The 70019-nt window shown below is 38.1% G+C and overlaps 4 protein-coding genes across 13 annotated transcripts; all 4 read left to right on the top strand.

The window, feature by feature from the left end:
* The first annotated feature begins 246 nt into the window (after positions 1-246).
* On the top strand, positions 247-1620 carry cplx3a (complexin 3a). Its single transcript, XM_056740554.1, has 3 exons — positions 247-606; positions 1223-1310; positions 1396-1620. The coding sequence occupies exons 1-3, from the start codon at positions 449-451 to the stop codon at positions 1618-1620; spliced, it is 471 nt and encodes a 156-aa protein (XP_056596532.1). The 5' UTR covers positions 247-448.
* Positions 1621-2994: 1374 nt separating this feature from the next.
* Positions 2995-5474, top strand: adal (adenosine deaminase-like). 2 transcript variants are annotated; one of them, XM_056740552.1, is made up of 10 exons: positions 2995-3133; positions 3240-3370; positions 3613-3673; positions 3745-3832; positions 4059-4140; positions 4228-4354; positions 4441-4521; positions 4620-4758; positions 5025-5125; positions 5231-5474. In XM_056740552.1, exons 1-10 carry the CDS (start codon positions 3092-3094, stop codon positions 5420-5422), a joined length of 1044 nt encoding a protein of 347 aa, XP_056596530.1. In that variant the 5' UTR covers positions 2995-3091; the 3' UTR covers positions 5423-5474. The 2 variants fall into 2 exon arrangements, with proteins under 2 accessions (XP_056596530.1, XP_056596529.1); XM_056740551.1 differs by having other exon boundaries at positions 2999-3136.
* Positions 5475-12583: 7109 nt separating this feature from the next.
* LOC130413788 (carbohydrate sulfotransferase 8-like) lies at positions 12584-24009 on the top strand. 7 transcript variants are annotated; one of them, XM_056739218.1, is made up of 5 exons: positions 12584-13335; positions 18608-18816; positions 21410-21450; positions 21918-22175; positions 22263-24009. In XM_056739218.1, the coding sequence occupies exons 2-5, from the start codon at positions 18609-18611 to the stop codon at positions 22995-22997; spliced, it is 1242 nt and encodes a 413-aa protein (XP_056595196.1). In that variant the 5' UTR covers positions 12584-13335; position 18608; the 3' UTR covers positions 22998-24009. The 7 variants fall into 7 exon arrangements, with proteins under 7 accessions (XP_056595196.1, XP_056595195.1, XP_056595194.1 ...); XM_056739217.1 differs by having other exon boundaries at positions 21918-22184; XM_056739216.1 differs by having other exon boundaries at positions 18630-18816; positions 21918-24009.
* Positions 24010-33748: 9739 nt separating this feature from the next.
* On the top strand, positions 33749-48775 carry LOC130414394 (carbohydrate sulfotransferase 8-like). Of its 3 annotated transcripts, none has more exons than XM_056740267.1 (5): positions 33749-33860; positions 33949-34080; positions 44185-44371; positions 47182-47222; positions 47696-48775. In XM_056740267.1, exons 3-5 carry the CDS (start codon positions 44206-44208, stop codon positions 48773-48775), a joined length of 1287 nt encoding a protein of 428 aa, XP_056596245.1. In that variant the 5' UTR covers positions 33749-33860; positions 33949-34080; positions 44185-44205. The 3 variants fall into 3 exon arrangements, with proteins under 3 accessions (XP_056596245.1, XP_056596243.1, XP_056596244.1); XM_056740265.1 differs by having other exon boundaries at positions 44163-44371; XM_056740266.1 differs by lacking the exon at positions 33749-33860 and having other exon boundaries at positions 33861-34080; positions 44163-44371.
* Positions 48776-70019: the final 21244 nt, after the last annotated feature.

The following is a 70019-nucleotide window of genomic DNA, read 5'->3' as shown; positions in this document are numbered from 1 at the left end:
TTATGTATGGTTATTGGTAGAAACATTTGAGATTGTGCTGTTTCGTGTTCACAAGTTAAAGCAAACAGGATCCAACTGCAATCGGTGTTATGCTTAATCTTTTCATTTTTGACAAGTTCTTTTATGCACACGCTAAATAAAGGGATTTTGAATGTAAGAAGCGGTATGTTTCAGAAGAGCACGGTCACGTATTAAAGAGAGAGTGAGTGAGAGAGAGAGAGAGAGAGAGAGAGAGAGAGAGAGTCTATCCTCGCTCTCTCCATCTGGGGCTGAAACTTGAATTCAGTTGAGGACACGATAACCAGAACACGTTTCTTTGTCTTGTTTGTGTTTTTCGAGTGTGAAACTACTGAGAAAAGAGTTTCTCAAACAACTATTTCTCAAGCAAGGCACATTTTACCGAGAAACAGCACTTATATAGTGGCAGAATATTCTACAAAGCAACGCAATGTCTTTTATGTTAAAACACATGATAGGAGGGCAACTGAAGGATCTTACCGGCGGTCTTGGGGAAGAAAAACCCGAAGGTGAGAAGTCAGAAGCGTCCGGCAAAGGAATGACTCAAGAAGAGTTCGAGCAATATCAACAACAGTTGGCGGAGGAGAAGTAAGATTCAACATTTCTACACACGTTTGTTTTCATTGATAGAATGGATAGGACTTAAAGGATATAAAAGCTATATTGATTATAATAATGTTCATTTAATTTCATTATAATTATGATAATACATTTTTGTTTCATCCAGAGTTCTCAAAGCATTTGCTTGAATATCCATGTGAAAACCTTGTTGATTCATAATATTAAAGTAGGCTATATATAAAAATTGTGTGGACCTGTCCTGATCCCTCCTGTTTAAATTGAATACACAAATTGCTCAGTCATTTGTTTAAATGTAATACAAGCAGAGAAGGTCAGTGTTTCTTTACAGCTTACTGTATTTCTGTGCTTCGATCAATACTGCATGTCACCTTGCTCTCCACACTCTGGTCTTAAGGACAGTCACTCCTATACAGAAATGCGTGTGCAGCTTTTTTCTACCTTTATGTGCATATCAGAATGGCATTGCCCTGTATTATTCTACATTAATACAGAATGTATTTTTAGGTCAAGTTTGAGCAGAATCTTATTACGGACGGGGTTGATGATGATGTGTATGTTTTGTTATCAGTATTCGCAAATAAACCTGAGTTTTTTGTGTGAAACCAACTCTGAATTTTTCAAGGATGGAGAGAGATGCCAGCTTTGCCCAGAAGAAAGCCGAACGTGCCACAGTCAGGAGCCATTTCAGGGAAAAATATCGTCTTCCGAAAGTAAACATCACCCATGTGACCTTGACACGGCATTTTCCTGCATATGCTTTTCAATGTTAATCTCTCGTCCTTCAACCATCCACAGAGTGAGTTGGATGAAACGCAGATTCAGGCAGCAGGAGACGATGTGGAGCTGCCCACCGAGCTGGCCAAGATGATCGCAGAGGACAACCAGGAGGAAGAGAGCAGGCAGTCTGTCCTGGGCCACCTGACCAACATCCAGAACGTAGATATGGATCAGATTAAAGAAAAGGCTCAGAGTACCCTTGAAGAACTCAAACATTCGGCGGAAAAATGTGAGGTTATGTAGTTTAGTCCCTGTACATGAGCGCTCCAGAGCTGGATTGCTGATTCCAGATCAGATGTTTCCTTGCCTCCACTGATTTTATCCACTATTTAGGAGAGACTATAGGAAATGAATCAGATCTATAAACGTCACTCTGAGTAATAAGAAGACTCGTATTAAACTCCTTTCCGAAGCCAAGCAAGCATATCTACATTTGTTGTATGTTTGTTGTTTTGCAAATAATGTTAACAATGGTGCGTACATGTGGGCTATTGGCTAGAAAATTTTGAATAGAAGCAATAATAACAGGTTAACAAATTTCTATCCCTGCTGGTGGAAGCCACTATAGAAATTCTAACGGATTATATTAAAATACAGTTATGAACTATTAGGTTTTTTATTAAATCCATTACAAAATTTCCATTTCAAGTGCGTTTTGGGCATTTTTCCAAAAGGTTTAAATGGTGTTTAATCGGTTCCCATCTACCAGAAAACATCCCACTAACAGAATCCATATAGACACTAAGACTTTAGACTGTTCTGGTTTGGGAAAAAAACACAATTCAGCAGGGATGGTATTTATCAGTGCTTGTAATCATTGAAGATGTATATATGTGACCCTGGATCACAAAACCAGTCTTAAGTAGCACGGGAACTTTTTGAATAAAAGACACAAATACATTGTATGGGTCAAAATTATATATTTTTCTTTTTTGCCAAAAATCATTAGAATATTAAGTAAAGATCATTTTCCATTAAGATATTTTGTAAATTTCCTAACATAAATATATGAAAACTTTCTTTTTGTGAGAGGATGGCCTTCCACAGTGCCTCTGATTCACAACTTCAATGGCACTTTTCTCAATATTTGGATTTTTTTGCACTCTCAGATTCCTGAGCTTTAAATGGTTTTATCTCAGCCAGTTATCGTCCTATTCTAACAACTCATACATCAATATGCTTATTTATTCAGCTTTCAGATTACACATCTCAATTTCGAGCCATACGACTGGTTTTGTAGTCCAGGGGTCCACATACTGTATGACACAAATTGCTCTCTGTTAAATGCAGTTTGCAAAATGCATACTGCTATATGTATAATAATTGTATTGGTAATATATTTTAAATACTAAGATCTTCTAAAGTCAATATAAAAAGATCTTGTGATTATATATTGAACGTATGTCCTTATATGTGCAGTGTAAAACATGTATTATTGAGTTTTCCTATAACAAAACTTGTAAACACGGTTTATTATGAGTATATTTATTTAAACATTTTATTTTGGTAAAAAAATCATGTAATTCTGCCCTTGCAGTTGCCGTCCGTTTAATCTAAATAAACTGGGAACCAATGTGGAAGGTCGATGGTGTCGCACGCTTATTTCTGTGACGCAATGTCGGTGCGTCACGAAAAACATTCCGTGTGTCAGAACTGTAAGAGCGGTCTTCAACACTCGCAAATTCAGATTTTATAAACGCGAGGAAGTACGCAGATGGATACCGAAGCTGATCTATTTTATCGTCGGCTGCCTAAGGTGGTAGGAAACAGATTTAAAATAAACAGTTTCACTTTAGTCCACTTAATAACCCAAATAATCAGTTAAACGAAATGAAATTGAGCACGTTGTTTCCTGCTTTTAGGAGCTGCACGCGCATCTCAACGGTTCAGTGAGTTTTAAGACTATGGAAACGCTCATAAAGCAAAAGCCTCATCTGAACATTGAGCGCAGCATGACCGCCATCCGAAGCGGACAGCGCCGAACACTGGACGAGTGCGTAATTACACATCAACACATCAATTACATCACCAGTAATAAATCTAAGGAAAAAGTATTGTTAAGAGGTTCAGGATTGTTAAGTTAATTGAAATTAATTTGCTACCAGGTTCACTCAATTTTCAGCTACTACTACCTAGTGATTCACTTTCGTATAACGTTAAATTGCTTTTATGTTCTGTTTAGATACTTTTGCAGATTTGAAGAAATCCTGACAGACTACTGTTTCTTTTCGACAGATGTTTTCAAGTGTTTAAAGTAATCCATCAGCTGGTTGATTCAGAAGAGGATATACTGATGGTGATGTGACTTTTATTTTATTGTCTTACATGTTTTAATATTTATTTTTAAAAGACTTTATTATTCAACAGGTTGCCAAAGACGTCATTCAAGAGTTTGCAGCAGATGGAGTGAAATATTTGGAATTACGCAGCACGCCTCGGGAAGTGACTGAAACGGGTAATAGAAACCCCTAAAACTAACAGGATATTTATCCAAATATGTATATTCTGTCATCGTCGATGTCATTTAAATGACTTTCTTATGTGGATATCAGAATGTTTTGGGAGGAAACGGCATCATACTCTTTATAGTATGGAGAATAACAAAATAAATAATTTAAAATTTTCATGGTGAATCCTTTAACACCATGTGTCTGGGTTGCTATTCATTTTTGTGACGAAAGGTCTCACGAAAAGAAGATATGTCGAAACTGTGCTTGAAGCCATTCGCCAGTGCAAAGAGGAAGAAGTTGACATTGATGTCAGGTATCCCAAGTTGTTTATTCTATATTATTTATTGAACTATATTTACAAACAAGCGCTTTATTTATAGGTTCTACATTTGTGAAACAGGTTCCTTGTAGCTGTGGACCGCAGACATGGACCTGAGGTTGCCATGGAGACCGTGAAGCTGGCAGAAGAATTCATGCTTTCCAGTGATGGAATGGTAGTGGGGCTTGACCTCAGTGGAGACCCAACAGTGAGGACGTGTTATCATACTTGCAAAAAAGATTCATCCTTGATATTGCTTCTGGCTGCAGTTTCAGTATCTTTGATCTTTAACAGGTCGGTCATGGAAAAGATTTGCTCTGTGCACTTCAAAAAGCCAAGAACTGTGGCCTTAAGCTGGCGTTGCATCTCTCAGAGGTATGAGTATACGGAAACATACATATTTACATCTGTTTTGTGTACTGCTTTTTGAAGAACACCCGTGCAGTGTTTACTCAGAGATAAGTGCATTTCAGATACCGTCCCAGAAAGATGAGTCTGAGCTGCTGTTGAACTTGCCCCCTGATAGAATCGGCCATGGAACCTTTTTACATCCTGAGGCCGGAGGCTCAGATAGTCTTGTGGATAAAGTCTGCAAGCAAAACACTCCAATGGGTAAAACGTTTAGAGTTCGTCAGAAATGAAAGAACCGATAACAGCGATTAGAGCTGAAGTACACAAAGTTTTGATGTTTACATCTCAACTTAATGATTTGACTTTAAATATGTATAAACATTGAGACTCTCGGGTGTTTCCAACATTGCTCTTGCTATCAGTCTGGAAAAGGATAACCTGTTAGGCTGACCAATGCCAAAGACAGGTTTGTCAAATGTTATATGAACATATTTGGAAATTAACATTTTCAATACAACTGTTTCCAGAGTTATGTTTGACCTCCAATGTCAAAGGTCAAACTGTGTCTTCATACGATAAGCATCATTTCCAGTACTGGTATAACCGAGGACATCCGTGTGTACTTTGCGTGAGTCTTCAATTTCATCGATCTTCAATAGTTTCTCCAATGTTTTAAAATTCAAGGCCTTTTATAAAAACAGGATGTCTGTTCCTCTGTCTCATGCCCCATCAGACGGATGATAAAGGGGTGTTCTGTACAGATCTCTCTCAGGAGTACCAGTTGGCTGCTTCCACGTTCGGCTTAAATCAGGAGGCTGTGTGGGGACTCTCTCAGCAGGCCATCAGTTTCACCTTTGCACCTGAGCCAATCAAACAGAGGCTCGAGAAAAAGTGGGCAGAGCTCAGGCCACAGGTTCTTCAATGAGGCATATCAATGACACTAGCAAACTGTGCTTACTGCTCTACCTCAGAGAGCCTGATAAGTGCTGATAAGTGGCATACTTTTGGTTTAACTATGACTGTCCTCTTCAAATCACACACTTTGAACTAAATGGTTAAAGATTTCAATATTTTAATATTTATGATAGATTAATATTAAATTGTGAAAAAATGAACAAATAGCATGAATGTTCTTAAAATAATTTATCCTAATTTATTGGACTGTTTTTACATTTTGGTGCAAAAAATTGTTTTAGAAATCATTGCTCCTAAATAAATACTCTATGATCCAGACCACTAGAGGGCAGCAGTTCTTTTGAATCCTTTATTTTCTACACTTGAATTTCAGAACTTGAACATATTTTTATTACATTTCCCAAAAGTCCAGCAGAAACAAATGCTTTTGACACTAGTCACAGATCATTCAAGTTCAAATCAAGGTTGGTTTTGAACCATTCCTTTGTCAAAATGCTGACGGCAAATGACCATTTGGTGGTTCGTTGTTGTAATCTGTTAGTTTAAAGAAATTGTAGACCACTCATTGTATTTATAACATGTCACATTCCCAGTTATTCACTAAAAGCGCTGGGCAGCTGCCCACGGCAAGCAAATGTCACCCTGAGGTCATCTCATTCAGTCAATACACAGCAAGATCCATGTTAAGCTCTTTAAACACCACAAATGATGCTACATCGTCTTTGTAATTTGGTTTTGTTTGAGGAGAGTGTCTGGGATACGGGGACCTTGAGCGATGCCCTTTGTCTCCTATTTGAGTTAGATTGCTGGTGATCCTGTAATGTGCGTTTATGTTGCTTGTGATGACTTTCAGTTATTTGATCCCATTTGTTGTTTGTAGTCTCTGTTGTTTGGTGGTGATCCCCGGTCCCCTGTAGTCCATATAACACATTACTATATTTCACCCCCAAAAAACTTTGGATGCCCTATCTCATGTTTTGATGTGACTCTTTGCTTTCCAATGAATGTTATTGTACAATTACATATGGTCCGCACTGTTCCTTCAGTTGCTCATGGTGATGATTTGTTGTAAAACAACATTTCAGAATCGCAGCAAGCAGAGGTGTCTTGAGAATGCCTTGGCTGGCCTTTCTGGGTCCTTAAAGTCACTGTAGCATGTGATTGTGGCAGGAGTGCCAGCGAAGGAGAATTGGATGGTGGGGGGTATCAGTACAAACTGGGTTCTCAACAGAAATAGATGCCTCTTAATGAGGGCTAAGCAATTTTCTGTTCAATAACAATCCAATTTCACTCTGGAAATTGAGCCAATGGTACAAAGTTATGAAGAATAAAAGTTAAATTGCTGTAAAAAGCTTCTTGCTGACAAGTTCTGCTAACAACAGAGCATTGTTTACATACATCAGGGATGTCCAAAGTCAGTCCTGGAGGGCCTGTGTCCTGCAAAGTTTAGCTTCAACCCTAATCAAACACACCTGAACACCTAATCAACTAGAGAGCTAAAGGAAACTTCTCTGTATTGGTTGGGCACTGAAATACCACTGAAGTTCATTCAAGATCTCCTTGACACAAATTATTCCTATTTTATATGCATTTATGTAACATAAATCATCCACCTGAAACTCCACAAACACCCAAACAGTATTACAAAAAAGTATTACAGTAATAATGTGAGAACTAACACTTCTTGGTGGTTGCAGCATTTAAAAGAAGTAAAGTGTGTTTATTGTAATTTGAAAACTGCACTTTCCTTTTGTGGACTGTATTATTACTTGCACTGTATACCCCCCCCCCCCCCCCGATAATTTTACTGTTATTTGACTGTATATATTTACAGATTTTTCATGTAAACCATTATGTCCAAACTGTAATTTTACTTACAAAAATACGTAAAATTACAAACAAAAGACCAAATTTACAAGAAAAACAGGAGAAACGTAGTTTTATGGAAAACTGTTATTTTTACAGTGTTTCTACAGTGAATAGATAATTTCAGTTATGCATTTGACTATATTTGTTAGCAGAGATTCACAAATTTATGTTCAAGACCCAAAGTTTTCAGGACTCTGAATAGAAAACTAGAGCTTTTTAGTCATGATCGTAATTTTTGTGCCAACCTGGAGGTCTGAGACTGATTCTCACTGGATTCCCTCAGGAGCTTCAAACAGGTTTTATAAAACAGGAATTTTCAAAACATGAGTCAAATGAGGTCTGTGGTTAGAATTACTAGAAGTTCCTGTTTTTTTCTGCAAAATTAATTACACACAGTTGTTCCTCATAGATCAACTTTGACGTCATTGTGCGCAGTGATGTCATTGCAACAACAACATTTATGCAAATTTGATTGCCTAGAACTTGGGCACGGTGACTCTCACGTGATCCTGAGACCCCGGCCTGGCTACGTGCCTAAAGTTCCCACCACACCCTTCCGGTACCAGGTGGTGAACTTGCAGGCGCTCCCCACTGGGGAGGAAGACCCAACCCCATCCGTTTTGTGTCCAGTACACGCATTGCTCCTCTTCTTGAATCACACACAGAGCTTCAGGAGCTCTGATCAGCTCTTCGTCTGTTTTGGAGGTCAGCGGAAGGGGAGGGCAGCGCACCTGATTGTGGATGCCATCACGACGACGTCCCAATCTCAGAATCGCCCGTTCCTGCTATCAGTAAGAGCTCACTCCACCCGGTGTATAGTCTCTTGTGGGCACCGCCGCAGGGCGTCTCTGGCAGATATCTGCAGAGCTGCGGGTTGGGGTTTGCCCAACACCTTCGCAAGGTTTTACAACCTCCGCGTTGAACCGGTGTCAGCCCGCGTCTTGGATGGCAACATGTAGGACCGTCAGCCGGTAGGGCGTATGCCTGAGAAAGCACCTTCCCCTCTTTCCATAGGTGGGTTAGTGTGCTACTTACCCTCCATTCTTTTCCCCATGGGGTGAAGAACAGGCATTCCACCCATCACTAAGCAAGCACCCACTGCAGGCGGGCTGGGTAGAGCAGCCCTGTCCCTTAGGCCGGGTACGTTCCGAGTTATCCACACATAGCCCTAACTGGACCTAGTGCTACCGAACGTTGTAACTCCCCCACTCAGACAGTTCCGTCTAATGTATCCTCATAATTGGTTCCCACCTTGGTAAACCATGACCTCCCTAGGTGGACCTCCATCTCGCGGCTAACTACTTCAGTCTGCATATTTTTTCCCATGAGCTCTCCCCTGACGGTGAGACCATGCGGGTGTCTCCACTAGAACTCCTCCCGATGGTAGGAAGTGGTCTCTGTTTTGCGTTCCACATTCGAGGAGTGCACTTACCCAGTGGCCTTACTGCAGAGAAACTAAGGTAGGAAGCCTAAACCTTTTCTAAAAGCTCTGGGAGCCTCTGCCTACCTATCCACTGGAAGATTACAAAATTCACGAAAGCGCTCACATCTGACACGACCAGGCCTGTCACTGTTGCTTCGCTGAGATTGTGATACGGCACAGCATTGTGGCAGGTTTGAATCCATTTAAAAATAATTAATAGGAACCCCATCTGTCGGTTTGACACAACGTTGAGAGACCAACAGAAAGGGAACGTCTTGGTTACGGATGTAACTTCAGTTCCCTGATGGAGGGAATGAGACGTTGTGTCCTTCTTGCCACAAACGCGTGCCGAACGCTGCAGTACTCATGGGAGGCTCTCAGGCTCCTCAGAACTAAAGGTGAATGAATGAATTTCATTGGCCTGTTTCAAAACCAGTCGAAGTGATAGGTTCTCAAGGGCGAACCCCATCTGACGGTTCGACACAACGTCTTGTTCCCTCCATTAGGGAACTGAGGTAACATCCGTAACCAAGACGTTAGTTCATGTCAGAATGCATTATGTAATGTTTTTATTGCGTTGTAATGTTTTGGAGTGAATGAATTTAACCATGCTTTAAGGTAGATTCATCAAGTTTAACAATTTATTTTCTCGTTTCACCTTAGCAAATGTATATATAGACACAATACAATCACACACTAGAAAACAGAAAATATAACAAATGAGCACAAGCACATGTTGCGTTTCCATCAATCAGTGTATTGTAAGTGATGGCACAGGAACAAACAAGTTCAACCATACACAACATGAGAATGATGAAATACATATCAACATACACAATATATAATATTTACCATAGCCATCAACCGGACAGATTTCAAGGATGAACTAGTAAAGGCCATTATGTACTCTCCTATTTAACTATCAATTAATTTAACAATTTTAACCTGTTAAGCAAACACTGAGACAGGTACACCTTTAGGACTGTATCATAGATTGATTCCTGACAATTATATTTAGGTCTGTGTGTGTGGTGACATGTTTTTTTAAATAGGGGGGCGGACATGCTCCAAAAGCAAGGCAGAAACACAGTGCAAGTAATGAGAGTAAAAAATATTTTGTTATTTAATTACTTCCTGTATGTTCTTTTGCATAGTTGAATACTTTTCTTGGGTATTGTATATAATAACAAATATGCTATCGTGACAACACGGGGGTGCACCTGCACATTCTTTCATTATAAAGTTGGCACTATAAACTCATTCTCTGGTTTGACAACATTATTGCATAAATGTTTAGGCCAAGGGTCGGCAAGTAAGTTTGACATCGGGCCAAAATAAACAAATATGCCTAAAAATGACGGGTAAGGGTGTAACTCTACAAATTTTCTCACGGATCGGTTTATGTTGCGGTTTAAGGATCACAGTTTCGGTTTGGTTAGTGCTATATTCAGGGAAAAGGGACTGCTGACAAATAAAAATAAGAACAAATAATCAAGCTACAAGTTACAACAGCAATAAAACAACAGAGCTAAAATAAGATACTGTATATATGACCAGTGTTTCTCTCTCTTTAGCTTTCATGTGTGCTTTCACTGTGCGTACGTGTCTGTGTGCGCACATGCTTGTCTGTGTATGGGTGTCTATGTCTATGTCTGTGTCTATGTATATGTGTGTTAGTACATGTTCACGTATGTGGGTATGTCTGTTTTCTGTGTTTTCACATTTTTCTTTCTTAATAGATATCTAACTTTAATTGATTTGCTTATAGTAAATATGTCTCACGTACACCTGCTTTGTAACAATGAAAATTGTAAAAAGCGCTATATAAATAAAGTTGAGTTGTTTCTCATCTGCTTCGTCCGGTCACTTAAGACATAACCTACTATGTTTGTTACGATACTCGACAGAGGCATGTTGACCTATTCGTGTGTGAATTTGTCCGTTTAAGCACATGACTTCTAAGACAACTCAATCTCAATCTCAATCTCAATCAAAGACTCGGCTTTCCTTGTAAGAGCCTCGGATCTTCTCACAGCGCGAAAGCCAGCTTTCTTGTGCATCATCTTGCACTTAAATGTTTAAATTGGAAAGGCTTGAATGAGTTTAGTTCAAACAGCAACATGTGCCGTTCAGATCTCACCTGCACTCGCACACTCACAACACCCGCACTCACAAATTTTTGCTGTAATGTTTATCAACTAGGATGTTGCTGGAATCAGTACAGAGACCTCTGCTCTTCCCGCACCAGTGCTGTTAGGAAGGATGCTATGGTAGGCCTAGGAGAGACAGAAAGGAGTGTGGCAGAGGTAGGACACACAAATCCTAACTCTAACACACAAATGAACTTTGGGTTTAAAATTAACTCTACAATAGAGGGGAACACATTTGACAACTATCCCAATGGTGTCTACATGCAAAGACATTTAAACTCAACTGTACATTAGGTCATAATTATCAATTAATTATTCATTAGATCCTCTATAATTGTTTCATAAGTGCATATGTTTATTCAGAATCAGAATGAGGCAAAGTCTAGTACAAGCAGTAATCCATGACACTCAGTGCCGTCATCAATTAGAGGAAAAAGAGTACACAAGTGGTGCGTATCACAGGGATGCGTATCCTTACTACTTAACTGCGGCCACCGTCATATTTCGCCTACCAAAGGTCTCCAGCCTCTGAGGGCAAATTCCACCCCGTGATTTATAAAGGAATTCATTAATGCGCTTTAAATTGATGCATTTATTTTGTGTTTTATGTTGTTTTTTTAAAAGTCCCGTTTTAATTTGAAGCATTTATTGCTGGATTAATATTTCATTTGTTAATTATTTTTACAATCACGCTTTTTATTGCCCATTACAACAATATATAATGAATTACTTTATCTTTTCGCCTATTTATATTTGAAGTTAAAAACAAATGGATTAATGCCTATTTTTATTGTAGAATTACAATTTAACAACGAAACGCTTTATTACTTTACACAAGACTCTTGTGGTCCAGTGCTATGTGCAAAAAAGACTGCATTCATTAACTGCATTCTGAATGCAACTAGAGGGCACTGAGGACAGTCACTCTTTTCCTTTTGGTTCTTTGCAATGAACGCAAATGTAACATTCCCGGTTGACTTGCGAAATCACTTGCATTTGTTTTATCAATAAAGGATATTGGAAGTGATATCGGTCTGGGTTATGACTAATACTTTGATTTTAATAGTCACACAGCAAGAAAAAGAAAATTTGTGTAGGAAAAGGATGCATTCGAGAATCGTTTTATCATTACATCGCAGCCCTCTGAATCGTAATCGAATCGCATTGTGTCGAGCCTATTGATTCCCACCCCTACCGATCGCCGTTATTTAAAATAAAAGTCCATAAGGTAGCAATAGTATAATAAGATTACCTTGTTTGTAATGGGTTTGGCTAAAATAAAATGTTGCTTTCATTTATACTAGGAGGTACTTACTAGGTTAAATAGAATTGCATTACTACAAAAGACTTTATAATTTTCAATGACTTAAACTAGACGAAAATAGTCATGTATAATTCTGACTCAAATAAGACCAAAATGCTCAGACTTTTAGTCAACTGAAACTTGACTAGACTAAAAAAAGTATGAACGTGACTAAAACTAATAAAAACCAAAATGACAGCTTCACACGAAGACTGGACTAAAATGATAACAGGCTGCCAAAAGCCACAGTGTATATTAACTTTAAGTAATTGTAAAACAAGCCTATGTTCCACACTAGGATTAATTACATACTGTAACCTATAGACATGTGTTCAATGTTTTATTTTAACATTATGACATATTTATTCAAAGTAAAGTTCATTTCAAATGTCCACAGTACTATGGATTTTATTCTAGGTTTTTGATGTGTACAGAGCTACTAAATCGCAGGTAGCTTACAGCAGTTTCACTTAATGAACTGTGTTTTTCCTAAATTTCACCTTCCATATTTCAAGCTAAACTTGTGTAACAAGCTGGTTTTCTTATCTCTACGCCACTGCTGTCCTCCGCATTATCTAGCTTTTTTTACAGACAATTAGCTGGTAACTGATTAGTTGCACTGGCACTCCAGTCTCCCTCTGAGGACCTGCGGTTGCTGACTAGGCCAAATGCTTAACATTTATTATTTTTCAAATTATTATTCTTGTAACCATAGTGAAATTGTGCAAACAATAAAAACCAGTCCTGTTTCGGCATGTAAAATATTTTTCACACATTCTATTTTTAAAATCTGGTCCCGGTGCTTTTTGCATTTGCCAGAATTGCTGCTTAACCTCTGCATTTGAATGACACTTGTATGCTGAAGAGATCAGGGCTGCGGACAATTCTGGTAAAGGGTGATTCCTGTACATGCTTTCTTCAGATTGTCTCCACCTCTATGTGTCCCTCCCCCTAGAAAGGTATGAATTCTACCGTACTGAGCTATAGTCAGACTTTGATGACTGTATGAAGATATCCCAACGTCTTCTGGTCTCTGCTTCGACAAGGAAAAAGTTTCCTACAATTTTGGTGCTGTGACCCAGATATAGAGCTCCTCATCTGAATCCAGATTGAAACTTCAAGCTCAACAAAGATCTGACTTCGTTCCAGACTGAATCTTTCTGTACAACCAAGTGTTGGTGAGTGCCACTCCATCCAAAAGAATCTTTAAGACCAGTACAGATTTGTTATCCTCTGCGCCTTCAGAGAAAAGTTAACAGACAGATGTAAGGTTTAGTTAGCGAATTTATCCTCAATTTTTACATATAAGTTATCCTCTAAAAAAAAATATTTGCAGCATTTCCCATACAATGGATTTACTTAGGCGGTCCACCCAGTCATATTTATTAGGGGTGGGAATATTTTGGTACCTCATGATTCGATGCATCTCATCTTGTCAGTTGACAGCAACAGATTCCAAATGCAAAAAGCACACTCGACATGAACTCTGGACCTTTTATCTGCTTATTGTAATTGGGATAGTGAGGGAATAACACACACCTGGCCATGGAACAGCTGAGAAGCCAATTGTCCCATTACTTTTGTTCCCTTAACAACTGGGAGGCACATATGCAAACTGTTGTAATTCCTTCACCATTCACCTGATTTGGATGTAAATACTCTCAAGTTAAAACTGACAGTCTGCAGTTAAAGTACATCTTGTTCGTTTCATTTGAAATCCATTGTTGTGGTGTATAGAGCCAAAAATGTTAGAATTGTGTCGATGTCCCAATATTTATGGACCTGATTGTATATATATATATATATATATATATATATACTGTACATATACATATATACAAATAAATATGGATACGTGGAAAAATCCCCTCCCGACGTAAATTTAACTCCCTACGAATTAATGCAGCCTACTCATCTAGGATCCTGTATAAAAAGACATCCCCCTCCGTGTCTGCATGATGAATTGTGCAATAAATTAATGTACAGACATTATCTAGACATATAAAAAAATAAAAAAATAAATAAAAGTGAATGATTTATTCTGAAAATCATTTGACAAATCTTGTTTGCGTTTTCTCGCCACGTAAACTGGGGCCCAAATTCATCGCTCCGTACCCCATAACCCAGTAACGGTTGACCTCAAACTCCCTCCGCTCAAGCGCATCCATCCATGTTTTTCACATGTCTAAGATCAAACCCATCATTTTCTCCCCTCTCCAACCTAAGACCTCCGCCTCCCCGTCTCATCGAGGGGTTGCCTGCCTACGTGTTACGCCGACTCCTTGATATAAGGATACGGGGTTGGGATTATACGGGGTAAGGTCCAGAGGAGAGTTGCTGGGTTCCAGCTCGTGTAACCGGAACGAACCACACCTGCACCAGGCGGGCTTCGAACCGGGTCGGTTCGGCATGGGAGTCGTGCGCTCTAACGAGGGGGCTAAAGACCGCAGTCTCTAGCGTCTGTCGCTAGAGAGTCCTTGAGGTCGGGAAGTGAGGTTTTACATACTGCACAGCTCTACACTAGTTTGCCTCCGTTACACTCGCGACATACTGGACCGTGCTCTCATAAACCATTTCCACTGTACGCCACTGTATGCCAAGAGGCATCCTTGAGGGAGGGGATTCTGTCACATTCTGTTTTACACCTATTGTTTTTGTTTTCTTCCTCTACTCTCCCGTGCGCATTCACTATTAGCAACACAGGGCACTTTGTTTTTTCCATTACCCCTCCCTGCTGCGAAGTCAACCTGACTCCAGGGGCTGCGTGTCTCATCTGTCCGTATTATTTTTTGTGCACCCATGTACCTGTCAGTTTAATATTATTTGTCCAAGATTCGCAGGCGGGGATATAGCCAGCTCGGTACAGCGGACGTATGCGCAGGCAGCACACGTCCGTTTTTCCTTTCGGATTTCCACAGACATTTCTGCTCAGCCGTCTTATTGGTTTCTTTTTACTCTACTTTTGTTGATTTTTTATTATTAAACCTTTTTACTTCTCTACTCCTGCATTTGAGTCCTTCTGTTTCGTGACTACATTTAAATGAAGGTAATATGGATAAAATCTTATGTGGATCAAAATCTCTGATGTTTTCCTCTTTAGAAGAGCAGACCTGCTGTTATGCTCTCTTGTGGTTTACATTCACTGTATATTTAGTCTCACTAATTCACTAACATTGTCTGGTTTTTAAGGACTGTCGATATCATAAGTATTGCAAAGGTTTTGACGCCATTGTGTTTTCCACATGTTTCTAAAAGCTCAGACCCTCCGACATAATTTGATCTCCATGTGTGGTGAGTTAATAAACAATCAGTGCTTTGCTTATTATAAATTAATTTTTAACATAAATCTGCCCTACCTAGTTAATCATACCATTAATATTCAGATCATATTTCGAAAGGAGAGTTAATCTCATCTATATGGATATGGGGACATGAGCTTTCAAAAAAATGTTGTTGATTATGTCTGCAATTGTTTTGTCTGCTAATATGTTAAGAAGCAACACTTTCACGCTGAATCTGTCTTTTATAGTCAAATTGATGAAAACTGATTCATCAGGGTAATACAATTTCAAAAGTAAATTTAAATATACTGAACAATGAAGAATGCGTGATCAACAATAGAAATGTGTGCAGGGACTGTGGGGATCAGAGACAACGGAGGGTCTTACAGTGATATTGATTAACCTACATATTTAATATGATTCTAGGCAAAACTCAACAGATCGGACTAACCAGGAGGGATCTGTGTTTTGACAGAGTTATAAAATGATATAGCCCTTCTTAATTTTAAAAGATGAAGAAAAAAAACGTTTATGCTAATGTATTCCAAGCATGCAAACAATCAGTGTACTTCTAAATATCATCACTTCTCTTGTAATTGTTCAATATTGTGCAGAGAACGCTCTTTGAGTGTGACCAAATTGATTTATTGTTAATGTGAATGCAGAGATTTAATTTGGGATCGAGTATTTAAGCACATCTGGTCTTTGTGAGCTTGTGATGTCGCTACAAGTGCAACGTGTTTACGTGCTTAAATGGAAAAGGAAATCAGACATGAAAGTATATGATTTTCTGTAATTAGCATTGTTGTACACAGGTTCCTTATGGTATCCTTATTGATTTATTGGAGAAATTAAGGCTTTTAATCAATAATATCAGGTTTTAAAGATTGAGTCATTATTTTAAGAGTTCATTTGTAAAAGCAGAAAATTCGTTTTTTACAAATATTTAAAATAGTTTTCATTTCTTTATAATTCATAGAAAACACAATTATTCTCAGTATCAGAAGTTCCCTGACTTTTGTTATGAATCGCCAGGCAATTTCAATGAGCAATGTGGAGATTTTAGAGTCATCTTTAATTGAGGTTGTGATTTTGCAACCAACAACTCACTCCACCCCTCCCTTTCGACATACTACGGCATTGACAGAGGACAAACATATCGTTTTTTTGCTGAAGGAGATGACGTGTTTAGGAAACACGCTCTGTTGTCCTTTTAGGGCCACGGTAGAAACAACATGTTGAGTTCCATGTAAGGGAACCCATGGTTGTGTAGATATAAATCGCTCATTCTAAGGTAATAAAAGCATTACGCATAAGTCTTTATACACCTCTGAAGACATGTATTTTATATTACATTTCTGTCAATAAATTGGACTTTTAAAAGACAACTGCATAAAAATAGCATAAAATAAAAAAATTATATGTAATGCTATAATACCGACTGGGAATCACTGTACAGGTCATATGATGTGCTGGGCTGTTGCTAGGGCTTTTTAAGGGTCGCTAGGTTTTTGCTCACTGGCTTAAACTGGCTATTTTGGCTATTGTCAGGTATGGCCCAGCTTCCTCCTTCAACATAAGCGTAAGGGACTAACAGAAACGTTAGTTTTGCCTTTTTATATTGGACCCGAGTTGGATAATAAAACAAGCAGATTGACTAGGAGACATTTGAAAGGTGGATTTCAAAGGACTTTCATAGAAGTGTTTAAGAGGTATGCTCGCACACACACACAATATCAGAACAGCTTTCACAGCCGATGTTAAAGTCATAGAGGCTGTTATTTGACCTTTGGTTACCTTAGAATGTGTGTAGCTGAATTCTTATTACCAGCTGTAGGACTGTGATGATAGTGAAAGTAGTTTAGCACGTAGCTCAGTCAAATGTTTACGATCTCTGATAACCAAACACTATTTCAGCGGCTCTTCCTCTTCTCTGAGGAAGGTCTTGTCCCTTTTTGGAGTATTCCATTGGGCAGAGGTTATTAAAAGCACTCGGAATGGTGTCATCATGTACCTGGGAAGTAGAGGACTGTAGTCTGATTCCAGTCGTTCTCTGTAGTCCTTGAAAAGCGAATTCTATATATTCAAATTCATAGAGACAATATCCAGCTTGGCACTGAACTTTCAGCTTTATCATTTTGTAGGTATAGTATATGCTCTAACATCAACCTCTCACAACCTTTACGGTTGGTGGGGCATCACGAAAGAGCAGGTGCACGTGTTGATTTTACTCAAAGCGGATGTTTAAGAAATCTAACCCCCATCAGCTCGGCCGCGATTGCCTGCAAAGACACGACTGTACACGTCGAGCTGCAATTTCAGTGTTTTGATGTGGGAAGACAAAAGGACGTATTTCTTCTGGTGAAAACTCGATGTTCATTCCCATTAGTGTTTAATCCTCAGCACCTGGTCCCTATCAATTATCTTGTGCTTGTTCCCTTTAAAGAGTCCTCATGTTTCATTGTCTTGTGTCGGTCATTGCATGGGTTTTCCTGTCTGTGCCTTGTCAGGGGATTACCTGTATTCTGTGCCCTTGCCCTTGCCCTTGCCCTTGCCATTGCCCATGTTATCCAGTCTTTAGTAAGTCTTTAATCTAGTTAATGTTCAAGCGTGTTTTTAGTCTAGTGTTCAGTCAGTCTTCGTCCAGTGGTTGTATATTATTTCTTGTTCCTGTTTTTACCCCATCGTGGGTCTTTGTTTTGTGTTTATTTGTTTAAAATAAAAACCTTTTTGTTAACCCTTCACCACCGTGCCTGCCTGCATTTGGGTTCTCCCCCAGTTTCATTACACAAAGTTTATATAAATGCATTTAAGTTAGAATGTACTAAATCAGATTTGGAGATTTGGCCATTTTAACAGTTTTTTAGTTTGAATAATATTTTCTGTAGTTTGACAGGTTTACCGTCAAATTCTGCAAAATTACATTTCTTTACAATCCCAGTTGGGATTGTTTTTATCGAAAAATTTAGCAAAAAATTGAAATCCAATATTAAATGATTGATTGAACTGCACAAGTTTATAACTTAGTTTGTTATGTAATCATTATGATGAATCTTCTATACACCTTCAAAAGTCTTTTTGTTGACCAGCATGGCTAACAAAAAAAATTGCAGTCATGACTTTCTAAGTTGCTAAGGCATTGCTTTTCTTGGTGTGTGTTGTGTTTAAGGATGTGTGGGTCTCACCATCAGGGCCGCGCATCACATGCTGTGATGTGTAGAACGCTGGCAAACAGCTGTGGAGAAAGGCGGAGGTTCCTGCGCTCAGCAGTTATGAGAATCCCCCACTTCTTCTGGTTTCTGCTGCTTTTATCTGGTGGAGGACTCATTTTTCTGTACCTAAAGGACCTCACAGAGACACTTCAACAACAGAGTCAAGGTCTGTATGAATATGTTTAAAAGAACTGAGCAGCCATTTAAAGATTGACAAGACTTTTTATTTTGCTGATGCATGATTATATGAGTCATTATTTTCTATTTTATAATTTCAGCATTTAACAAAACCACTGCTCTAAGTAATGCAAACTTTGTGTAAGTTAACCCATTTAAATATGCAGCAAATATCGCGACGCCAGAATACAGCAAAATCACATTTATTTGGCAAGGTGATTTCTCAGGCTGCCTACGAAAGAACTAAAGCCGTGTTTGATTACTACCATTTTCCCTTTATCTTAAGTGATATGCTGCAGGGTATAGGCGCAGGCTCCCCGTGACCCGAGGTAGTTCGGATAAGCGGTAGAAAATGGATGGATGGATGGATATGCTGCAGGGCTTTAAAACGTTGTCCCAACTGAGCCATCAAAAGCAGCTGATATTGTCAGTTCCATTTACATTTACATTTACATTTAGTCATTTAGCAGACGCTTTTATCTAAAGCGACTTACAAGTGGGGTAGATAATGGAAGCAATTAGGACAGCATAAGTACAACAAAAGCATAAGTGCAATCAAAAAGAAGACTAGTCTCATATAACCTAACACAGTATACGGAACCATTCATTCATACTTTTTTTTTTTTTCAGTTCCCTTTCTGTCGGCCTCTCGACGTTGTGTCGAACCGACAGATGGGGTTCCCCTTGAGAACCTATCAACTCTGACTACTTTTAGAAAAGGCCAATGAAATTGGCGAATGAAATTTGCATGCCGGGCTCCGTCTCCGGATGTCCGGTATAAAAGGAAGCCGGTGTGCTTCATTCATTTACCTTTTGTTCTTCAGAGCCTTCCCTCCTAACTACAAGATGTCCACGGGTGTTGGGTTCTCAAGCACGTTGAGGCAGCCGTTGTGGATACGTCCTGCCCGGCGATGGACGATTCAGACGTTGTGTCACGGGCATCTGTCATCCCCGGGAACAAGCCAACACCAGGTGTTGCTCCCCTTTTCGTGACAGCATTGGCTGCGGCCCTGCGGTCCGCTCCGGCGAGCACCGAGGGTGACATGAGGGTTATTCAGTCCTTCTGTCTTGTCCCTCAATCACGTGTTCGGAAACGGCGCGTGATGATAAGATGCCCAATGCAACATTGGAGGGTGACTGACTGGCATTTTTAACCGTGATAATTCCTTGAAGCTCCCTCTTTCGGGGGGTCGAGATCAGGAAAAATCGGACGTCGAAAAAAATGCCGGCCATGCTTTCCCGGGCTCCAAGCCGCGCCTACCCATCAGTGCCATGTATACCGGAAGTGAATGAGGACTTGTAAATGCCCCTTGGAAGCCTTCTCGACTCAGCCATCTCGCAAGGGGGGCTGTTTGCTGATAATGTCGACCTCGACAGTAAAAAGCAGACAGAGGATATCAAGCATATCTTCCCCTGCCGCGACTCGACCCCCTCTCATGCTGTCGAGGTTCCATGCTCCGTCTGCTCCCCAGCTGCTGGTCCTCTTCGATGTTCCTCTTCCCCCCTCATTTCAGCTGGCCCACTGGAAGAAAACGTCAAAGAGGAGACCACCACCCCGTCAGCAGCCGCGGCGGGAGCCAAAGCGGCCCTTACGGGAAGACCCCAGGGGGACCGAGAACACCTTCGGGCTAATCCCCATGCTTGGAGGTCATTCAAGGACGGTCCTGTCCCGTCCCAAAAGCCCACTTCAAAGGGTTGTCTCTCTCTGGGTGATTCACAGCCGCGCTCACCAGATCTGCAGACCCTGAAAAGGCACCTTCTCAAGCTGCTGGTCAGGATGCTTACGCAGAAGCGCATCTGCGTAAGCATCCTGTCTGGCAGTTCTGTGCCCACACACCTCTCTCAGGGATGACTCACAGATGACTCGGATGACTCACCCGACACCTCCACCTCCTCACCTAGAAGGTGATCTGCTCCCTGCAGGCCACAACATATCCTAGGCAATCTGAACCAGACAGCCTACGGCTCTCTCGTCAGTTGAAGCCTTGCTTCAGTCTTTGCATTACAAGTAATAGTTTGATAGTGCCCTGAAAAAGAAGTCCCATAATCTATTCAGCTTCATATCTCCTGTGCTGATTGATCTGTCTCTTCATACTCTCTGATCTGACCCACCCAGTCAATGACAGATGTCTCTGTGGACTCTGAATCATTGACAGTGAAACTTCACTTGAAACAAAAAGTTCCAGAACACAGACATTTAAACCTGTTCAGCGGTTTGGTATATATATATATATATTATAAATGATGGCACTCCTCGAACGACTTTGGTTTCTCTTCCTGTAGATTGGGTTAGTGTAACCTATAACCCTTCATGCGTCCGCCCGCCTGCTCGCCTGCCCTTTCTCCTTACTTTGTACATGTTCAATGAGGAAAACAAGGGCAAGGACACTACTTCACCGAGCCATATGGGTCTTTATTTTAATACGTTACAACGGGCTGCAGGTTATATGGCTGTGTGGTTATAATACAAGCAGTCCAGTGAAATTCTTGAGGCTAAAAGTTCACTTTCATGGTACACGGGTTGCAAAAATGGATAAACCCGAAATGTCATTCTGATTTTCTGTCGTTTTCTTTCCCCTCAGGTGCTCAGGTCATATTCAACCGAGTACAGCCTGTGAGAAAGGTATGGTTTTTTATCCCGTCTGACAAAGGTTTTTTTATGCATTTTGAGGCTGGTGAAACCACCTGGTGACTTGAGTTGAATTTTTGTTTACTGTAAGCTACCTCTAAAGTAAGCTGTTTTAATAAAATATTTATATATCGTATACAAAAAGTATGCAAATGTGTTTGTAAAATAATTTGTGCATTTGCTTGGCTCAAAACTGAAGTTGTAGTGCATCCTCAGTTTGGTTGAACATTTCTGGTTAAGGAAAAATGGAGCTGTGAGAGGCTGTGCTGAATTTTTGTACACTGGCACCACTTGGTGGTTGCCATTAGAGACACAACACTTAAAAAATCCCTTTTGCATTTTATAATGCTGAACATTGAAACATTTTAAAGCACGAAGGAAAAAAATTGTCTTCTTTTAAAATAAGACCCTGCCTGATGTAAATATTGTTGCCGATAACACTTTTATTCTTTCATTTGTAGGAACAGTGTTCTGATTGTTCTGACAATGAATCGCAGTCGTCTTATCCAACAGATGACATCTTCCCCAGCCCTGCCCACCCAGTTCAACCTACAGTCTTCCCGTGGGCCAGGCGTACCTCTCTACTCAATCCCAAATACATCACCGCTGCCCATGTGACAAAAGGTCACCATAAACTTCTCAAGAGCAGTCCGGTCATCCAGCCGCTCAACACTGACCCTCCTGGCCAAAACCGTGACAGCACCGAGCGGATTACTCAGGTACAGCAGGTACGCCAGAGGCTTATGAGGGAAGTCTGTGCCAAATACACAGGTGGGGCCACTAAAAGGTTTGTAACCCGCATGCAGGTGTCGCGTATTTTTGTGGAGGACACACACAAACTCCTGTACTGTGAGGTGCCAAAGGCAGGCTGCTCTAACTGGAAGCGGGTGCTCATGGTCCTCAAAGGTCTCGCGCCCTCCACAGAGAAGATCCAACATGATGAAGTGCATAACGGGAATCACCTTAAACGCCTGGACTCCTTTGATCACATAAGCATCATCCAACGTTTAAAGACCTACACCAAAGTCATATTCCCGAGGGAGCCTTTTGAAAGGCTAGTGTCTGCTTTTAGGGATAAATTCGAGAATCCAGAATCATACTACCACACCGTGTTTGGGAAAGCCATCATTTCTAGATATCGTAGAAACGCCACTCAGGTAGCTTTAAGCACGGGAGCGGGCGTCACCTTTAAGGAGTTCATCCAGTATTTGTTAGACGTGCACAGGCCGGTCGGCATGGACATCCACTGGATGCCTGTAGCCCAGCTCTGTAGTCCCTGCCTGCTGGATTACGACTTCATTGGAAAATTTGAGACTATGGAAGAAGAGGCGAACTTCCTTTTGAGAAGCTTTGGAGCGCCGTCCAATTTAACATTCCCTACTTTCAAAGACAGAAACCCTAACGCAGAAAGAACGTCCTCGGAAATTATGAGGAGATACTTTGCACAGTTAAACGTGACGGAGAGACAGAGAGTGTATGACTTTTACTACATGGATTATCTGCTGTTCAACTACTCCAAACCGTTTAATGATTTGTACTGAGGCCACCGAAGTTATATTACGAAACTGAACCTGTCGTTCACGTTTTGTCATAGTGAAGTTATTACTTTAAAATGTTGTTTGTTTATTTATTATGGAATTTACAAGTGAAATGTTAATCACACTGTATTAATCTAAGTGACTGCAGGCTGGCCCTCGCTTTTATCTTATTTACAAACATATTAAATCCCTCTGAAATGCGTCATGCATTTTAACACGTCTGTGTAGGTGGAATGTTTCTTCAAACCGCTTTGAATGATAAACTGTACTGAGAGCGTCTGGAAATACGTTGTTTTACAGTCAGATAAACACAAAGATGTCTGATTGTAAGTAAGTGCAACATTCTTCAAAGCCACTGAGTTTAAATCAATTAGTGTAAATTGACTCTATACAACATGCAATTATTTTTCAACAAACTGACGCTTTGGTCCATATTGGTACGATAACTATACAATTTAAATCCTCGTGAATGTAAGAACAATTTGTATACAATTTGTTGTCTATCACAATGTGACCTAATACACATTTTCCCTTACTTTCGCATTTTCATAGTTGGAAGTTTCTCCTTCCATCAATTTTTTTGTCTTAGTATATCAATAATTGTTAGCACCGTCTTTTTACATCAGTTTGCTGGTATCTTTTTGTATCTTTTTGAGATAATGAAGTCTTTATATCATGCAATGTCAGTCACTGCTAAACCATTAGGTCAAAAAGTATCAAACCTAAATGCCAGGTTAATTTTACCAAGATTTTTTTATATTTGAATCAACAATGGTTTTAAAAAAACCCAGCCTGAGTTAATTTATAACCCAACGGTTAGGTTGAAAATAACCCAGCATTTTTTAGAGTCTACTTTTTGGTTCCAGGTCAGATAATACCTTATAATAATTTTCAATAGTAATAAAAAATATGTTTGATTATATGTTTCAGAACACATCCATTTCTATTCATATACTGTAAGAATGGCACAAAGATTGTATTCCCACAAACAAATTAAAACAAAGATTAAAAATCATTCAGATTTTGTTTGTTTTTATGAGTAACCACCCTTTATATTTGTCACTGGGTTTTGCAAACATCTAACCAATAAAAGCTGTTGAAAAGTATTTAATCATTTTAAAAGTACAGCATTTTTTTCCATTAGATGAAAAAATGTGAATTTGGATTTATGAGGTTTCGTAAGGACTCATGTGTACTTCAAAAAGCCAAGAACTGTGGCCTTAAGCTGGTGTTGCACCTTTCAGAGGTATGAGTTTGTGTGTACTGTTTTTTTGAAGAACAATGTTTACTCCGAGATAAAGTGCATTTTAAAAACCGTCCCAGAAAGATGAGTCTGAGCTGCTGTTGAACTTGCCCCCGCTAGAATCAGGTGTTTCCAACTCCTCTGTTTTCAGAGCTATGTTTGACTTTCAATGTCAAAGGTCAAACTGTCTCTTCATAAAAACAGTCGGTTCCTCTGTCTCATGCCCCATCAGACGCATGATAAAGGGGTGTTCTGTACAGATGTACCAGTTGTTTGCTTTCGCGTCTAAATTAATTCAGAAGGCTGTGTGGGGACTCTCGACAGGTGGATGACTTCAAAACACCGGGAGAGCGATTTGAAAAACCATAAAACATTTGGTTTCGAATTGCTCTTGTGGTACTTTGATGTCATCCACCTATCCGGTCTTGCGGCGCTGCATCATGTCGAACAAGACTACTGACTCTTGCAATCTGTGCTTACTGCTCTACCTCAGAGAGTCTGATAAAATGGCATGCAGTGTTCCTCAGGCATATTTTTGGTTTTACTATGACTGTCCTCTTCAAATCACACACTTTGAGCTAAATGGTTACAGATTTCAATGTTTTAATATTTATGATAGATTAGAATTAAATTGCGAAAAAATTAACAAATATAATGAATGTTCTCAAAATAATGTATCCTAATTTATTGGACTGTTGAAATGTTTTAGTGCAAAACATTGTTTTAGAAATCATTGCTACAAAATAAATACTCCAGTATTTTGGGAAAAAAATGTATTTTTCTTCAGACCACTAGAGGGCAGCAGTTCTTTTGAACCATTCCTTTGTCAAAAAGGCTGACGGCAGATGACCATTTGGTGGTTCGTTGTTGTAATCTGTTAGTTTAAAGAAATTGTAGACCACTCATTGTATTTATAACAAGTCACATTCCTCAGTTATTCACTAACAGCGCTGGGCCGCTGCCCACGGCAAGCAAATGTCACCCTGAGGTCATCTCATTCAGTCAATACACAGCACGATCCAGCTCTTTAAACACCACAAATGATGCTACATCGTCTTTGTAATTTGGTTTTGTTTAAGGAGAGTGTCTGGGATACGGGGACCTTGAGCGATGCCCTTTGTCTCCTATTTGAGTTAGATAGCTGGTGATCCTGTAATGTGCGTTTTAGTTTCTTGTGATGGCTTTCAGTTATTTGATCCCATTTGTTGTTTGTAGTCTCTGTTGTTTGGTGGTGATCCCCGGTCCCCTGTAGTCCATATAACACATTACTATATTTCACACCAAAAAAACTTTAGATGCCCTATCTCATGTTTTGATGTGACTCTTTGCTTTCCAATGAATGTTATTGTACAATTACATATGGTCCGCACTGTTCCTTCAGTTGCTCATGGTGATGATTTGTTGTAAAACAACATTTCAGAACCACAGCAAGCAGAGGTGTCTTGAGAATGCCTTGGCTGGCCTTTCTGGGTCCTTAAAGTCACTGTAGCATGTGATTGTGGCAGGAGAGCCAGCGAAGGAGAATTGGATGGTGGGGGGTATCGGTACAAACTGGGTTCTCAACAGAAATAGATGCCTCTTAATGAGGGCTAAGCAATTTTCTGTTCAATAACAATCCAATTTCACTCTGGAAATTAAGCCAATGGTTCAAAGTTATAAAGAATAAAAGTTAATTGCTGTAAAAAGCTTCTTGCTGACAAGTTCTGCTAACAACAGAGCATTGTTTACATACATCAAGGCTGTCCAAAGTCAGTCCTGGAGGGCCTGTGTCCTGCAAAGTTTAGCTTCAACCCTAATCAAACACACCTGAACACCTAATCAAGGTCTCACAAAGCAGACTAGAAACTTTCAAACAAGTGTGTTAAACCATGTTGGAACTAAACTCTGCAGGACTGTGGCCCTCCTGGATCGACATTGGACACCCCTGACATACATGGTCAGATATTTTTGAACAGGCTGTGGTGACCCCAAGTAAGACAGAAACATTCACGAAGGGACTGTACCTTTAAGGGAGGGATGTTATGTTTCGTTCTAGTTCCGGGTTAAAGCGAGGTGGCCGTTTTGAACACACTCGCTGTTCAGTGTGATGTATAGAAAAGTGTAAAGTAAAGCTGACTCGATGCATCTCCGTCTCTTGCCTCTTCATTTATTGCGTTTCACAAGGCTATGAAAATATTATATGTTTTTGTAACAGAAACAGGGCTGTGACAATTCTATTTGAAATATTGTTCTTTGGTAGTTAAAGAAACAGGTAAACTTTACATTAAGGTACCCTTTATATACCATTTATAAATATGTTCATTAATGATAACTAATTTAAAAATTCATTATGAAGCAGTTTTAACTGCATAAATAAAAAGGGGATTCTAACGAAATACCTGCCAAATAGTGATCCAATTTTTAAATACTTAATGAATGTTTAATTCATTATTTATTTGACTCGAAAGCAGATTCATTATTATCTTGATGTTGTTTGTAAGATAGGGTGTCAGACTGGACATTGTAGGGTGTTATGTTGTTTATCTCATACCTGCTCACTATTTGGCTGGTATTTCGTTAGAATCCCCATTTTATTCATGCAGTAATAACTGCTTTATGATTCATTTGTAAATGACTTATTAATTATCAATGAACAGATTTAAAAATTATTCATTGAGGGTACCTTATTGTAAAGTGTTACCAAGACACATTTATAATCTAATCAATAAGTGTCACTAAATGAAATATGTAGAGTAAGTCTCAATTTTAACTGTACATTTTATTAAAACTATCTGTGAGAAATAACACTTCTTGGTGGTTGCAGCATTTAAAATAAGTAAAGTGTGCTTATTGTAATCTGAAAACTGCACTTTCCTTTTGTGGACTGTATTATTACTTATACTGTATACCCACACCCCCCCCCCCCCCCGTAATTTTACACAGATTTTTCATGTAGCCCATTATGTCAAAACTGTAATTTTACTGTTTTATTAAGAGATTTTACAGATATTTTTAAAATACGTAAAATTACAAACAAAAGAGCAAATTTACAAGAAAAACAGGAGAAACGTTATTTTATGGAAAACTGTTATTTTTACAGTGTTTCTACAGTGAATAGATAATTCAGTTATGCTTTTGACTATATTTGTTAGCAGAGATTCACAAATTTATGTTCAAGACCCAAAGTTTTCAGAACTTTTTTTTTGACTCTGAATAGAAAACTAGAGCTTTTCAGTCATGATGGTAATTTTTGTGCCAACCTGGAGGTCTGAGACTGATTCTCACTGGATTCCCTCAGGAGCTTCAAACAGGTTTTATAAAACAGGAATTTTCAAAACATGAGTCAAATGAGATCTGTGGTTAGAATTACTAGAAGTTCCTGTTTTTTTCTGCAAAATTAATTACACACAGTTGTTCCTCATAGATCAACTTTGACGTCATTGTGCGCAGTGATGTCATTGCAACAACAACATTTATGCAAATCAGTCAACTGTTTTAGTCTCCAGCAGTTCAATTTTTTTGCATATATTGAAACAAACGTTTCCCCAAGTAATGCCATTCCTGGACCTTTTTTAACTGAAAGTGGAAACCATGGCTGGAAAATGTGAATGCTCCTTTGGGTTTAAACCCCAGAAATGAACCCGTTTAAAGAACATTTAAAGTAACAGCATGACCGGATCGTCAGGTTCCTAAGGGGCGCGAGAAGGCAGAATCCGCCTCGCCCGCACTCCATACCCTCTTTGGACCCTGATGTGGTCCAGGCGGGCCTTAAGAGTCCCCCTTTAGGATTTTATCATAGATTGATTCCTGACAATTATATTTAGGTCTGTGTGTGTGGTGACATGTTTTTTTAAACAGGGGGCGGACATGCTCCAAAAGCAAGGCAGAAACACAGTGCAAGTTGTAAGAGTAAAAAATAAAATAACAGAATTATGCTATCGTGACAACACGGGAGTGCACCTGCACATTCTATCATTATAAAGTTGGCACTATAAATTCATTCTCTGGTTTGACAACATTGCATGAATGTTTAGGCCAAGGGTCGGCAAGTAAGTTTGGCATCGGGCCAAAATAAACAAATATGCCTAAAAATGAAGGGTAATATGCCTATAAATTTTCTCAAGGTTCGGTTTATGTCGCGGTTTAAGGATCACAGTTTCGGTTTGGTTAGTGCTATGTTCAGGGAAAAGGGACTGATGACAAATAAAAATAAGAACAAATAATCAAGCTACAAGTTACAGCACAAATAAAACAACAGAGCTAAAATAAGATACTGTATATATGACCAGTGTTTCTCTCTCTTTAGCTTTCATGTGTGCTTTCACTGTGCGTACGTGTCTGTGTGCGCGCATGCTTGTCTGTGTATGGGTGTCTATGTCTATGTCTGTGGATATGTATATGTGTGTTAGTACATGTTCATGTATGTGGGTATGTCTGTTTTCTGTGTTTTCACATTTTTCTTGTTTTATAGATATATAACTTTAATTGACTTGCTTACAGTAAATATGTCTCGCGTACACCTGCTTTGTAACAATGAAAATTGTAAAAAGCGCTATATAAATAAAGTTGAGTTGTTTCTCATCTGCTTTCCATGCTAAAGTATGGAAGCCCATTTCCCCCAGGGTTGGGATTTTTTTTTGAATTAGTAAGTCATAATAATGACTTAGTATCTCATAATAATGACTTTTTGTGCGTTTTGTGCCCTTCAACGTAGGTTAACTGTAGGAAGGGTACATCACCTGAACGGTTGTCTAAGATAAGGGGGAAAATATGTTTTTCTTTGCATTCATTATGTATAACGCCTATATTTAAGAAAAACAGCTGTTCATCTCCCCCAGAACTCGCACTATACAAAGAATTTGGCCTGTAAGTGCGTGGGGCACATGAATGCGATTGGATTTCACCCGAAGATGTGAAAATAGCGTTTTTAATAGCGAGTTTCTTGCACAGATCAATTGACTCGCTTTATAAAACTCTAATTTAACGTCACGAGGGGCAGGAATTACTTTTGTGTTGAATTAATTTTAATTAATTAAAACAAATAGCTTCATACATATCTTCTTGAAAAAATAATGGCATCCACATATTGGGTCAAGAAACGCATTAAGGAATATTAAACGCAATTTAAACGACAATATCCCTTTTAATTCAAAATCATGAAAAGGCACAAATGGATGTACTGGAAGCAATATTTGTGTGCATGTTAATATATGGCCTAGAAGTAACAAAAACATTATAAAAGGAACAAAACGCAATAAATAACAGAAATGCAAAGGAACAGAATAAATGAAGATATAGTCAAAAAAACGCCTGCATCCAATTTATACTTTTGGAAGCAGTTGAAGACCCCTAAAGTGACGCAATACACACGTAACATACAATCAACCACCCCCCCCCCCCCCCCGAAATTTCGACTCAGTAACTCATTATTTTGAGATAATTAAGTCATTATTATGAGATACTAAGTCATTATTGTGACTTACTACTTCTAAAAAAAATTCTCAACCCTGGCGGAAACGGTCTTCTATACTAAAGACATAACCTACTATGTTTGTTACCATACTCGACAGGGGCATGTATACTTTGTGTGTGAATTTGTCCGTGTAAGCACATGACTTCTATTGGAAAGGCTTGAATGAGTTTAGTTTAAACAGCAACATGTGCTGTTCAGATCTCACCTGCACTCGCACACTCACAACACCCGGGTGATGACGGCATATTACAGCATATGTCAATCCTGTTGAAATCTGCCTAGGTTATTTGATTTGTTGTAGGTATTAAATGTGTATCCATCGACAGATAAGCCTTACTTTGGTTTATAATTAACTCTTCAGTAGAGGGGAACACATTTGACAACAATCCCAATGGTGTCTACATGCAAAGACATTTAAACTTAACTGTACATTAGGTCATAATTATCAATTAATTATTCATTAGATCCTCTATAATTGTTTCATATGTTTATTCAGAATCAGAATGAGGCAAAGTCTAGTACAAGCAGTAATCCATGACACTCCCTGCCATCATCAAGTAGAGGAAAAAGAGCAAGCAAATGAGTACACAAGTGGTGCAAAGCAGGCAGTAAAGCTTGCAGAAAACAAAACGTATGCTCTTAGAAAAGTACTCAGCATTGATTAGGTTAGTTCATGGTGCATGTTCAATGTTTTAAAAAATATAAGAAAATACTGAAAATTAAGATTAACAAATGCAGACATGTAATCTAATGCTTAACCAATGTTAAGATATCGAACGTTGTAAAGTGTTAAACATATTTTAGTCATCTATTGCAATTCCATCAGTTAAGCATAAGACCTAAGCATAAGATCTATGTGTTTGAAATGCACTTTAAAATTATATTCATAATGATGAAATGAAACGTCTTATTATGGCTTGAATAGTTTCAGAATAATGTGTCCATAGTTTTGTAAAGTCTAGTTAACGGAGGATGTGAAGGGAAAATAGGGCACAGCTCTGTTATACATCATTTTGATTTTTACGTCTACCAAATCAATAAATGTAAATGTAATGCCTAACATAACATAATTTGATGTAAATTTAAGAGATTGTTAAATGCAGCTCACAGGGCCATGCATCCATGAATAGTATATCTGCAAGGTATCATCTAAATCTAGCATTACATGGAATAACTTGCACAGGGGCGCTGCCAGGAATTTTGGGCCCCATGACAAAAATCGAATTGGGCCCCCTCTGTGCAGCTGTTGTCACCATATCTCTAGGACCTAACTGTCCAAACAAAAGCTTTTCATAACTCTAATTAAAGGCTTGCAACTGTCTTGCTTCTTGTAGTTCAATACTAGTAATAGCACATTATTTACTGCTAGTGATTTGTACATGCATGCAAGTCTATTATGCATTTAACTGTTTGATGCAAGATTAAAAAACAACCATAAAAAAATATGCTTATGGCTATCTTTTACAGTCTCAATGTATTTAATTGGAAAATTGGACAAAATGGAAAGTTCTCTTAACAAAATTATTATTTATTATTATTATAATTATTAATGAAAGATTAAAAAAAGAGAAACGAACAAACTAAAAAGATAACATCATCAACATATTCTTTTAATTAGCTGCACATATATGCCAACAAGGAAATAAAGTGGACATGTAAAATGGAATTTCCACACCAGGGTTATTAGTGCTAAAGGTTTCCCTGCACTGATTAAATGGTGATTAAATGTAGGCTAAAACTAGTCTGTTGCTAGCAAGCTTATTTCACTATGAACATTAGCCTAAGCCAACAGGTTAAGTACCGCAAAAGAGATTCAAGTGCAGATTGCGCGGTACGCTTTGAGTCGCTCTCACAGTACTTTAATGCGATATGCCAAACAATCTGCGCAGATTCGCATTAAAGAGGTTAAATGAGGGTTCATAGGTATATTTGAAAACTTCATTATTTACTCTTCAGCTTAAATGCACAAATGTACTCCAGGGTTCATCATCGCTATTCGGCATGTGGTAGTCATTTTGGTTCAAATCCATATTAATAGACTTTAAAAATGAATGACAAAAATATATCTAAACTGAAAGTGTTGCGTTTATACGGTTTGGTTAAGTTATTAAATAGCAACGTAATGCCATATACCATCATCCTATACCACTGGATATTTTTATATTTGGGCAATTCCAGCGTTATGGGCACGACTTTGCGTTATGGATGTGATATAAAAATGCTCAGAGAATCTATTCGTTACGAATATATAGAACCATATGTTTATGTTTTACTAAAGTCTTGTTGATAGTCTAAACAACAGTCACGTGTCAGTCTATGAATAAAATTTTCTTAAAAAAAAAAAAAAACATGCGTTATGGATGTGACAAAAAATGGACACATAGACGTCAAACTTTGAAGGATTTATTTGAATTAAAATGCACAATCCTTAAGCAAGGATACCCAATGGATGGAGAAGGGATACCTCTTTATAGAACATCAAATAGTTACTTTATTTAAAATTTCTTGTGTCCGTTTATCATGAATATCTAGTGATATGGATGTGACAGTCCTGAAAATGGCACTTACCTGATTATGAATAATCATGCGCTAAAACTTAAACAAATGCTTTTAAAACTTGGAGAGACCTCACATGGGTATTTGAACCATCAAATATTGATATCTTTGCTGTTGGCATTATAAAAGCGGTTGGTAAAACTAAACCATTTTTAATATTAAGGTTGAAATTTTAACGGAAATGCCAATGTTCTTTAGTTTATATTTTTATGGTTTATTAACGTGACAATTTAGCCGGCAGATTTGTAAAATTTTCTGATTTCAACTTAACACCGTTGCTGAGAGCGCTAAGGGAGGACCAAACCATTTCATGCACATACAGGGGGGTTGTCAGTCAATATTGATGTTTACTTTTTGGTCAATGGGGATTTTTAACTCTTACTGCCAAAAACAAAGACATCATTTATTGTGTTATTATATAAATATATATATACTGAATGATGATGGTTTGAAACTTTACATTAGTTTTTACTTATTTTTGGGGCCCCTGTCAGTCATGGGCACTGGGAATTGTCCTAACTTCCCCCTATACAGCGCCCCTGAACGTGCATATAAATCCAATTTGAAAAAGCACGAGCAGTTTGTCCCTTCGCGCGTCCCCTACTTCGGTTGTGTAAAGTTTGTTGATTAGTTAGCAGAATGTTTTTATTTATTTAGTGTTTGCATATTATTTACAAGAACCACTTACGGTCACAGAACGGGAAATATTAGAAATAAACTCTATATTACCTATATTATCTATTATTCAGAGTTGTCTGCAGAACACAAACACTTTTCATAACACGTTTTTGGAAAAAGCAAAGAAAGTGTAACAAAGAAACAGCTAGTAGACTGTACTTAACTACCTCTCGATGAAACTATCTGAATGACGTTTTTTCTATGGAAAACGCGTAGTGGGATTTTATCAGACCTTTAGTGGTGTGACAAGAGAAAGTTTTTTGCAGGGATGCGTATCCTTACTACTTAACTGAGGCCACTGTTATATTTCGGCTACCAAAGGTCTCCAGCCTCTGAGGGCAAATTCCACCCCGTGATTTAAAAAGGAATTCATTAATGCGCTTTAAATTGATGCATTTATTTCGTGTTTTATGTTGTTTTTTTAAAAGTCCCGTTTTAATTTGAAGTATTAATTGATGGATTAATATTTCATTTATTAATTATTTTTACAATCACACTTTTTATTGCCCATTAAAACAATATATAATGAATTACTTTATCTTTTCGCCTATTTATATTTGAATTAAAATATGAAGTTAAAAACAAATGGATTAATGCCTATTTTTATTGTAGAATAAGTTGTTAAACAACGAAATGCTTTTTTACTTTACACAAGACTCTTGTGGTCCAGTGCTATGTGCAAAAAAGACTGCATTCATTTACTGCATACTGGATGCAACTACAGGGCACTGAGGGCAGTCACTCTTTCCCTTTTGGTTCTTTGCATTGAGGCAAATGTAACATTCCCGGTTGACTTGCGAAATCACTTGCATTTGTTTTATCAATAAAGGATATGGGAAGTGATATCGGTCTGGGTTATGAAAGGGTGATTCCTGTACTGCATTTGCATGCTTTCTTCAGATTGTCTCCACCTCTATGTGTCCCTCCCCCTTGAAAGGTATGAATTCTACCGTACTGAGCTATAGTCAGACTTTGATGACTGTATGAAAGATATCCCAAAGTCTTCTGGTCTCTGCTTCGATAAGGAAAAAGTTTCCTACAATTTTGGTGCTGTGACCCAGATATAGAGCTCCTCACCCGAATCCAGATTGAAACTTCAAGCTCAACAAAGATCTGACTTCGTTCCAGACTGAATCTTTCTGTACAACCAAGTGTTGGTGAGTGCCACTCCATCCAAAAGAATCTTTAAGACCAGTACAGATTTGTTATCCTCTGCGCCTTCAGAGAAAAGTTAACAGACAGCTGTAAGGTTTAGTTAGCGAATTTATCCTCAATTTTTACATATAAGTTATCCTCTAAAAAAAAATATTTGCACCATTTCCCATACAATGCATTTACTTAGGCGGTCCACCCAGTCATATTTATTAGGGGTGGGAATATTTTGGTACCTCACGATTCGATCCATATCGATTCTTGGGGTCAGGATTCGATTCACGATTTTTAGAATTTTATTAACGATTGTTTCTCAAAATTCTATGCGATATGTTTAGATTTTATTCCACTTTGGTGGACTGATGGCGTATCATGTGAGTCTTTACGTTTAGTGTTCTCGAAATACTTCTTCTTCGCTTTTCAATTCTGCATTATGCATGGCCCTTTCAAACTCCTACTTACCATAGAGTTTATAAAATCCGAAGTATTTCCAAAAACCTGCCCTCGCTAAAAATCGGACGGGGTGTACAAGGCTCCAGACTAACATATTTTACTAGGAGTATAGTTGCATTGTAGCCACTGACTGAAATTTTTAGGAGCGCAAGCTAAACATTTAGGGCCACACAATAAATCAGTCAGCAATGCATTTATTCACATTTTCTCCAAAAAAACTATAACTGTTACTGAAAAATATGTTGATAACGGCAGATCTGGTTCTGTTTATTTAAATACAGGGAAAGTCTACAGAGCAGTCTCGTTAATGATTGGTGCTTTATAGAGAGACTGTAATCTAAATTGATTTGAACTAGCAGAAATTGTGCTTCTCCTAAATTTAATTGGTTACTGTGTTACACATTAAAGCAAAATGGAAGGCTTCGTGTTATGTTCTTCTGATGATTTATTGTGTATTAAGGACACTTTTCCTCATGTTCTTCCCCGTAACGTAATCTGGCGACCAAACTTTCATTGTGGCAACGTAACCTGTTACTTGTGCTAACCGGAAAAGTTAAATTCCTGGATTCGTTGCCACAATGTAACTTCGTGACATTGTCAGTAGGAGAAGAAAATATGATACAAAGAGTGTCAAAAACATGTTTTTTTACTCATAATTTATAACCCCCTGCCAGGTTTATGATTATGAACTTTGACCGTACATCCTGTGTACATTTATGACCACTTTGTTTTTTGTTCAGGAAACAATTGTATAATATCCAGACCTCGTTTTTTTACACCCCCCTTCTTTGCAGTAGAGATAAGGATTTTGTTTGAGAATGCTTGGTCTTTGACCTCCTGTGAATGAAGGCAATAAAAAATAAGAGCACTGATGTTTAATAAAATAGATATATACTGTAGTAATCAAGTGAAATAAGATAAAATAGTCAGGTTGAGTTTTTAAGTTTTAAAAAGAACTTTTTTAAACTTTCAGAACATTATGAACTTTTTTCAGAATGCTTGGTCTTTGATCACAATCTCTATGAATGAAACGACACAAAATGTATAAAAGAATTAAGAAGCACTGATGATAGATAAAATAGATAAATAGTGTTTAACTGAAATAATTTTCTTCCGCTTATCCTGGGCCGGGTCGTGGGGGCAGCAGTCTACGCCTTGCAGCTCAGCTCCCTTCTTCACCTCGACAGACCGGTACAGTGACCGCATTACTGCAGAAGCTGCACCAATCCGTCTGTCAATTTCCCATTCCATCCTTCCCTAACTGGTGAACAAGACCCCCAGATACTTGAACTCCTCCACTTGAGGCAGGGACTCTCCACCCACCTGAAGTGGGCAAGCCCCCCTTTTCTGACTGAGAACCAAATCCTTTGCAGTCAATTACAGTCTGAAGTCTGGAACGCATAGACTTCACCAGACGCTGGGTTTCATCCCTGGTGATGCTCTGCCAGGCCTCTACTGCAACCGTCTTCAGTTCCTGCTTGTTCTTGGGGCATTTTCCCTTCAGTTTTGTGAAATGTATGCTCAATCGGATTCAGGTCAGGTGATTGACTTGGCCATTACATAACAGTCCACTTCTTTCCCTTCAAAAACTCTTTGGTTGCTTTTGCAGTATGCTTTGGGTCATTGTGCACTGTGAAGCGCCGTCCAATGAGTTCTGAAGCATTTGGCTGAATATGAGCAGATAATATTGCCCGAAACACTTTAGAATTCATCCTGCTGCTTTTGTCAGCTGTCACATCATCAATAAATACAAGAGAACCAGATCCACTGGCAGCCATACATGCCCACGCCATGACACTACCACCACCATGCTTCACTGATGAGGTGGTATGCTTAGGATAATGAGCAGGTCTGATAGATCTGGATAGAAACATACACTTGTTTCTTGTTTATTTCATTTTATTATTCTATTTCATTTATCCCATTTATTACAATATTCATCAAATGTATTCATTCATTTTTTTTTTTATTCACTTCTATTCATTATCCTGACTTGATGCCCGATGACTTCTGAGATAGGCGCAGGCTCCCCGTGACCCGAGGTAGTTCGGATAAGCGGTAGAAAATGGAATGGAATGGAACTTCTATTCATATTATTTGTTCCTTACTTTCCTGTTGTTTAACCTCGTTGGGAGTTGTATTGGGTCTTATGCTGATATGAGTATCCGTTGGTCTCCATCTCAAGGTCCATAATAATGTCATGAGACAATGTTTTGATAGTGTAATCTTGAATGGTTAAAAACACATATTGAATCTGTTTCTAGTCAGACGAAGTTTGACAGAGCTTGACTGAGCATCAACACACAACTGAGATTATTCAATAAATCATTTCTCTGTGTATTTAACATCACTTAGTCTCCTGCCTGCTGTTCTTCCCTTCAGCTCTATATCTCCCTGGTGGTTGGGTTAAAGGATTGACTCACAACGGAGTTGATATTTCCAGGTTTAATTTGTTCCTGACGGAGAGAGACCTAGTGAAACTGGACTCAAAGTTTAGATCTATAAGATCTACAAGCCATATCTCATAGTTGGATCTATCAAGGTCCTTTCCTTCTCCTTACTATTCTCTTCCCATCACTCTGGTACAAGTTGATCTTTGTCTCATCTGTCCATAGGATGTTGTTCCAGAACTTTGAAGGCTTATTTAAATGTCGTTTGGCAAACTCTTATCTGGCCTTCCTGTTTTTGAGGAATGTTTTGTTCACCATCTTGTGGTGAACCCTCTGTATTCACTCTTGTGAAGTCTTCTCTTGATTGTTGACTTTGACAAACATACACCTACCTCCTGGAGAGTGTTCTTGATCTGGCCAACTGTTGTGAAGGGTGTTTTCTTCACCAGGGAATGAATTCTTCGGTCATCCACCACAGTTGTTTTCCGTGGTCTTCCGGGTCTTTTGGTGTTGCTGAGCTCACCGGTGCGTTCCATCTTTTTAAGAATGTTCCAAACAGTTGTTTGCCCACACCTAATGTTTTTGCTATATCTCTTATGGGTTTTTTTTTTGTTTTTTCAGCCTAATGATGGCTTGCTTCACTGATAGAGACAGCTCTTTGGATCTCATCTTGACAGTTGACAGCAACAGATTCCAAATGCATATAGCACACTTGAAATGAACTCTGGACCTTTTATCTGCTCATTGTAATTGGGATAGTGAGGGAATAACACATACCTGGCCATGGAACAGCGGAGAAGCCAATTGTCACATTACTTTTGGTCCCTTAACAAGTGAGAGGCACATATGCAAACTGTTGTAATTCCTACACCTGATTTGATGTAAATACCCTCAAATTAAAGATGACAGTCTGCAGTTAAAGCACATCTTGTTTGTTTCATTTGAAATCCATTGTGGTGGTGTATAGAGCCAAAAATGGTAGAATTGTGTCGATGTCCCAATATTTATGGACCTGACTGTATATACATATATATATATGGGTCAATGACAAATAAGAAAATGTCCGGTGGTGCGACCATATATTAATTTAAAATAATATACATTTAATGTATTTAGCACTGAGTATTTTTCCCCTCATATATAAGAAATTTAACATAAAATCATGCCAAAATATTTTATTAAGAATTTTATTAACATTTATTTCTCAGTTTTGTTCTCTGTTTGTATGTTCAGACGGTCGCACCAAATGACATTTTTGGTCTTTCAAACACCAAACTCAAAAAATCTATTGAATTTCAATAAAATGAAAAGGGTTTCTTATAAAGGACATATTGTAGATCCATTTGATATATGACATGTATTTATTCAAATTCTTTTTAGGAAAATAATGAATTTGGACACAAAACACGTCATTGACCCATATACATATATATATACATATATATATACATATACATATACATATACATATACATATACATATATATATACATATACATATATACAAATAAATGTGGATATGTGGAAAAATCCTCTCCCGACGTTAAATGTTAGAATTGTGTCGATGTCCCAATATTTATGGACCTGAATGTATTTAAGCCCTGTTTGTTCCTCAGTTCCTTGTCTGCTATCGTTTAATGTTAATGTGTGTTCTGTTCTTGGTTCCTGTTTTGCCTCTGGATTACTTATTAAAGTACCTTATTTTGGATTACCCTTTTGAGGACGCTCTCTTCTGCCAGCACATGTGACAGTCTTGCAGTTCCATTAAAATTAACTTGATTAAAATATTCTTGAAAATATAAATAGTAAAGAGTTTATTTTTATATGGGGACATTAGTGTGGCTGTATTGTAGCTCTGTAATTTACAAAAAAGTCTTAAAACCAACTTGAAAAAAAACCCGGATGAAATCGTGAATCAAATTTTTTTCTAGATCGCACACCCCTAATAGAGGTTTTACTAAGAACATTATTAATTATATTATAACGAACTGTTAATTGTACAGTAAAACACTGTCACATTTCATGGTTAAACCTTGTTTTTGTGTGCCAGGAATTTATACAGAATAAAGTAGTATTTTATATTAGATACTGTTAATTGTACAGTTTAACACTAATATTTCATGGTGAAACCTTTATTTTATGGTTATTCATGTGGTACTTTTATGTCATATATTTCAAAATTGTTCATTTTGATGGAAAAAAACTTGTTTTACACAGTAAAATGTGGAATTAAGTGCCAACATTAATCGTAAAATCGACAGTAATAATATCTTAATACCATAATAGTAGAATTTCATACAGTGAAATTCTGGCAACCACAGCTGCCAGTTTTTTACCATTGAAACAACTATTTTTTTCCCTTAACTATACGTTGAAAAACAACCTTTATTTATATGATATTTTAAGAATAAAGAATAAAGTTGTATTTTATATTAAATACTGTTAATTGTACAGTAAAACACTGTAATATTTTAGGCAAACATTTATTTTATATAGTATTTTATGTCAATTATAATTATAATTCTAATGTATTTATTACGGTAAAATTCTGGCAACTACAGCTGCCGTTTTTTACCATAAAAATGCAGGTCGTTTTACAGTCGTGGAGTTTCTTTTTAGTACCAAACCTCTCCATAGCCAAATTTTGTGTTGTTTATATGATCTAGCAAGGAAATCCAAGAAGTCCATACAGTAAGTGTTTCTGTTTTACGTTATTTTAAGTGCATTTAAAATGTAAGTGTTAAACAAATGGTTAAATGTTTGTCACGGTGTGCTACAGATCTAAAATTTCTCAACTGGGCAGGTTGAATTTAATTGTCAGCATTCTCTTATGTTGCATGCTTTTCACTCAAAATATGTCTTAGCATATCAAAAATAATAGCAAGAGAAATACATTCCGCAAGTTTTTTAAGGACCCCTATATTTTTCTCAATTTGTAAAGTGCTTTTTATGTTTTTCCAGACAGATCTGACAGATTGTGTTCTGGATTGGGAATTTCACATAAGTATTAAAATTGAGTTACATTTAAAATTATTTTTTACATGTAAAATCTAGACTTAAAATTGAAATGTACAAATTAACAAAGAATGGCTTTAACATGCAGGGAATTTAGCAACTTCTGTAGGCAATGTGTCTTGTGAAACGCTGTGAATGGTGCTTTACATGTTTAAAAAACACAAAGAGCCTCCAAGATAGATGTGCTCTAGTTTCGGCTCTTAGAACGTTCTTCATTTAAAAGATTGTACATTACGTCTAGTTTTAGCCTTTGGTCTTCTCATCTTCTTTTCTTGATTGCTCTATAAGTACTGGCAAACATGCATATCAATAGAATTTAAATTGACCTTCGACTTATGTCTCTCAGCGGTGTAGACCTGCATCAACAAATAGTATCTTTATGTGCATTACCCAATCTAAAACTTGCGTGTTACTTTAGGTATGGATGAAAGTCATAACCCTACAATGCATGTACTCTATAAAGATGTGATTTTGTAAATGCATCAGTTGATAAAGAGCGAGATACTTGAAGGATGAATACGTGTTTTGTGATACCATGTTGTCTCAATAAATAGATATACTTTAAGAAAAAAGCAAATGATTTAATCCTACTAGGCCCATAACCTAAAATACACAACATGCAAGAATGGATCTCTCACTTACAACAGTTTTGACACAAACACTTTTGTTTACAGGAGTAAACCACCATTAGTATCATCACCATGTGAGTGTCGAGAACATTTTTACATATCTTAAATCATTCTCATGGTAAACGTGTATAGTTTTAACATCTGCGTTTAGTCAGTACAACGTTTTACACTTGCATTTCATAGAAGTAATTTTGGTTTGGTTCTCACTGTTTTGTGAATATTTAAAGAGGACATGTGATTTGTGTTTAGAGTACCTTAATGTGATTGTCGAGAGATTCAAAGTAGGGAAGGAAGGAGACGGGAACCGGCAAACATTTGAGACATTAGATCTGTTGCACACCATGAAAAACTTTTAACCATTTGTTTTTTAACACTTACATTTTAAATGCCCTTAAAATAATGTAAAACAGAATCACTTACTGTGTGGACTTCTTGGATTTCCTCGCTAGATCAGATATACAACACAAAATTTGGCTATGGAGAGGTTTGGTACTAAAAAAGTACCATTTATTTTTTTCTACTTAGTTAAGGAGGCAGGCGTGTGTTGCTGAGGCGGCCGCTGTAAAGTGCTGTGGGAAACCCTGCAGTAAGATATTCCAGGTGAAACAGAAAGTAAATCTAACATTATTTTTGTGAATGTAAAGTCTAACCTGACGTTAGCTAGCTAGCTGGCGTTAGCTAACAAAAAAAGCTCCAAACTATCGTTAACTGTTTTGTTATCGCCTTTATCCAGAGATTCGGCCTTTGGTGACATATCAAAAGTATTCCTGGCTCTTGACTTACCTTCAGTGCTACTTCTTGCCCTCTTAAAGCCGAAGTCCCTCAGGTAAAGCTATCCATGTCGCTTGACCATGATATTGAAATCACCAGCACCTGCTATGTCGCTGACTGACGTGACATAAATTTAAAACAAATTGTTGTGTCATTAGTGCACGTTCCCCTCGTCCACAGTATTTTAGCCTATTCAATATTCGCAAAAACTAAATGTTGAAATAGTGCTAATATTTACACATTCATGGCTAAAATAACAGGGGATGGGAAGGGGGATGGCCATTTAAGAAGGGAGATGATTTTGGCCATCTTAATTTCAAAGGGGGCAGAGGTTATTAAAAGTACTCGCAATGGTGTCATCATGTACCTGGGAAGTAGAGGACTGTAGTCCGTCTAGCTTGGCACTGAACTTTGAGCTTTATCATTTTGCAGGTCGAGTTTATGCTCTAACAGCAACCTCTCACAACCTTTACTAAAGGTTGAAAATGGGATCTTTAAGCATCATCCAGGTCAAAGTTTAAAATGTAGGATTAGAGCAGGGATCTCCAACCCTATTCCTGGTGAGCTACCATCCTGCAAACTGCAGCTCCAACCCTGCTTCAGTACACCTGTCTGTAATAATCAAGCAACCCTGAACATCTTGATAAGATGATCCAGGTGTGTTCGATTGGGGCTGGAGCTGAAATCTCCAGGAGCAGGGTTTGATAGGTGCGGTTGCTTTTTTTAGAGGTTTATTCACAAGCGGTCAAATGTGAAATCTTTAAAGGCAGGTAGCAGCTGGTGTCAGAGTTCCTGTCATTAGCAGAAGATCCTTTAGCTTCACCGAGCAGAGCAGCTCCAGATTACATCCACAGCTTTCTGTCTGCGTCTCAAAAAGACACATTTAAACCCCCCAAAAAGTGGGGTGGCATCACGAAAGAGCAAGTGCACGTGTTGATTTTACTCAAAGCTGCTGTTAAAGAAATCTAACCCCCATCAGCTCGGCCGCGATTGCCTGCAAAGACACGACTGTACACGTCGAGCTGCAATTTCAGTGTTTGGATGCGGGAAGACAAAGGGACGTATTTCTTCTGGTGAAAACTCGATGTTCAGCGCTCACGGTGGAAAATTCCCCAAGTGCTGAATGGAGGTGCTTTAAAGCAAATTAAATTATTTTTGGGTAGCAGGGTTAAAAAATATAATATAAACATGAATAGAACACAAAAAAAATACACAATTTTATTTAGCCTCATTTCGGAAATATTAAATCTTAATTTTCGGACATTCACTGACCCGTAAAGAGTTTCGCGCCTTAGTTTGTCCCTGACTCATGGGAAGTGTCATTTAATATGGATAAAGTTATTACACACACTTAATGTTAAAAGGAAATGAATTCACATCAATCTGTAATTTTTTCCTGTGCACCGGTTCAGATCCATTTGGTCCACAAGCCACATTCTGTGATGTGTCATGAATCTCACAGGGAGACAATGGCATGGGAACCCAATTGCAGGCAGACACAGACGGTAAAGGTGGTAACAAAGATTTATTTAACAATAAACAAGAATAAACAAACACGCAAAACAAAAACCCACGAGGGGGTAAAACAAGACAGGAAAATATATCCTTTAACAACAAACACTGACTAACTAAACTATAAAACAAACACTGGACTAACAACACACTTACACTGACTAAACTAGACTTACTTAGCAACAACAGCGAACAACTTCATACAAGGACCGAGGTATCAACAGGTACATGAACATGTACAGCATACAATGCACGAGCACAGGACAAGGAAACATGAGGACTCTTTATAGGGGAGACAGACAAAGGATCGTTAACAAGAAACAGGTGCTGGGGATTAGCACTGAGGAGAGGCTGACGAGGAACGTGATGTAGGGAACAATGACGAGACACGAGAAAGAAACATTCAATCTCACATAAAACCATAGGTTATGCCATGACTCCACTCAAATAACACGAATAAACATAACATGATAGTGGAATCATGACAATGATGAATGTTCAAGAGTTTGTAGATGGTTTTGAATCAGATGGTCTAATCTCAGTACATCCAGAGAAACAGGCAGGGCGAGATGGTTTTGTAGGCTTCCTTTGGCTATGAGCGCACGACTCCTTATGCTACCCTCACCTGCTGAGAACAGCAAACCCGGCACATGCTCGACACACAGCTGTGCCTCTTTGTCTTATTCTCAGTGTTCCCTCTTAGGGGAAATGGGACTGTGCAGTCAGCAGAATACTCATCGGATAAACCAACCCATACACACTGTTTATATAAATGCATTTTAAGTTAGAATGTACTAAATCAGATTCGGACATAAAAATCCCAAATGTGATTGACAGGCCATTTCAACAGTTTTTTTAGTTTGAAAAATATTTTCTGTAGTTTGACAAATTCTGCAAAATTACAGTTCTTTTAAATTATATGCTGCGTGTTAAATCTGTAAAATATAACTTAGTTTTTTTGTGTTTGTTTGTTTTGTGATGAACATGGTGCAAAGGTGGTTACCAGTGCTACGAGGTTGCCACCGTGCTGTGAGGTTCTTAGTCGGCGGGTCTGTGTGAATGCTTAAAAAAGTCAGACGCTTAGAAGTCTAAGTCTGTGGGATTGTTTTTATCGAAAAATTTAGCGAAAAATTGAAATCCAATATTAAATGATTGATTGAACTGCACAAGTTTATAACTTAGTTAGTTCTGTAATAATTATGATGAATCTTCTACTATACACCTTCAAAAGTTTTTTTGTTTAACAGCATGGCTGTTGTAGTCATGACTTTCTAAGTTGCTAAGGCATTGCTTTTCTTGATGTGTGTTGTGTTTAAGGATGTGTGGGTCTCACCATCAGGGCCGCGCATCACATGCTGTGATGTGTAGAACGCTGGCAAACAGCTGTGGAGGAAGGCGGAGGTTCCTGCACTCAGCGGTTATGAGACTCCCCTGCTCCTTCTGGATTCTGCTGCTGTTAGCTGGTGGAGGACTCATTTTTCTGTACCTAAAGGACCTCACAGAGACACTTCAACAACATAGTCAAGGTCTGTAGAGTCTAGGATCTCAGCTGGTTTAAGGAGGAAGATGTAGCATTAGATCAACTAGAAACACAACACAGTACCAAAATTTAACACTGTAAATATTTATTTATATATAGAGGATGATTTGCTAATATTGGATGTATGGATGTTTGGTTACTACTCACAGATTGATTTTTATTTTCATTATAGCCAATAATTCAATGCCAAACATTTGTGGTTGGCTCAGATTATGTTAATGCTCTTAACAAGTGAACTCATTTTCAATTAAATTTGGGTAAAAATTTATTTTACCTTTAATAGTTGTTTTATTGGTTCTTGCGGATGAGTTGACTTCCCACATGTTGGCGTCTGTCTAATTTGTCTAGGTTCTGCCAAGCAACAGATACATTTGCATTGAAATTTGCATGCCGGGCTCCGCCTCCGTATATTTACCCTCCAATAAAAAGTTCCAGAAAACAGACATTTAAACCTGTTCAGCGGTTTGGTATATATATATATATATATATATATATATATATATATATATTAGTGGTGGGCATAGATTAATTTTTTTAATCTAGATTAATCTAGATTAATCTTGGATTTAATCTAGATTAATCTAGATTAAAATGTCTCATTTGAATTCTGCCGAAGGCATTCAGAATATGTGTGCTACCCAAATAATGACTAAAAGTAAGTCTTTGAGAACGGGTTTCTCAAGCCAGGTGGCGCATTAGACCAGGGGCTCATCTCCTGTTTCCAAATGCATCACAAACTGCTTGAGAAAGTTGTTCTACTATGATAATTGGTGATGAAAATTAAATTATGTTCAATAAGATGAACTTTGTGTTTAGGTGGTACTTGAGACTGGAAGAGCTCCTACAGTACATTTACATTTAGTCATTTAGCAGACGCTTTAATCCAAAGCGACTTACAAAGAGTGAGGGAGCAACAAGCGATATGTCATACAGGAGCCATAATACATTAGATCTCAATACAAAGTTCTGGTTTCAACTAAAGCTAGACCACTACCTGTTAAGAGAAAGTGTTTTTTTAAACCAATTCCGCATTGCACAAGGTGCAAACAACCTTAGTCTTGTAGATGTTTCCATTGGGAAGCTTCTTAAAAATGAATATTCCCTGAAGCAAACCCGGCGCTTCATAGCTGCATCCATTTTAGCACATCACGTTTGATGTGGTCATTTCACAGTAACGTTATGTTGTGTTCAGACCAAACGCGAATGGCGCGTCAAGCGCGAGTGATTTATATGTTAATGCAAAGAGGCAATAGACCTACTTGCTGCGCGAATCGCGCGAATGAAGCCCCGGTTATGAGATGATGAGGCGGCGCTATGGACGCGAATGAAGCCCTGGTTATGAGATGATGAGGCGGCGCTAAGGACGCGAATGAAGCCCTGGTCATGAGATGATGAGGCTGCGCTAAGGACGCGAATGAAGCCCTGGTTATGAGATGATGAGGCGGCGCGAATGACGCGAATGAAGTCCTGGTTATTAGATGATGAGGCGGCTTCCGCGAATGACGCGAATCACGTGAGTTAAAAAATCTCGTTCTCGCCCCGTACAGTGCAGTTAAGCTGGTATACATCCGCGCTAAAATATCAAGGTGAAAGTCATCATAGCTTGCGTAGTATAGACCCAGCTCCCAACCCAACTTTGAGAATAGATTAACGGCGACATTTTTTTTATCGCGCGATAAGAGTCTCACTGCGTTAACGGCGTTACACCACTAATATATATATATATATATATATATATATATATATATATATATATATATATATACTTATATGCGTGGCTTTATTTTCATTGGACTAACACGGTGGGTCCTGGAAGTTGAGTAGCCAAACAGATGTTGCCGGCCAAACAGATCAATGCTGCTAATTTTAGCCAGATATAAACTTTTATATTCCATTGATGTGTTCTATTGACGCCAGCGGAGTTGACACGACTCTCTCTCAAATCGACTTTGATAAAGCTTGACAAAACCATGACATTGCAGAAAGGAGGCACAAGCCAAGCGTACACAGGCAATGAGGTGTGATCCAAACAGAATATCTTCTCCTCCGAAGGGCCCTTTGGGAATTCGGGAGACACCGTAGTGTTAATGGTCACTTAGTGGAGATCGTGGCCTAGTGGGTTAAACCACTGAACTGGTAAATCAAAGGTTGCTGGTTAGTATAGAGTTACACCGAAAACAAGCAATTATTTGCTGAAATTACATCCAGCTGAACTCGACTGTGATGCTTAGGACGTCTCTACGACTTACATGGAAATCAGGTGTTCCTAGACACTGAAATGTTGCGTTTCCTGATATTGTAAGCAGTCTTTTTTACCCAAAGACATGATAAATACCTAGATAAAAATGTTTGATGTGATTGAAGGAAGGAGACAGGGTCAGCGTGGCGAGAACACAAATATATTCACAAAACACAAAGTAAAAGGAAATAATATTATAAATGATGGCACTCCTCGAACGACTTTGGTTTCTCTTCCTGTAGATTGGGTTAGGGTAACCTATAACCCTTCATGCGTCCGCCCGCCTGCTCGCCTGCCCTTTCTCTTTACTTTGTACATGTTCAATGAGGAAAACAAGGGCAAGGACACTACTTCACCGAGCCATATGGGTCTTTATTTTAATACGTTACAACGGGCTGCAGGTTTCAATTTAATTCACTTTCCCGTGGCTGTGTGGTTAATGCAAGCAGTCCAGTGAAATTCTTGAACCTAGAAGTTCACTTTCATGGTACACGGGTTGCAAAAATGGATAACCCCGAAATGTCATTCTGATGTTCTGTCGTTTTCTTTCCCCTCAGGTGCTCAGGTTACATTCACCCGAGTACAGACTGTGAGAAAGGTATGTTCTTTTATCCTGTCTGACAAAGGTATTTTTATGCATTTTGAGGCTGGTGAAACCACCTGGTGACTTGAGTTGAATTTTTTGTTTACTGTAAGCTACCTCTAAAGTAAGCTGTTTTAATCAAATATTAAAAAAAATTGTATACAAAAGGTATGCAAATGTGTTTGTTATAAAATAATTTTTGCATTTGCTTGGCTCAAAACTGAAGTTGTAGTGCGTCCTCAGTTTGGTTGAACATTTCTGGTTAAGGAAAAATGGAGCTGTTAGAGGCTGTGCTGAATTTTTGTACACTGGCACCACTTGGTGGTTGCCATTAGAGACACAACACTTAAAAAATCCCTTTTGCATTTTATAATGCTGAACATTGAAACATTTTAAAGCACGAAGGAAAAAAATTGTCTTCTTTTAAAATAAGACCCTGCCTGATGTAAATATTGTTGCCGATAACACTTTTATACTTTAATTTGTAGGAACAGTGTTCTGATTGTTCTGACAATGAATCGCAGTCGTCTTATCCAACAGACGACAACTTCCCCAGCCCTGCCCACTCAGTTCAACATACAGTCTTCCCGTGGGCCAGGCGTACCTCTCTACTCAATCCCAAATACATCACCGCTGCCCATGTGACAAAAGGTCACCATGAACTTCTCAAGAGCAGTCCGGTCATCCAGCCGCTCAATACTAACCCTCCTGGCCAAAACCATGACAGCACCGAGCGGATTACTCAGGTACAGCAGGTACGCCAGAGGCTTATGAGGAAAGTCTGTGCCAAATACACAGGTGGGGCCATTAAAAGGTTTGTAACCCGCATGCAGGTGTCGCGTATTTTTGTGGAGGACACACACAAACTCCTGTACTGTGAGGTGCCAAAGGCAGGCTGCTCTAACTGGAAGCGGGTGCTCATGGTCCTCAAAGGTCTCGCGCCCTCCACAGAGAAGATCCAACATGATGAAGTGCATAAAGGGAATCACCTTAAACGCCTGGACTCCTTTGATCACATAAGCATCATCCATCGTTTAAAGACCTACACCAAAGTCATATTCCCGAGGGAGCCTTTTGAAAGGCTAGTGTCTGCTTTTAGGGATAAATTCGAGAATCCAGAATCATACTACCACCCGGTGTTTGGGAAGCCCATCATTTCAAGATATCGTAGAAACGCCACTCAGGTAGCTTTAAGCACGGGAGCGGGCGTCACCTTTAAGGAGTTCATCCAGTATTTGTTAGACGTGCACAGGCCGGTCGGCATGGACATCCACTGGATGCCTGTAGCCCAGCTCTGTAGTCCCTGCCTGCTGGATTACGACTTCATTGGAAAATTTGAGACTATGGATGAAGAGGCGAACTTCCTTTTGAGAAGCTTTGGAGCGCCGTCCAATTTAACATTCCCTACTTTCAAAGACAGAAACCCTAACGCAGAAAGAACGTCCTCGGAAATTATGAGGAGATACTTTGCACAGTTAAACATGACGGATAGACAGAGAGTGTATGACTTTTACTACATGGATTATCTGCTGTTCAACTACTCCAAACCGTTTAATGATTTGTACTGAGGCCACCGAAGTTATATTACGAAACTGAACCTGTCGTTCACGTTTTGTCATAGTGAAGTTATTACTTTAAAATGTTGTTTGTTTATTTATTATGGAATTTACGAGTGAAATGTTAATCACACTGTATTAATCTAAGTGACTGCAGGCTGGCCCTCGCTTTTATCTTATTAACAAACATATCAAATCCCTCTGAAATGCGTCATGCATTTTAACACGTCTGTGTAGGTGGAATGTTTCTTCAAACTGCATTGAATGATAAACTGTACTGAGAGCGTCTTGAAAAATGTTGTTTTACAGTCAGATAAACACAAAGATGTCTGATTGTAAGTAAGTGCAACATTCTTCAAAGCCACTGAGTTTAAATCAATTAGTGTAAATTGACTCTATACAACATGTAATTATTTTTTAACAAACTGACGCTTTAATCCATATTGGTACGATAACTATACAATTTTAATTGTTGTATATGTTTAAGAACAATTTGTATACAATTTGTTGACTATCACAACGTGACCTTATACACATTTTCCCTTACTTTCGCATTTTCATATTTGGAAGTTTCTCCTTCCATCAATTTTTTTGTCTTAGTATATCAATAATCGTTAGCACCATCTTTTTAAGTCAGTTTGCTGGTATCTTTTCGTCTTCTCTATGTTGAGATAATGAAGTCTTTATATCATGCTATCTCAGTCACTGCTAAACCTGACCATACGCCTACAGTGGTTGTGATTGAATGTTGATCACAATGTCACTTTTTTCTGTGATTTATAGGCACATTCCCGTAAAATAAGGATTCTCAGGAATATTCTTGCCCATCAAAATTAGCATTTGCATTCAACATGTGTACACAATGTTGTTTTTAGCAATTTAATAGGACACCTAACACAATCCAGCATTAAGTCAAAAAGTATCAAACCCAAATGCCAGGTTAATTTTACCAAGATTTTTTATATTTGAATCAACAATGGTTTTAAAAAAGTTAAAAGAGTTAATTTATAACCCAACGGTTAGGTTGAAAATAACCCAGCATTTTTTAGAGTCTACTTTTTGGTTCCAGGTCATATAATACCTTGATTTCATGTTTCAGAACACATCCATTTCCATTCATATACTGTAAGAATGGTACAAAGATTGTATTCCTACAAACAAATTAAAACAAAGTTTAAAAATCATTCAGATTTTGTTTGTTTTTATGAGTAACCACCCTTTATATTTGTCACTGGGTTTTGCAAACGTCTAACCAATAAAAGCTTTCAAAAAAGTATTTAATCATTTTAAAAGTACAGCATTTTTTTCCATTACCTTAAAAAATGTGAATTTGGATTTATGAGGTTTCGGAAGGACTCTGTGTACTTCAAAAAGCCAAGAACTGTGGCCTTAAGCTGGTGTTGCATGTTTCCGAGGTATGAGTTTGTGTGTACTGTTTTTTTGAAGAACAATGTTTACTCCGAGATAAAGTGCATTTTAGAAACCGTCCCAGAAAGATGAGTCTGAGCTGCTGTTGAACTTGCCCCCGCTAGAATCAGGTGTTTCCAACTCCTCTGTTTTCAGAGCTATGTTTGACTTTCAATGTCAAAGGTCAAACTGGTCTTCATAAAAACAGTTTATGATAGATTAATGTTAAATTGCGAAAGAATTTACATATATTATTAATGTTCTTAAAATAATGTATCCTAATTTATTGGACTGTTGCAACATTGTAGAGGTCAAAACATTGTTTTAGAAATCATTGCTACAATATAAATACTCTAAATTTTGGGAAAAAAATGTGTTTTTTCTTGAGACCACTAGAGTGCAGCAGTTCTTTTGAATCCCTTATTTTCTACACATGAATTTCAGAACTTGGATTTTTTTTATTACATTTCCCAAAAGTCCAGCTTAAACCAATGCTATTGACACTAGTCACAGATCATTCAAGTTCAAATCAAGGTTGGTTTTTAACCATTCCTTTGTCAAAAAGGCTGACGGCAGATGACCATTTGGTGGTTCGTTGTTGTAATCTGTTAGTTTAAAGAAATTATAGACTACCCATTGTATTTTATAACAAGTCACATTCCTCAGTTATTCACTAACAGCGCTGGGCCGCTGCCCACGGCAAGCAAATGTCACCCAGAGGTCATCTCATTCAGTCAATACACAGCACGATCCATGTTAAGCTCTTTAAACACCACAAATGATGCTACATCGTCTTTGTAATTTGGTTTTGTTTGAAGAGAGTGTCTGGGATACGGGGACCTTGAGCGATGCCCTTTGTCTCCTATTTGAGTTAGATAGCTGGTGATCGTGTAATGTGCGTTTATGTTGCTTGTGATGGCTTTCAGTTATTTGATCCCATTTGTTGTTTGTAGTTTCTGTTGTTTGGTGGTGATCCCCGGTCCCCTGTAGTCCATATAACACATTACTATATTTCACACCAAAAAAACTTTGGATGCCCTATCTGATTTTTTGATGTGACTCTTTGCTTTCCATTGGCTGAAATGTGCAATGAGACTGGCAGCTGTCCAGACATCCCACAGAGGGGTGTTTTCTTCACTAGGCTCTGTAATGTTGTTCGTGTATGTTTGACAAGCTGCTCATGACACCAGACACATACAGACTATAAAGCACATCTTGCTGTAGTCATCTCTGCAATGCCCAGATGTATTACAAAAGGAAGACTTAAGTATCACTTTAGAGCATTGGTATGTTGAATCTATTCCTGTATGTGTTTTTAAAGGCAATTGATGAGCGGTCTGAATGGATTTAAACATATGGTCAGCGTACACAAGTGCTCTGCAGACAGACAAATGCAAGGGTGAACAATGACAGCGTCATCCGGCTTCTGTCGACATCTCCTCATGAAACTGCTGCCACCTGTCAGCTGCAGATATGCAGCGAGTGGCAGATTCGCACCGACTGGACCCAAAAAGGAGACATGTGTCAATTATGCAGGATTCACCATGGGTTTTTATTCCCTGAGGTGACAGGACTGTTTTGTGTCATGGCCATAAACTTAATGTGGTGACTACATGGTTTATTCCCCTTTTTTGTGCCATAGTATGTTTATAGGTTTGCTTATAAATGCAATAATAGTAAATGCATAATTTGGAAAACCATCACCAAATGATCAAAGTCAAACATGACAACATCTGCAAATTGTTTAAAAAAAGAAAACACTGTTATGTTCCGCCAGCACATCTGTGTAATACACTTGGTTAAATTCCCTCTCCATGCGGGATGGGACAAAGGTCACTTGGGGTTTTGAGTTAGCAATACTGGTGAAATAGTGCCTGATGAGGAATGTAATATGAGTTCACGGCCCAGTGATGTGGAGAACATGGGCTCAAGAGTTGTTTTTACCGAATGTACCAGTAAAGTACTAAAGAAGCACAAAGATAAACAAAATCTTGTCCCATGAAACAGATTACACTTCAAGGTAATTGCCAGATGTAATGCTGATAATGTCCTTTTCCCATTTCTGTAATGTTCTGATGGATCTTGCTTTATGTGAGAACTTGTAAGTAATAGTAGTATTGGGGGGTATTCATTGCCTTTATTTATATGGGAGAGTGAAGAGTTGAAAGGTGAGTAGGTGATCATAGAGGGGGTGTGGGATTAGGACGTGACCCGTGTCGGACTCAACCTACGACTGATAGAATAGATGTATAATATTTTCTAATATAATATTAGCTTAGTTAAACAAACAGTTTACCCAAAAATGAAAATTCTGTAATTTAGTCCGCCTTGATTTGCCTCCCATGAAACCATATTGACTGCACTGTTTCAGAGTCAGACAGCAGAGGGCAGTAGTGTGCATGCTAATGAGTTGCTGATAAGGATTCTGAATTGCCTCCACCCCAGTGTGGTAGCCTCCCAGCATGCAAAGCGACCTCAGAGCCTGTGGGACCAGGTGCTATCACGCAGACCAGAATCCCATGAGAATACATCCTCTATTTCTCTCTCCAATAAATCTCCATTAATATTGACTTTCTCTGAGCTAACTCATTTTCATCATCTAAAATTAGAAGACCGATGCAGCCATCTAAATCTAGTTAGAGGACAGAGAAGTCCATGCTTGGAGAAAGACCTGTTCATTTTGCCTTTGTGTTATAAATAAGCCTGTCTGAGGTATCTGCTGGAAGTTTTATCTTGTTTAAGAAGTTGGTGTTTCTGACTGTTTCACAAAATGTTCCAGGTCCTGTGTAGGTGAAATCCTGAGTGTCTGTGAGGTACATTGTCTTTAGGTGACCTGCAGCCATCTGAGAACTGTGAAGAACATCTTGGTCCAGAATGAAGAGACATTCGATAGCCAACAGGTAACGTTATGATTCTGAAAGGATGTAATATCTGAAATCTGCAACCTCATAGGCAGATTACTTTATAATGATCTGATTCATTTATAGTCACAGTAAGTTTGATAAGTAGGCTGTTGTCACTATAAATCTAATTGCTTGGTCTGAACTCAAGTCTATTTGTATTGCAACCCCTAAAATTTGCAGAGGCAGTTTATTCCAAGGCAAGCATATCTATGCTGTTATATTATACTGCAACGCATTTCTCAGAATAAAAGCAGCTCATATTGTTCTCATTTGATTTGTATATCTCATTCGACGTATGAGATAGCGTTCATTTCCTGCTTGAGATCTACTCATGGCCAATCATAGGCAGGGTAATAGATGACATCATCCCTTTTATCCACAAAACTCCTCATTGACTGAAATGCCTCTCTTGAAATCTCTTGGTAAGAGCTGCACTAGAGAGCTAAAGGAAACTTCTCTGTATTGGTTGGGCACTGAAATACCACTGAGGTTCATTCAATATCTCCTTGACACAAATGATTCCGATTTTATATGCATTTATGTAACAAATAAATCGTCCACCTGAAACTCGACAAACACCCAAACAGTATTACAAAAACGTATTACAGTAAAAATGTGAGAACTAACACTTCTTGGTGGTGTAATTTGAAAACTGCACTTTCCTTTTGTGAACTGTATTATTAACTATACTTTAATGCAAAACCATCCCCCCTGTTATTTTACTGTATATTTACAGATTTTTCATGTATCCCATAATGTCCAACAAACTGTAATTTTACTGTTTTATTTTTAAAATACGTAGAATTACAAACATAAGCGCAAATTTACAAGAAAAACAGAAAAACGTATTTTATGGAAAACTGTTATTTTTACAGCGTATTTCTTAGTTTTTTTTAAAAGTGTATCAACAGTGAATAGAGAATTTCAGTTATGCATTTGACTATATTTGTTAGTAGAAATTTACCAATTTATGTTCAAGACCCAAAGTTTTAGAAAACTAGACTTTTTCAGTCATGATTTTTGTGCCAACCTGGAAGTCTGAGACTGATTCTCACTGGATTCCCTCAGGAACTTTCAAACAGGTTTTATAGAACAGGATTTCGACTGAGGTCTGTTGTTAGCATTACTTGAAGAGAAGTTCCTGTTTTGTTCTGCAAAATTAATTACACACAGTTGTACCTCATAGATCAACTTTGATTTCATTGTGTGCAAGTTTCAACAAAACATTTTTTGCAAATCACATTTCAATAACAATAACATTTCTATCATAAAACTGAACTTAGACTGTCTTGGACGCCACGCATCACCGTGGATACACATTGGCAAACAGCCCTGAAGAAAAGATCCCATACTGTCTTAGTGCCTTTCAGTTCGAAGGTTTCAGTGCTGTGGGGATAGAATCTGAATCATGAAATCAATATTCTTTGGTCTATTTCTGCAATGAATAAAAACAATTGGTTAACTTGTGGGCAGCGAGGTGCAATATATTGCTGTAAGGTATAGCAGGCTGCAGCTCATGGTGACAGTAAGAAATTAAATGAAGTAAGCTGACAGTAATTTATAAAGTAATCAATATGTGCCTTCAAGATAAAGCAGTGTAACTGCCTACAGTACATCATTTAATCCATTTGACGGTAGAAGACTATTGTTTCGGAGTTGCTGAAGTCGATGGACAAAATAATGTCATAAATAAAATTTGATCCACAAGAGAAAGGCAAATCAGGATTGGGTTATGGACCTGCATAAAATGAGAACGTGAACACGGTTGTGTAGGGATTGCTGTGCTTTCCCACACCTTGGCAACAGCATCATTTTCAGTTAATCATAATTTCACAACGTTCCTTTTATAACCGAGTCTCCCCTGAGTGTCAGTTTATTTATGCTTAGTTCGTTTATTTATAGATTCCTCTTCAGCATCACTTTGCTAACAAATACATAGAAGTTGTGAGAGAATGTAAGTATATTTTTAGATTTTAGAACTTAAAAAGAAGTATTGTGGTGGTGCTGAATTATTGCTATACTAAGGTACAGTGGCATTTTAGTTGTACTTACTATGGTACACAACCCAGCATTAGGTCAAAAAGTCTCAAACCTAACTGCCTGGTGAATTTAACAAGGAGTTTTTTTATGTTTGACCCAACAATTGTTTTAAAAACCCAGCCAGAGTTAATTTTTAACCCAATGGTTAAGTTGAAAACAACCCAGCATTTTTTTAGATTCTACCTATTGGTTCCAGGTTATATAATTCTTTATAATAGCTTTCAATAAAAATAAAAAATGTGTTTGATTATATGTTTCACAACACATTCATTTCCATTCCAATATTGTAAGAATGGCATAAAGATTGTATTCTTACATACAGAGTATTTAAACTACATTAAAAATCATTCAAATTTAGTATGTTTTTATAAGTGACCGCCCTTCATGTCACTGTGGTTTGCAAACATCTAACCAATAAAAGGTGTTAAAAGGTGTTTGTGGACCCTGAAAACAAAGTGTTAAATCATTTTAAAACAGCGTTTTTCCCATTCCATGAAAAACTGTCAATTTGAACATATGAGGTTTCGGAAGGACAGTGGCGAAATACTATAAGCATTACATTAGCCTTTTGATACCCTAAAAGTATGGTTAAGATGAAATTTTAGGGAGTAGAATATCAACCAAAGTAAAAAAAATGTGTAGTTACAATTTTTTTGGCAGATTAATTGCCAGTTGTATTAAAGTGGTCTACAATAACCGTGGTTAAACTATGTTTTTGTACCATATAGATTTGGATAGTTTTTGTTGCCTATGTAACAGGGTAACAATCATGCTCTGGTCAAACCCATTAAATTAAATTATAACCGAATTACTTCCACATGAAGTAAAAATAAATACCATATCTCAAATCGACACAGTATATTGGGTCATCTGTGCACACGCTTCGACAAGGCGAAAATGCCCCATAATGTTTGTGAATTGGATTAAAGTTTTGTTTACGTGTTGAGATAATCGCAGGAACGTCCACTTTAGTGAATGATACCGCTTGTTAGGAAGCTTGGCAAACGTGAGCATCCTCAGACATTGAGAGGTTATTCTAGCTGTTGCTTGGCAATATCAGCAGCAGCATCTCTGTCCCCTGAGAGCGCGAGAATAGAAATGATGCGCACGCCCAACGCGGCGGTACTCCAGCGCTTCCGTTCACCTCATACCAAACACCAGTGCCAATCGCTTTAAAGTTGGAGCACACGGGAGCCCGACTACAGACGAGCTTTTTCTCGCCGTCTGCGTGTTATTTTAGTGCCATGTTTCAGTTTTGTTCAACTCGCTGCTGAGATTTAAATCGTTCAGTTCAGCCAGCCACCCAAATCGGAGCTCGCGCTCCGGCACGTTTCAGGCTTATGAAGATTGTTGAGGTGAGTCTTGCGTGTGTTTACTGTTTCTCTTGCTTATTTTTACAAGAAATAATATCAATGGTTTCTCACGGTTTATTCATTTCGAGCTTTAAAGAGATGAGAAAGTGCATACGGTCCGAGTCGGCTGCTGAGGAGAATTGAGGAGAGAGGAGATGTGTTGAGAAGTGAAAGCGAATTAGATATCATCAGTTTCGCTGTGAATTACCTGTCCTGTTTACCTGTCCTGTTTACCTGTCCTGCAATCATGTTCTCCACTCGATATCTCGTTCAAGCAGAAATGACAAATGTCACTTATGAGTTAACAAGAAGTTAAACTAAAAATTACTAAAAATAACCATGTAGGATGTGAATGCAGTTCAGTGAGTTAAGTTTGTTTATTTTATGTTTGTTTATTCACTTTAATTAAATGAAATGAAAACAATCTGCTTTTTGAGAGTAGGTTGTTCTTATAGGCAGCTTTGAGAAATGCATTGTATAGTAGATGTGTTTACATCAAATAAATATCAGATTAGGCTATATAGTATATAAAACTGTAATATAATGATTTCTCACAGCTGCCTGAAATGTATCTGTGAATTTAGGTCTTATTCCAACACACATCAAAATTCACCATGATTTGGAGGCTCTTTTCCAAAAAGTGCTCCAGTTTTTTTATTGCCCTGGTTGTTCAATTGAACGCAATATTGTGCTGGCTGTTTGTCTGTGCTGCAGATGCCACATCTATCACTGATCTTCAATCACGACACATCTAACACCTTTCCAGAGGTACTGTATGCTTCGCAGTCTCATACCGCTGGCTTTTGAAAGCGTAAGAGAGACATTCGACTTTTTTCGCTCTGCGTTCGTCCCTGACAGGGAAGATTTAAGAGATCTTCACTCTGATTCCTTTGAATTATTTCTCAGCCGACTATAAATAGGATGGTGACATGGGCCTTACAAGCTTCTAGTTTAGAAACGGATGTGCTCACAATGCCTTTCTTGGCATGTTTTTCAAATTACCAGTATAGTGAAGATTTTTTTTAACCAGTTCATTAGTTACAAAGTAAACACTGTTCAGATAGGATTTGTAAAAATGAGCTTTGCTTTATCACTCCGGGGGTTCATTTGTTCAGATTTTTTATATTTAGTCATCAACATTGTACAGTTACGCTTACATATTAATATATTTTACCCTGGTCCTCACAGCAGGTTACTTTTACTTTTGCTGGTATATAAATTGCCTACATAATGGCCTCTTCAATTCTTGGGGGACAGCTCATGCATTTTTTAGCATTATACTAATGGATGTTTGCTGTTTGTGATGACCACTGAGAGCCGTAACATTTTAAAACAACCACTTAAGAACAAAAAAGACTGTGGTTTCTGTTTGGAATGCCCGTATTAGATGACAGGACCCAAGATTTGATTTCTTGTCATTTTCCATCGTAGACTGTACAGTAAAAGTGTTTCTCATATGTCTTTTTAATAAGCTCTCCCTGTTCATTGCCTCGGTATTGCTTGGTGTTGTTTGCCTATATTTTAGATTTGTTGTTAGGTTTTATTCGGCGGTCTGGCTTGGACAAAACTATGATCAAACTATAATTCATAATATGACATTGATTCAACATTAAATCAATTATCTTGATATCTGGGTAGTTAATAATGGGGATGAGTTTAGGATTCTGTTTGTTGATCAACGAAAGCTACCAGAGCATCATCCGCAGTTACACTCAAAAAAATGAAAATTGGCGGTTGTTGGTCCAAAGAATGTAACTATGTTTAAATTAAATAATGTGGTTACGTTTGAGCATTAAAATTAAGACAGTCATATTGACAGAATTAGAAAAAGTGACATTTCACATTTACACAGCTCACTTATGTTAAATGAATGAAACGGAATTGCGTTGCTTCTGCAATACCGCACTTTGGTCAGCAGGTGGAGCTATATCTGCACATGCGCAGATGGAAAGCACATTCAACGATCGTCGTTCAGCTCACTCACTCAAAGTCTCTCAACGCCATTTTAAGTGAATCAAATTCAACATTTCCCAATCTACATTCTGTCTTTATGTGGACACAGGTGCACTCAAAAAAAATGTTTTTGCTGCCTGTTCAATTTACTTAACTTGCTTAAGTTAAATCAACACAACTTTTGGAAAATATGGTTACAACATGATTGTTTTATGTTTAGTCATATAACTGAATCCATTCATGTTGGGACAACATAAAGGAGTTGTGTTGTGTTAACATAAAATAGTTATAATAGAGCAGAGGACTTATATTTCCCAGCATGCTTTGCGTACACTGCATTTTGAGAGTTATTTTCTTAAATAAGTGTTTTATATTGTGCACTTTTCAGTAAAAAGAAACACTTGTTAGTGTTTAATGTTCATTTATCTTAAAATTTTTAAAGAGTTAGTTATATTTTTGAGTTTAGTGGTTACCCTTGTTCAGAAAAGTGTTGCCTTTGGTTAGGTCGTGGGCGGTAACAATAATTGTTTTGCATTTCTGTTGAGTTCTATTTTCTCAATATCATCTTATTGATGTTAAATGAGATAATGTCTAATAAATGTTACAAATGTATAATATAAAAAATGTTGAGCAATTCATTTTATTTTAGTGTTTTTATTTGACCTACAGACTTAGTTGCTCTAAGTTCCAATCATTAAGTACAATCAACACAAATGGATATCATTAGCAAAGCTTATTTCTGTTAAATAAATTGAACTAAATCAGGTCATCTTAGATCAAGCTATAGTCATTAAATTCAAGACAATAATTTACATTTATTCAAAATAAGTGTGTGATGTACCATTTAATTAACAAAGTTATGAGTGATTTACTTAAAACATTATGTTACGATTAATTGTATATTACCTTTTCCATTTAAGCAACTAAGTTTTGTGGGACCAGTTGACATAACTTTATTAATTAAATACAACATTTCATTTCTAAGAGTGTAGAGCACTTGTTCCAGACATGCAGGTTCGAATGTGGCCTGCTACGAATGGGTAACTATGTGTGCCTCTGAGAGTCATTGACTTTCGCACCATAACCGTAATTCAATGACATAACGTGCATTTCTTTCTGTGATGTATTACAAAACCACCGACTCCATAATACAATATCAATTTATTTTCTCAGGGCACTGCAGTAATTACCTAGACAGTAGTTCAGCTCTGGCTAACAGAGTATCACTTAATGCATTTTAATAGCTGCAGAGAATCCAAACTTAGATTATTACAGACGCGCACGCATATTAGCACAATTCTTCAGTAGATCTTCGGTCAAACGCTCTCCGCACCCGAACTCTATCCCTGTGTGGGTCTCTAGCTGTAGACTGCTGACTGGAAGTTTGAATGTCAAGGACAAAATCAGAACGCTCACACAGAAGGTAAAAAGACAAGTTCTCACTCCGTATGATTAGACAGGCCCTGTGAGAATGAGGGGTTTGACATTCAAAGATCCACCCGGCTCTTCACGCTGTCAGATGGATAAAATACAGTGTATGTGTCTGGGTTTTAGGAGAGCTCAAAAATGGATTTTTTTCATTTTTTCTTCATTGAAATCAGTTAACATAATACAAGTCACGATTTTATTATATACAGTCAATCTGACTTCATTAAGTGTATGGTAACGTAAATCACTTCTGGTCATGAAGCTGTTGTTTAAAGATTCTCCCGAGTCAACATCTGTCTACTGGAGAAGCATGTCACTGCACAGCAATATCAGTGCGTAATTTATCTCCCTCCGGGACCGGCACACCTCATGTGTAAGGGAGGTCAACATATGGTGCCGAGTCCGTGACTAACGGTGTGTGAGAGAGAGAGCTGTTAAGACAGAGTCTGTATTACATTGTAAGTGTGCAGAGAGTGTATTTTGTACGTCTTGGATGAGCGCCCGAGCACGTGTCCGCCCCAGTGCAGTGACTGATGTAATTTACACTGTCACAACATGAGGCCGGTCTCTGGATGACAGGGGAACGAGGGAGAGCAAGGCACGATGATGACTGACCTGTCAGCGCTGATCATTTCTGGTGTCATGTGTCGCTCGGTGGGAGCGAAGAACCTGTAGTGCTGGAAGAGAGCCTGGATGATGGGTTATGTATAACTAGGGTTTTGTCAAGTCCTGGAATATCATTCCTGACAAGCCAACTATAAGCTTTTATTAAATAGTGACTTTGAAACTGTTATCACGTGGACTACTTTTATGATGAGTTTTGAATTGCTTTATGTGCATGAAAGGAAAAAACTTTGACCTGGGGCCCCATTTATAAAATGTTGTGTAGAAACCGTCCTAAATTAGATTGTGCGACAACTTAGGTGTGATCCATAAAATGAACAAAATGTGCATAAAACGTGTGTACACCTCTCTTTCAGGTGTGAAATCTATCAAAAATTATGGTAAAATTGCATTCAGCTGAACAGTTTCTGATCTCCGCCTTGTCTAATTAATGTCATTGACATATAAAAGAGCACCTGTCAACATCCAAATCATTTACAATGGCTTATATCTCCAAAAACCTGTGTACGTCTGCTCATACCCTGACGTGGCACTAAGCACTTTTCCACACTAAGACCGTTGTTATAAATGTTAATGTTCCCGTAGACGATTTTCCCTCTAAGATTAAATCTGTGCATATCCACACTTTATAAATGAGGCCACAGGTTTTTTGTCTTAAAAGGAAAGATCACTCAAAATTGTTAATTCTGCCGGTAACCATTTACCTGCATTGGTTTGGTGTCTGTGCAGTAGAAGTGAATGGGTACCGTCATTGTTCGGTTACCAACATTCTTCAAAATATCTTCTTTTGTGTTCTGCAAATAAGGCATACATGTTTGAAATGACGAGAGCGTGATTTAATGATGACAGAATTTTCATTTTTAGGTGAACTATGAAGTTAATCTTTTTGTGTTCCATGAAATAAGGACTTTGAAATAACTTTTATACCATGCTGTGTCAGTGTGTCTCATATGACGTGTTGGAATATGGACTATACGAGCAGTTAGTATCTTAGCCAAGGTAGGGACCATACTCATTTTGGGAACAAAAAACAAAGCCTTACAGTTTAATATTATACTGTTGTGTATCCGGATGCTGTAAATCATGTTTGTTAACTATACTTACTACATATATAGGCCTCATTCATGGAACTTTCGTAAATATATGTTCAAGTTTTGAGTAATTTGCGCGTAAAGCGGAACTTCCCGAAAACATTCTTCGGGATTCACAAATACTTCAGAAACGTCAGATTTGATAGAGAAATGTGTGTATGTTAATGAATTCAAATCTCTCATAAACAGGGTGCACCTGCACGTTCTTTCATAATTAGCATAATCTCTGCCTCTCCACTATTACTTCATTCTCTGGTTTGGCAACTTTATTGCATAATAATAAGTTCACCAATAAATTAAAGGGGTCATATGGCGCGAATACGTGTTTTTCTGTGTCTTTGGTGTGTTATAAGTTGCCCATGCATTTATTAGATACGTAAAATTGCAAAAATTAAAGTGTCGGAACAAAAGATGCAATCTATTTAAAAGTGAATGCATACCCAGACCTGCCTGAAACACCTCGTGTAACCACACCCCCACAAATCTGTGTTAGATCGTGGTATGATGTGACTTAGACCGCGCAAATGTATATCAAGTAAGCTAGGCGTACCTGTCAGTACAATTGCTTTGAAACCTGATGTATAAAATATGGTAAGAGGCGTCACATTTCCCTCACATGCTTGCAGTATTCAACCAATCACTACGCACTGGTTAACTGGCCCATCATAGCACACCTCACTTTTCAGAGTGATGGGCTTTGTAAAAAATCTGTTTCCGAGAGGCGGGTTAAAGTGGAGATACAAACATGCCCGGTATGTGGAAGATTCAGCGTTTTTGAAACCATGTAAACACATTGCATTATATCTAAAACAAACGAAGATATTAGTTTTAGCCGTGTCATATGACCCCTTTAATAAATTAAACTGTTTACCAATTAGTTTTTGGCCAGCTGAAACAACACGCTTTTATCCAAAGCGACTTACATTGCTTTATCCTATACATTTTACATAGGTATTTGCAATCCCCTGGGATCGAACCCAAAACCTTGCATTGTTAACGCAATTCTCTTACCACTGAACTACAGGAAAGCTGTTGAAATACCTGGTGCTCTTGGTTGCTGTGATTTGGAATATCCATGAAAGTTATATGTCACTAGTGTCTTATTTTAAACAATATTACTGAATAGGCTGTAAAAAAATGCAGTAACCAGAGTAATATTAACTTCTCCATTGTTCTGTATGATGGTTGGTCAATGTAGTGTTAGTCCCGCCTCTCCTCCACTGTGGTTGGACAGCTGATAAAAAAAGACATTGACGAGCTCTGCGTTTTACCCAAAGTTAGAGTAAAAAATGAAAAAAGAACGGGCAAATAGAACTCGTGAAATATCATTATGATACACAGTGCATCAAGTGCAATGTCGCTTGTCTAAAAGAACACAGAACGTTTGAATATTTAACGCACCATTTACACGTAGTAATGAGCAGGTGTACATTTCTTTCGTACCAACTAACATTTTGAAAACACAAACATTTTCATGAATCCGAAAATTTACGTCAATACCGACTTTATGAACGATTTACACAATTTTTTTTCATGAATGAGGCCCATGTGTGTATTGCATAGACATGTTATGTATTTGCATAAATCTGTATGGATGATAGTATAATACTGACTAACAAAAGATTGTCTCTATATCTTACCAGGCAGTTTAATAAACAGATCCAGGGCTCGACAATAATGCTTGTCTGGTACAAGTGAATGTTTTGTTTGGGCAAGTGGAAATATATATATTTATATTTTGCCCGACCAGCAAAATATAAATATATAATAACAGTGCTACGAAAAAAATCGTTCTGTGCTAAGGCTAAGAATAATAAGAATAGGTGCTTTCGACAGAGCTGCTTGTTTGTGTGAATTGCGTTTGTCGTTGTGCTTGTTTGTGAGTGACAATAATCAATGGAGTCCATAATATCTAGTAATAACTAGATGCAGAGGCAGAATCCTGTCATTTAAATGTCATCTGGCTGCTCTGCGATTCTAAGTAAAAGATTAACATACTGCACGAGTGATGGTCGAGAACTTGTCTGTGACTGCACTGTATGAGGATATAAAAACATAAACTTCATCTCCTATTTTACAAGCATTTACTCCCTACGTTCTAATCCGCATACTATCAGTCCTAATAGTATTCGAAAGTAGATTTAGTACGTCTCAAATCGTAGTATGTTGAAAATAGTATTCCAAAGATCCTGGATGGTCTACTTCTTCCTGTAGAAATTCAAAGTGCAAAATGATGCACACTCTGACGGCTGATATTACCCACAACTCACCACAAGTAGGCGGAGTCTACAAATGTAAGTATACCCAGCATTACGTGTGAAATAATGAATGAATAAATGCCTTATTGGAAGAAGAGCTGTATTTTGATGTGTGTGACAGTTATTGGCCACTTCCGCATCCAGTTAGTAGCCTATGTCCCAGTTTGTGCAATCAATTTTGCCATGCACTCAAAAGTACCTACAATTCCAACACAAAACAGTACCTACTATTAGGGCTAGTATAAGTAGGCGAATTGAAACGCAGTTACTGTTTGAGTGAAGCTATCATCAAAAGCACTAAAACTCAAGCGTCTTCCCGACTACCCGTCAAAATAAAAGTCCCGTTAACTTGAACACTCAGATGAAAAAATACTGTAGGATTTGCTGAAGGAAATTGTGGTACCCTTGTAGTAAATTAACTGAAAGGTCCGAAAACACTTTAGTATCTAGGAAGTTTACTGCAGTATACTATAGTTTACAGTACCACAGAAAGGCATCAGGTGGACCCTGTTCAAGACTCTTGAAGATCTTGATTTTGCTGATGACCTTGCTCTTCTGTCGCACACACATCATCATATGCAGGAAAAGACCAGCCACCTCAGCTCCTTTGCTCAGCAGATTGGCCTGAGACTCAACCAGACCAAGACTGGAGTCATGACCTTCGACGTCACCAACCAAGCAACAATCACAGTTGATGGAGTGAATCTCCCCATGGCAGAAGAATTTACTTACCTTGGCAGTGTGGTGAGACGAGACGGAGATGTGGGCATTGACATCCAAAGCAGACTCAGCAAGGCCTGGATTGCCTTCAGATAATTTGTCTGGAATTCGTCCCAACATAGAATCCACACCAAAATCTACCAGAGTTGTGTGCTATTATTCCTCCTGTATGGATCTGAACGCTGGAGAATGACAGAGAGGGATCTCAACAAACTGTTCGGGTTCCACACTAATAGTCTCAGAAGAATTCTCTGTATAATCTGGCTAAAGACAATATCTAACAAGGTGCTACTCACCCGATGCCATCAAGACGAAATGTCTACAATACTGATGAAAAGAAGATTGAGGTGGATTGGACACCATCAGGCGAGACAACAATTCCATCCCCAAAACTGCTCTCCATTGGACCCCTGATGGAAAACGCAAAAGAGGAAGGACAAACAACACTTGGCGAATAACTGTGGAAGAGGAACAGAAAGCCATGAAGCAATCCTTGGCCACTGTAGAGAGGATTGCGCAGAACCGGCAGCAGTGGAGAAATGTTGTTGCTGCCCTACATGTCAGACTGCATAACGGGCAGTAAGTAAGTACGTAACTATAGTAAATAACACTATAGTAAACTACAGTCATTAATGTATAGCTCTATTGACACTTTTATCCAAAGCGACTTACAAATAAGGTAAATAATTTGTGCACCAGGTGAATGTTAAACTTGTGAGTGTTAAACTTGTCTGAAGGACAACCACATAACACATTTTTAATGTCAAGCCCTGAGATCACACTAACTTTCAGTTTAACATTCACATGGTGCACGTAATTACTAAGATATATATTACCTACAGTGTATGTCTGCAAACACAGTGCCAATATATTTGATGTATGAAGCCAAAGTGTGGGGCTTAGATTTTAGAGATGCATGAAAAAGAAATGCAGGAGATTTCACAGATCCAATGTCTTTTTTACAGATTACGTGGTATATACGTGCGGAAAGCCGAACTGATAGATGAGGGTTCCGCAAGCGTGTGGAACCAGGTTTTACGCCCTTCTTGTCCTTCCCTTGATCTCCAAGTAATCTCAGCCCTTCCTCCATCATATTCTGCGAGCAGTTTACTTAATGAAAAAACGCTGTGATCTGTAAATGAAAACGCTTTTGGCGGGTCTCTAATCATTAATCCACGCAAGTTAATATCACACATGCCCGGGAATCAATGCAGTACGTCCCTGTGCTACTGGAGAAAGATTGGATAAACAGTGCAACTTTTTCCTCTTGATTTCTTTACTGAATATATTAAAACATGTGTCATTAGTAAAGCTCCGATACACTTTCATCACCAGCAAACTCGAGATGTTTTTAATTAATATTATACAGATATAAATTACCATTATAGTTATTATTATTAGGACTGGCTATTCTTAAAGTGTTTCACTACAATTCACTAAACAAAACACAAATTAGCATGAAGTTTTCTCTCTTAATAAAAAGCTGCGTTATTTAGTTCAGTTATTTTCTGTTCAGTTTGCTACATTTAAAGGTCCAGTGTATAATTTTTTGCAATATAATATACATAACTATGTCTTCAGAGGTGTATAAAGACCTTACATAATGAAGCGCTATGTTTTTATTTCCTTAGAATGAGCTATTTCCATCTATATACACCACGGGTCCCCTTACATGGAATTCACCATTTTTTCTACAGTAGCCCTAAACGGACAAACTGCTTTCGTAAATACGTTTTGGCAAAGAAGCAAACATTTTTGTATCTTGACCTGCACAACAATGACTCAAAAAATGTTTTTTGGGGAATTTATTTAATAATCACCTTTATAATATTTTAAATATTAATTGTATTTATATAACATATATTATATATTCATATATAAATATAATGTATAGTTTTATGTACTATATATATTGCTTTAAGCTTTGGTTTCTGTTGAACAAAGCAAAAGCAATACTTTGCCATTACCAGGTAGCCCCTAAAATCTCCTTAATACCTCCTATGTAACCTCATTGGGAATCACTGCGCTATATGATTGAAAAGCATGAGCCATTAGTCATAGACGCCACAGCATCATTTCATCTCAGTGGAAAAATCATTGTAATGAGACATCTTTCATTCACTCCTAATACCTAAGGAAGTGGGCTGGAGAATATTTCAAGGATAAGTTTTCTTCTCCTTTGATGTAATGTATAGGAGATAAATGCACGTATGGGTATGAAAGCATGATTTTGATGGTCGATTTCATAATCCAAAGGCGTCCCGTATCTCAGTTAAATAAAGATGAATTGTTTTCTGTTCGTGCACTAAGAGTGATTTATTTCACCAATATGATTAGGGAGAAAAAGTTATAGTAATACCAAATCTTTTGGTTTACCTTATTGTGCTTTGTAACAATGGATTACAGGGATCTTAATTTCACTTTAATACATTTCAATTAAGGTAATATGGAAATCTTTGCAAAATCTCTGATGTTAGCCTCTTTAGGAGAGCACACCTTGTGGTTTACATTCACTGTATATTTAGTCTCACTAATTCATTTACATTGTCTGATTTTTAAGGACAGTCGATATCATATGTCCTTATTCCAAAGGTTTTGATGCCATTGTGTTCTCCACATGTTTCTAAAAGCTTCAGACCCTCCGATATAATTTGATCTCCATGTGTGGTGAGTTAATAAACAATCAGTGCTTATTCTAAAATAAATCTTTATCATAAATCTGCCCTACCTAGTTAATCCTACCATTAATATTCAGATCATATTTTGAAAGGAGAGTTAATCTCATTCGAATGGATATGGGGACAGTATGTGCTTTCAAAAAATGATTGTTGGTTTTGTCTGCAAATTGTTTTGGTTGCTAATATGTGAACAAGCAACACTTTCACGCTGAATCAGTGTTTTATACTCAAATTGATAAAAACAGATTCATCAGGGTAATAAAATTAAAGAAAATTTGAATATACAGAACAATGATGAATGCATGATCAACAATAGAAGGGTGTGCAGGGACTTTGGGGATCAGAGACAACGGAGGGTCTTACAGTGATATTGATTCGCGAATATATCCTCCATCTGTCACCGTAATGAATTTGAATATGATTCTAGGCAAAACTCAACAGATCGGACTAACCAGGAGGGATCTGTGTTTTGACAGAGTTATAAAATGATACAGCCCTTCTTAATTTAAAAAAATGAAGAACTAAACTTTTATGCTAATGTATTCCAAGCATGTACACATGCAAACAATCAGTGTACTTCTAAATATCATCAGATGTAGAAACAACTTGTTGAATTCCTAAGGGGACCCGTGGTGTATGTAGATTGAAATACAATAGCTCATTTTAAGGTAATAATAAATAACAGGTCTATAAAAGGTAAATAATAAACTTTATACACCTCTGAAGACTTTTATATTAAATTTTGCATTTCTGTCCATAGATTATCCAAAAAATTACACAGTGGACCATTAAAAGAAAACGGCATAAAAATTGCATAAAATAATGTAATGCCATAATACCAACTGGCTATCACTGTACAGTTCATATGATGTGCTGGGCTGTTGCTAGGGCTTTTTAAGGGTTGCTAGGTGTTTGCTTACTACCTTAAACTGGCTATTTTGGCTATTGTCAGGAATGGCCCAGCTCCCTCCTTCAACATTAGCGCAAGGGACTTTTTCAAAAATCATTTGCATGATTGCTTAGTAAAGTAATAGCACACCTTTCCACAACCAGCTGTGTTAAGTATCATCCAGGCCAAAGTTTAAAATGTCGGGTTAGAGGCTTAACATCAGGCTGCGGTAACTTTAATTAGAGGTTTATTCACAAGCGGTCAAATGTGAAATCTTTAAAGGCAGGTAGCAGCTGGTGTCAGAGTTCCTGTCATTAGCAGAAGATCCTTTGGCTTCACCGAGCAGAGCAGCTCCAGATTACATCCAAAGCTTTCCGTCTGCTACTCAAGACACTTTTAAATTCCACTATCATACAGGTCAGGGATCAGCAATATCATCGGGGAGTATTGAGGGAAGTGGTCCAATCTAGGGAAAAGCAATCAAACCCAGATAAAAGGATGGGGGGCATCACGAAAGAGCAGGTGCACGTGGTGATTTTACTCAAAGCTGTTGTAAAAGAAATCTAACCCCCATCACCTCGGCCGCGATTGCCTGTAAAGACGCACCTGTACACGTCAAGCAGTAATTCATGTTGCAATGTGCAATGTGTATTGCGATGTGTTTTCATGTGGGAAGACGTTAATGCCGGTTTTCATCTGGTGAAAGCTCGATGTTCGGCTCTCACGGCGGAAAATCGGCACTTGCGTTTAAGTGCTGAATCGAGGAGGCTTTCAAGCAAATGAAGCCACAGTCACATAGTGCAATAATTGTTGGGTTTTAACCTAATTATTTATTAACATGAATCAGTAAATCAAAGGGTGTTACTTTGGTTTAAGGAAAAGTGTTGCTGTCATCTGGCACTTTTCATGAATGCAGGACGTTTTTTGATGCCTTACTTTCTTTTGAAAGCATAAGAGGCTGTATTTGCATAAATGCACGCTGGAGCTGTATTCAAACATGCGCACAATTTTGGGAAGCAGGGTTACAAAGTGTAATAACACTGCTTTAAAAAAATTATTCAGCTAAATGTTCAACATTTTCGGACTCTTTCATTGACCTATAAAGAATTTTGGGCCTTATTTTGTACCCAACTCATGGAAAGTGTCATTTAATATGAATAACGTTATTATGCACACTCTTATTACTCTTACTCTCAACACTATTAATAATGTTAAAAGGAAATTAATTCACATCAATCTGTAATTTTCTCCTCAGTGCACCGGTTCAGATCCATTTGGTCCATAAGCCACATTCTATGATGAATGTTCATTAAGAGTTTGTCGATGGTTTTGAATAAGACGGTCTAATCTCAGTACATCCAGAGAAACAGGCAGGGCGAGATGGTTTTGTTGGCTTCCTTTGGCTATGAGCGCACGACTCCTTATGCTACCCTCACCTGCTGAGAACAGCAAACCCGGCACATGCTCGACACACAGCTGTGCCTCTTTGTCTTATTCTCAGTGTTCCCTCTTAGGGGAAATGGGACTGTGCAGTCAGCAGAATACTCATCGGATAAACCAACCCATACACACTGTTTATATAAATGCATACTAAGTTAGAATGTACTAAATCAGATTCGGACATAAAAATCCCAAATGTGATTGACAGGCCATTTCAACAGTTTTTTAGTTTGGGGTACACTGTAAAAAATCATGCTGCAAAAAAACATATTTTCTGTAGTTTGAAAATTCTGTAAAATTACAGTGTTTTTACATTATAGGCTACATTAAAAATATGTAAAACATTTTTTTTTGCGTTTGTCTGCTTTAAACTTGACGCCATGATGCAAAGGTGGTTCCCACAAGGATGCTACAGTGCTGTGAGTTTTTGGTCGGGTGGTCTGTGTGGATGCTTAAAAAAGTCCCTATAGTTT

The sequence above is a fragment of the Triplophysa dalaica genome, chromosome 24 (assembly GCF_015846415.1).
Source record: "Triplophysa dalaica isolate WHDGS20190420 chromosome 24, ASM1584641v1, whole genome shotgun sequence".
In the NCBI taxonomy this organism is placed as follows: domain Eukaryota; kingdom Metazoa; phylum Chordata; class Actinopteri; order Cypriniformes; family Nemacheilidae; genus Triplophysa; species Triplophysa dalaica.
Note: the sequence above shows the minus strand (reverse complement) of the source record. Positions and strands in the feature narration are given on the sequence as shown.

Excerpts from the sequence above, each read along its gene's own strand:
- LOC130413788 (XM_056739211.1), top strand. The coding sequence starts at position 18,609 with ATGTGTGGGTCTCACCATCAGGGCCGCGCATCACATGCTGTGATGTGT. Across the intron at positions 18,817-21,409 it reads ACTTCAACAACAGAGTCAAG|GTGCTCAGGTCATATTCAAC; the intron begins GTCTGTATGAAT and ends CTTTCCCCTCAG. Across the intron at positions 21,451-21,917 it reads GAGTACAGCCTGTGAGAAAG|GAACAGTGTTCTGATTGTTC; the intron begins GTATGGTTTTTT and ends TTTCATTTGTAG.
- LOC130414394 (XM_056740265.1), top strand. The coding sequence starts at position 44,164 with ATGTGTGGGTCTCACCATCAGGGCCGCGCATCACATGCTGTGATGTGT. Across the intron at positions 44,372-47,181 it reads ACTTCAACAACATAGTCAAG|GTGCTCAGGTTACATTCACC; the intron begins GTCTGTAGAGTC and ends CTTTCCCCTCAG. Across the intron at positions 47,223-47,695 it reads GAGTACAGACTGTGAGAAAG|GAACAGTGTTCTGATTGTTC; the intron begins GTATGTTCTTTT and ends TTTAATTTGTAG.
- adal (XM_056740551.1), top strand. The coding sequence starts at position 3,092 with ATGGATACCGAAGCTGATCTATTTTATCGTCGGCTGCCTAAGGTG. Across the intron at positions 4,355-4,440 it reads ACCTCAGTGGAGACCCAACA|GTCGGTCATGGAAAAGATTT; the intron begins GTGAGGACGTGT and ends GATCTTTAACAG. Across the intron at positions 4,522-4,619 it reads TGGCGTTGCATCTCTCAGAG|ATACCGTCCCAGAAAGATGA; the intron begins GTATGAGTATAC and ends AGTGCATTTCAG.
- cplx3a (XM_056740554.1), top strand. The coding sequence starts at position 449 with ATGTCTTTTATGTTAAAACACATGATAGGAGGGCAACTGAAGGATCTT. Across the intron at positions 607-1,222 it reads CAACAGTTGGCGGAGGAGAA|GATGGAGAGAGATGCCAGCT; the intron begins GTAAGATTCAAC and ends GAATTTTTCAAG. Across the intron at positions 1,311-1,395 it reads AAAAATATCGTCTTCCGAAA|AGTGAGTTGGATGAAACGCA; the intron begins GTAAACATCACC and ends AACCATCCACAG.